Below are 72089 nucleotides of genomic sequence, written 5' to 3' on the forward strand. Positions count from 1 at the left end.
CCTCTTCTTCTTTTTCTTCTGTTACTCTTCCTCCACCGGCCTCGGTCTAGAACTCCTTGTCCGAAACCCTAACCCTCCGATCTCCTCTTTTCTGGTCATCATCTCTGGGAAGCCTCACCGGAAACCGACTCTACCTTCAATCATCTCCTACCTCTGACCATTGCCTCTACCACTGCTTGGATCTGATTTTCTTTTTCAGATCTGTCTATAAAAGATAAATCTCAGATCTCAGATCTCAGATCTGAGAATAGCGAGAGAGGAGATCTGATTTTCACACACACAGAGAAGGAAAAAAAGGAGAAACGGAGAGGGAAAGAGATAGAGAGAGATTTTCCCCCCACCTCTGATCTTATTCTCCGGTGGGTTTCTCGCCGGAAATCCGACCCAAACCCATTAAATCCACCACCTCTAAACCCAAATCCTCTTCTATCACCTACTTAAACCCCAAATACCATATCTTCCTTCAGATCTAGCTAGTCTTATGCTCAGATTCAATTTTAATTGATCCATGGCGGCTTCTTCTTCAAGAGGGAGGAGTAGGTCTCCATTCGGATTTTGAAAACTTTCGACTTCTTCTTCTTCTTCATCAAGGATTATTCCTCGTTCTTGTTCTTCCTCTGTTTCTTCTTCATTTTTACGGATCTGGATTTAATGCCAGATCTATCATGCCGAGCTGTGGTCAGAGTGATTTAGGTTCGTATCCGGTGGCGAGGGTTTCCGGTGGCCGGAGTTTGTCAGAAATGATGGTTGGAGAGGTGATTGATCGGCCGAGTGCTGGAGATAGCATTTCTGTTACTGTTCGGTTTAGGCCGCTGAGTGAGCAGGAATTCCAGAGAGGAGATGAGATCGCGTGGTATCTGGATGGGGAAAAACTTGTCAAGAGCGAGTATAATCCGGCTATGGGATATGCATTTGATAAAGTTTTTGGACCAGCCACAACTTCTAAGGTGGTATATGATGTGGCTGCTCGACCTGTTGTCAAGGCTGCAATGGAAGGTGTCAATGGGACAGTTTTTGCCTATGGTGTTACCAGTAGTGGGAAGACACATACCATGCATGTGGCTCTCAGCGTAATCTTCTTAAAGAAAACGTAAAGTGCTAAGGTAAAATTGATCTAATCTCTTTATAATTTCCTCTAGTAATCCCTTCTAAAATGTATTGTGCCTGGTGTAGACACCCCATTTTGACCGTGCCCTGCACCTCCATGTTTTGTGCTTAGCTTTTCCAAATCAGTGCGTTAGGGTCCCAAATTGCACCCTTGGCTAACTTAGGTTCCCACCGAGGTCTCTGCAAAATTTCGTCGAAATCCGAGCTAATTTGCCCAGCAAGCAAACCTCAGAAAGTGTCGTGGTACAAGTCAGAAGGGCGGAGGCGAAATATGTCATTTCCCGTATACAAGAGGGCATTCTTGGAAATTTCTATTGCTTCCTCTACAAGCAATCTTTGGTGGCCATTGGATCATATCAGTGAGCTGAGATCATATATACGAAAGATAATCTTCACCCTGCTTTTAACTTGGCCCCCCCACTAGTATGAAAATTATTGTAAATGCACTTGCAAGGGGCTGTCTAGGGAAGAAATGGAGAGTAGAAAATATCACTTATTTTTTTTTTCTTTAAAACCTATCCGAATTAGGGTTTTGGAAGGGAAAAAAAGAAGAGAAGAGGGATTTTCGTTGAAAATCTTCTGGGAGGGGAGAAGAAAAAATTGCAAAAAAAAGGAGGAGAAGGGAGCCGCAGCCACCTTCTTCCCCGGCATCACCTCCGGCCAAATCCGATCGGCCCGCACCACCATCCCTCCATCCCAAATCCACCTTCTTCTTCTTCTTCTTCTTTTTCTCCTTTAATTTTTTATCACCACCCACCACCATTAAATCCGGCCACTCCTTCCAACCAAACCTTTCTTCTCCGGTCGGATTCTCACCGGAATCCGACAACCTCCCTCCCTCTACCGCCATCTGCAACTCCAACCTCTACCACCACCAAAACCAAACCCATCACCACCCAAACCCTCTCAAACCCACCTCCAAAATCCGATCCAAACCCTCTCAAACCCACCACCTAATCTCCGACCAACCCCATGGATTCCGGTCAACTCTAATCCAAAACCCATTTCCCACCACCATCTCCTCCACTTTCTTCCTCTCCCCGTCATCTTCTCTGTTTTTGCCAAATTAAAACCCATCTCAGAAAACCCCATTACCTCTACCCCAAAAATCCGAAACCCTCTTCTTCTTCACAGCCACATCCCCATTCTCTAATTCGTCTCATAACCCCCATCTTTATTAAACCCACTCCACCTCTTTTCTCAGCCACCATCTTTACATCCATTAAAACCCCTCCCCATCTCCTCCACCGAGCCACCATTTTTCATAAAACTCATTTAATTGTTTATCCCCACCATCACAGCCACCATCAAAACCCATCTCCTACGATTCAACCCCATCTTCGTTACCGCTCTTTTCAAGCCATTCCTCAGATTTTTTTAAACCCAAACCCACCTGGATTTTCTCTCTTCAACCGTCAGTCCGATCCAATAATCCGACCGTTGCCGCGATGAATCTAACTCTCGAGATCAAGGCCGCACTCAATTCTGCTTCCGTCAACTCCAATCCATTGTTGTCTTTCTCATGATGAATCACGCCTATACCCACTGTGAGTTAGGCTATTTCTTCAATTCTGTGTCTCCTGTTCTTGGCTTTATGGAATTCTTATTTGCATGATATTGATCTTATAATGTTGCTGCGATTTTTGTTCGTTTTGTGTTGGATTCCCATGGTTAGATGCCTTTGTTTTCCCTTCACCATTTTGTCTTGATTGTTTTGACTGATGAATACATATTTGATTTTTCTTCAACAGTTCCACTTCTAACTGTATATCAATGGTGAATTAGTCATCTGGTTTCAAATTTCATCCTTCTAGTTTGACAATATTTCTAACATGCCTGAGCATGATAGAGCACTTAAATTTGGTGGTAGCATGTCCAGTTATTATCATTGCCACATTGAATTTTATTGTGATAATACGCCATATTATGTCAGGATAGCAAATGTATCTTGCGCTTCTCAAACTAGATTTCTTGGTGAAGTTTTAATTCAGGTTCTTAGTACTTTCTTCAGGGATTCCCATCTGACCTTGGGGCTTCATTCGATTTTAGGAGCGGTTATGATGTCTTGACCTAGAAAAGCAGGGCTGTAATTTCATGGTCTAGCATTGGGTCGTACATATGTTCTATCACTCTAAGCTTTGAATTCGTATTAGCATCAGCATGAGCTCTTTGGGCCCAAGCCAAAATTAGATCTGGTTAGACAACTTGGTGATGTATGGAAACTTAGCATTGGATGTTTATACCCTGTTTCATAGAAAAGTGAGAGACAGTGTCTCATTTTTAGCTTGAATTTCACATTGATACTTAGCTTTTGAAGCATATCGAGACCGTGTATTTGCAGAGGACTAATCCTTCATACTCTTTCATTTTGACTTCATAGCCCCCATTGTCAGTATTCAAAAGGCATATGTGTTTGGTTAGAAATGTGATAGTGCGGGAACTCTTTCTAGGGACCCCATTCAATATCTACATCAAGTTCAATTCGGTCAACTTGATTCTTTCTCGAGACTAACAAGAGTTTTCTCATACTCCTTTTCTTTTCTTTGTCTCTCCCCCCGAGTTCTTTGTCGTTATTAAAATTTTGTTCCGGAGCCCTGGAGCTTCCTCTTGTTGTCAGGACAGTCAGTGGAGTTCAGGGTAGTCATTAGCATTTGCTCTTACCATCGTTTTTTCGAGAACTTCCTCTCAGGCTCAGGCGATGACGGAATATTTCTTGAGCCAACCCCTTGCCCTTCTTATCATTTTCTCCATCTTAGGGTCTTTACAGGGTTTGAGGGGTTTTCTTTCTTTTTCGGGACTATTCTTTGCACGTTCCTCGGGATCCTTTTTGAGTTTCGGGATTCTCTCGCTTTGTCGGGCTTTGGCGATGACGGAATGTTTCTTGAGCCAACCCCTTGCCCTTCCTATCATTTTTCCTATCTTAGGGTCTTCACAGGGTTTGAGGGGTTTCCTTTCTTTCCGGGACTATTCTTTGCGCGTTCCTCGGGATCCTTTTCGAGTTTCAGGATTCTATCGATTTAGTAGTTCTTTTTATAGGGTTTTGTCTGTCCCTTTTGTTTAGAAGTCTACCCTTAGGGTTAGAAGTTTTTTATCTCTCGTTTATTTAGGGTTTTCACTCGCAGGTCAGAACTCGTCTCTTTGGATGCTGGCTAAGCCTCGTCAGCTTTTGGTCATCTCTTTGAGATTATTTTTCTCCTATCGGAATTTTAGTTCCCTCGTTTGTTTTCTTTCCCCTTAGGCTTTAGGGATCCCTTTTCCCTCTAAATTACTCTACCGCGATATGGTGGGTAATGAGGCTCTTCTATCGGATCCCCTTTAGCTGAAAGGGTGTTAACACTTCTTTTAATCGTAAAAAATATAAAAGCATTTCAAAAACATTTGAAAACCAGAAAAATCCAAAATCATCTAAAGTGTTGAGTGTTTCTTTTAGAAGCGTATTAGGAAAGTTTGTTTTGAACTACGTTGGCTTGATCCTCTTCCACGAGGTACGTAGTGCAGCTTGGGATCTTCATCCCAAGTCCAGCCAAACTTTGTAAATAAATATATTTTAACCTTTTTTCTTTAAAACCGTGTTTTCAAAAAGCTCTTCCTTTAGAGTTAGGAGTTTCTCTTAGATAAAGAGTTTCTTTTAGAGTTAGGGGATTTGTCTTTGATTTGTTGTGGTTATTGTGTGCTTGTTTTAGAGTTAGGGGTTTGTCCTAGAGTTATAGGAGCGCCTCCGTCTGGTCAGTTGGCGATTCACATCGCCGACTGATGACTAGGTCTAAGATGCGTTAGTGATCCCATTGTTTTCCTTAGGACGCACAGCCTAGTTACACATAGGTTGTAGGAACCACCTGCATTAGCTTAGGGCTAACCTGCATTTAGTTAGGGCATATAGGGTGTCCTAAAATCTACAATTCACTGGAATTTAAATAATCGTTCAAGAAGCTTTAATAACTAGTCCGGTCTGTTAGATTGAGTCTAAGATAGAGGTCTAGGTGTCTTAGGCATCCTAGCTTAGAATAGGTGCGAAGAACTACGTTGCCTTGATTCTCGTGGAGGCAGGGATACGTAGGCTTCTTTGGATGAACATCAGACCATCCGAGGACTTGGGCTAAATCGTTTAGAGTCTTAGGATTTGTTGTTTTGTTATGTTGTGTGTTTTGCTATGTTTTCTTACTTTCATACGCTGACCTTATACCTGTAGCTGTAGCATGCATGTGTTTGTCCACCAGAACTTAGACACCTGTTAGGCATGTCACTCATAACCTAGTTATCATTAGGTGACATTTATTTCGGATCTTTTGTGTGTGCTTATTTTCATCTCTGAGACATGCATGATTAGATAGACGTTTTCTCGGAGATGCGTGTTCCCATTTCACATGATTTTTTACCCAAACTTCTTCGAAGTTAATGAAAAATGGCATAAGAGACCAAGTGTTCGCACTCGGGCGAATTGGGGGTGCTCTTCGGACCTTCTCCATTTGTCATCAGGCACGGACCTTTTGTATCTCTGGTTATCCATTGCAAACAGAGCATTTGTTTTGGTTCCATGGCGCATCCATGGATGGCGACTCTGAGTTATTTCTAGATATATCTTGGTTTCGAGCCCGGGCTCCGGATCAGAATGTATCTCTTTCCTTTTATATCGCCACTCATGCTATGCTGTGAGGGTGGCAACAGTTTCGAGAGTTCCATGGTAGAGCTCTCCTTCACTTTGTGGAGATCTTAGAGGATTGCAGGAGGGATCTCGCGTCCCTCGCCGCCGTCCTTGGATCGGGGTCCACACCTGGTCAATGTTTAGATCTTGATGTGAAAACTGATAGATCCATAAGCTTTAATTTGATTCTTGTTGGATTTGTTGGTTGTTGGTTCAATAAATTGAGTCTTCATGTTGTTCTCCATGTAGTCTCGGTTTCTAAGCATTTATTTCTCAGAAGAAAATTCATGTACAGCTAGGTTTATGGGTACAATATCTCTCGAGCATGGGAATACATGATATCTATTCTTGTGCGAAGTTATAGTCATATGTTGATGTGAATGAACTGTGTAGGTCAAATATGTGAGACAATAGGATACTTTTTGTTTTGTGTTAACTTTAGGGACATATATAAATTCATTTTCAAAATTTTATTTTTCATTTGGGAAATCCTTCTTGTCCACATTTTAGTCCGCATTATGTTCTTCTGTTATGGTGACTTTTAGCCTACATTTCTTTTGTGGGATTGTGACTCACTGTCATTTGGAAATCATGATTTTATCAGTAATGTTGGATGGATATTGGCATTGAGTGTTGTTTTTTTATTATTATTGCTAGTAAATTCTTTTTCCTTTGAAAGATTGGAGGGGATCTTGTTTTGGAAACACTCTGTTGGAAATATCGTTCATGGTGTAGTAGAGGTGCTCCTTGTTAAAAGCTGAATTGTTTACCTTAATTTCATCTCTTGAAGGGAAGTGTCAAAGTGGGATTTCATTATTTGTTGTTGGGTTTATAGTCTTGAACTACTCCTAGCTCACTTAAGAACTAGTGGCTTTCAATCAATTGCATAGGCGATGAAGGCGCTAGCCCAAGCCCATCCTTAGGGGACTTGCTCAGTCCAAGTAGCATACCCCTCCTTTCTATATAGGAGACTTGCCCAGTCTTATCAGAACCCTTGTTTACATCATTTGTGTCTCGGAGACAAGCCTTGTCTCATATAGAGAGTTTCCCCTTTAGGAGGCTTACTCAGCCTCATGTTAGAGTGGCCTCCTCTTTTAGAGCGAGTCTTTGTCTTGGTAGTGTTATTAGAGAGTCTCTGACTCATTTGTACTCCCTCCCTAGTGTTATTAGTTAGGAGTATTTTCATTTGAGACTAACTCAGTCATATAGAGCCTTCTCTGCTTGAGATCTTAGATTGTTTTCTCTGTTCTTGGGGCACTATCTTTCTTGTTGTGGTTTGTCTCTTTGAGACGCTAGTTGCTTATTTGAGGTTTCCCTTTTAGATTTAGGGCTTTGCCCTAGTTTGTGGTGTTACTTGCGTGTTCCCTTTAAGATTGAAAACATTTAAAGGTTCAGAGCATTGGAAAAGCTTTAAAATCCAAAAACATTAGAAATTTGAAACTCAAAAACATTTGAAAACTTTAAAAATATCAAAAAAATTTGAAAAACATTAAAACCGTTAAATCATTTGAAGTGTTAGGTTTTAATTAGGAGAGTTCGTTTCGAACTACGTTGGCTTGATCCTCTTCCGAGGTACGTAGTGCAGCTCGGGATTTATCTCCCAAGTCCAGCCAAACTTTTGTAAATAGCACATTTTTAAATCTTTTGAATAAGCAACCTTTAAAACCTTGTTTTCAAAAGATCTTCCTCTAGAGTTAGGAGTTTCTCCTAGATAGAGAGTTTCAGAGTTAGGAGTTTCTTTTGATAGGTTATTTGTTTGTTTATTTATTGTGTGCTTGTTTTAGAGTTAGGGGTCTGTCCTAGAGTTATAGGAGCGCCTCCGTCGGGTCAGTCGGCGATCCACATCGCCGATTGATGACTAGAGCAGGATACGTTAGTCCACCCTTTGTTTTCCTTAGGAAATACAGCCTAGTTACACATAGGTTGTAAGAACCGCGTGCATTAGCTTAGGGCTAATCTGCATTTAGTTAGGGCATATAGGGTGTCCTAAAATCCACAATTTACTGGAATTTTAATAATCGTACAAGAAACTTTAATAACTGGTCCGATCTTTTAGATCGAGTCTAGGATAGAGGGCTAGATGTCTTAGGCATCATAGCTTAGAATAGGCGCGAAGAACTACGTGGCTCTGATTCTTGCGGAGGCGGGGATACGTAGGCTTCTTTGGATGAATACCAGACCATCCGAAGACTCGGGCTAATCATTTAGAGTCTTAGGATTTGTTTTGTAGTCATTGTATGTTTTGATGTGTTTTCTTACTTTCTTGTACTGATCCTATACCTTTAGCTATAGCTTGCATGTGTTTGCACATCAGAACTTAGACACCCATTAGGCATGTCACTCATAACCTAGTTATGCTTAGGTGACACATCTTTCATTTTATTTTATGTGTTTTTATTATTTGTATTCTCAGGAAATGCATGCTTAGGTAGACGACTCCTGAGGATTGTTCCCATTTCACATGATTTTTACCCAAACTTCTTTGGAGTTAATGAAAATGGCATAAATGACCAATTGCTTGCACTCAGACGAATTGGGGGTGCTCTCAGACTTTCTCCATTCGTAACCAGGCACGAACCCATATATATTTCTGGTTATCCATTGCACAAAGGATTTGATTTTAGGGTTCCATGGCATATCCATGGATGGCGACTCTGAGTTTATTTTAGGTATGTCTTGGTTTCGAACCTTGGTTCCGGATCAAGACATATCTCTTTCTTTTTATATCGCCACTCGTGCTATGCTATGAGGGTGGCATTCGTTTCGAGAGTTCCTTGGCAGAGCTCTCCTTCACATGTGGATGATCTAGAGGGTGTTAGGGACCCGTTCTCTCACGCCCGTCTCTCGGATCAGGGTCCACAGGCTGACGACTCTGCTGGGGAGTTCTTGAAACATTGCCTAACTCTATAAAAATGCCATTTTTACTAACTTTGGAGAAATTTGAGTTAAAATCATTTTAAATGAGAATTCTATCGTTAGAATCCAGGGGTACCAGATAGGTGCGTAATTAAAACAAGGGATTCACACACTACACATCATGCATTATCATATTTGTTATTTCTTTCATTGTTTTTTATTATTTGCTCCACGGGATAAATTCAATGCGTGCCCGACTGGGATGTCATTACCCTGATGGTACTGTTGAATCTATTTCCAAGCTATGCGCCAGCGCTGCAGCCGTAAACACTCGGTGCACTTGTGTTTACAGCAGCCGATGAGCAATGAAGCATACTATGTATAATACTCTGTGCACTTGTGTTATACATATTAAGTATGGTTCATACGCATAGTAACCGGTAGATTGAGTTCAGAGCACTACTTTGTTTTATATATTATGTATATACTTACTGACTTAGTGAAATCCAACTAGGAAGTACCCATGTTTATATATCGGATTATTGGATCGGACTGACGGTTGAAGAGAGAAAATCCAGGTGGGTTTGGGTTTAAAAAAATCTGAGGAATGGCTTGAAAAGAGCGGTAACGAAGATGGGGTTGAATCGTAGGAGATGGGTTTTGATGGTGGCTGTGATGGTGGGGATAAACAATTAAATGAGTTTTATGAAAAATGGTGGCTCGGTGGAGGAGATGGGGAGGGGTTTTAATGGATGTAAAGATGGTGGCTGAGAAAAGAGGTGGAGTGGGTTTAATAAAGATGGGGGTTATGAGACGAATTAGAGAATGGGGATGTGGCTGTGAAGAAGAAGAGGGTTTCGGATTTTTGGGGTAGAGGTAATGGGGTTTTCTGAGATGGGTTTTAATTTGGCAAAAACAGAGAAGATGACGGGGAGAGGAAGAAAGTGGAGGAGATGGTGGTGGGAAATGGGTTTTGGATTAGAGTTGACCGGAATCCATGGGGTTGGTCGGAGATTAGGTGGTGGGTTTGAGAGGGTTTGGATCGGATTTTGGAGGTGGGTTTGAGAGGGTTTGGGTGGTGATGGGTTTGGTTTTGGTGGTGGTAGAGGTTGGAGTTGCAGATGGCGGTAGAGGGAGGGAGGTTGTCGGATTCCGGTGAGAATCCGACCGGAGAAGAAAGGTTTGGTTGGAAGGAGTGGCCGGATTTAATGGTGGTGGGTGGTGATAAAAAATTAAAGGAGAAAAAGAAGAAGAAGAAGAAGAAGGTGGATTTGGGATGGAGGGATGGTGGTGCGGGCCGATCGGATTTGGCCGGAGGTGATGCCGGGGAAGAAGGTGGCTGCGGCTCCCTTCTCCTCCTTTTTTTTGCAATTTTTTCTTCTCCCCTCCCAGAAGATTTTCAACGAAAATCCCTCTTCTCTTCTTTTTTTCCCTTCCAAAACCCTAATTCGGATAGGTTTTAAAGAAAAAAAAAATAAGTGATATTTTCTACTCTCCATTTCTTCCCTAGACAGCCCCTTGCAAGTGCATTTACAATAATTTTCATACTAGTGGGGGGGCCAAGTTAAAAGCAGGGTGAAGATTATCTTTCGTATATATGATCTCAGCTCACTGATATGATCCAATGGCCACCAAAGATTGCTTGTAGAGGAAGCAATAGAAATTTCCAAGAATGCCCTCTTGTATACGGGAAATGACATATTTCGCCTCCGCCCTTCTGACTTGTACCACGACACTTTCTGAGGTTTGCTTGCTGGGCAAATTAGCTCGGATTTCGACGAAATTTTGCAGAGACCTCGGTGGGAACCTAAGTTAGCCAAGGGTGCAATTTGGGACCCTAACGCACTGATTTGGAAAAGCTAAGCACAAAACATGGAGGTGCAGGGCACGGTCAAAATGGGGTGTCTACACCAGGCACAATACATTTTAGAAGGGATTACTAGAGGAAATTATAAAGAGATTAGATCAATTTTACCTTAGCACTTTACGTTTTCTTTAAGAAGATTACGCTGAGAGCCACATGCATGGTATGTGTCTTCCCACTACTGGTAACACCATAGGCAAAAACTGTCCCATTGACACCTTCCATTGCAGCCTTGACAACAGGTCGAGCAGCCACATCATATACCACCTTAGAAGTTGTGGCTGGTCCAAAAACTTTATCAAATGCATATCCCATAGCCGGATTATACTCGCTCTTGACAAGTTTTTCCCCATCCAGATACCACGCGATCTCATCTCCTCTCTGGAATTCCTGCTCACTCAGCGGCCTAAACCGAACAGTAACAGAAATGCTATCTCCAGCACTCGGCCGATCAATCACCTCTCCAACCATCATTTCTGACAAACTCCGGCCACCGGAAACCCTCGCCACCGGATACGAACCTAAATCACTCTGACCACAGCTCGGCATGATAGATCTGGCATTAAATCCAGATCCGTAAAAATGAAGAAGAAACAGAGGAAGAACAAGAACGAGGAATAATCCTTGATGAAGAAGAAGAAGAAGTCGAAAGTTTTCGAAATCCGAATGGAGACCTACTCCTCCCTCTTGAAGAAGAAGCCGCCATGGATCAATTAAAATTGAATCTGAGCATAAGACTAGCTAGATCTGAAGGAAGATATGGTATTTGGGGTTTAAGTAGGTGATAGAAGAGGATTTGGGTTTAGAGGTGGTGGATTTAATGGGTTTGGGTCGGATTTCCGGCGAGAAACCCACCGGAGAATAAGATCAGAGGTGGGGGGAAAATCTCTCTCTATCTCTTTCCCTCTCCGTTTCTCCTTTTTTTCCTTCTCTGTGTGTGTGAAAATCAGATCTCCTCTCTCGCTATTCTCAGATCTGAGATCTGAGATCTGAGATTTATCTTTTATAGACAGATCTGAAAAAGAAAATCAGATCCAAGCAGTGGTAGAGGCAATGGTCAGAGGTAGGAGATGATTGAAGGTAGAGTCGGTTTCCGGTGAGGCTTCCCAGAGATGATGACCAGAAAAGAGGAGATCGGAGGGTTAGGGTTTCGGACAAGGAGTTCTAGACCGAGGCCGGTGGAGGAAGAGTAACAGAAGAAAAAGAAGAAGAGGAGTTGGGGATTGGGATGGAGGGATGGTGGTGCGGTGCGAACGGAGCTTCGGCACCGTTGCCGGAGGAGAAACACTCTCCTTCTCTCTGCAATCTCTCTCTCTCTCTCTCTCTCTCTCTCTCTCTCTCTCTCTCTCTCTCTCTCTCTGTTTTCAATGAGAAATCCACAGTGTCCCCTTTGATTTTTTTTATAACTTTGAAAAGCTGCTGATAATGGCACCCCACTAATTGATGGTTGCACAAAATTGATAAGCGCACAAACCAACTGCGACAAAAACGGGCTATTTCAACCCCCTTTTATATACAAATGGTATATTTACCTCATATTTCCCGCGGACAACCCCCTTTTCAGATGATTCACCCCCCTTTTGGTCAGCATTGCGCTCACTCTCTCGGCTTGTTCATTGAGCAAATGTGCTCGGATCTCGACAAAATTTTACAGAGACCTATGGGAGACCTCAAGGTACCCTAGGGTTCAATTTGGGATCCCAACTCACTGATTTGACAAGGTTTCACACAAACGCTACGAATTTGGGTCCGGTCAAAATGGGGTGTCTACAGTTTCAGACCCAAGGAACGCCGGAAAACTGGCCCCCTCATGGGAAGGGCCTTACAAAGTTATAAGGGTCCTTTGCCCATGAGCCTACCAATTAGAAAAGATGGATGGAGCACCGATCCCCAAGACATGGCATATGCAGAACTTAAGGAAATTCTATCAGTAAGTCTATTATTTGCTTTTGTTATTTCGTTTCGTTTTTTTTTCCAAATGCAGGAATAAGTAGAGACAATTCTTCTTAAAATGATGTAATAAGGAATTTAGCTTAATGAAATAAAGTTTCAAATTTGTTTCAGAGTGTTCCTATTATATTTTTCTCCGTGTTAAATATTTCTATGCATGTTTGAAAAAACATTAAACAATTTCAGTCCCCACCAATCGTGTAGGAAAACTGATCGAACAAGGTAAATGCTTGTCCAATTCTTGAAATAAGTATAGACAAAGCTCATAAATTCCTATGTTAAAGATATTAAAAATATAAATCATATGGTTAACCTCATAAGGTTAATGCCCACCGACCGAGTATATAAACAGGCCGAGTAGGGTGAGGCACTTGTCCGACCCATAAGACAGGAGGACTCGATGCCAATACATCAATTAACCTCATAAGGTTAACGCCCACTGACTGAGTATATAAACCGGTCGAGTAGGGTGAGGCACTTATCTGACCCATGACAGGAGGATCTGATACCCTGATCTTCGGATCAACCAAATGATATAGGAGTGCGACCGAGGTTGATCATCCCGGATACCACCAAAAATATCACTGGATAATGAGTTCCCTCCCAAAGGAAGGGCAGGTTAATCGACTTCGAACTGATCAATCGAAGAAAGACGACTGACGTGCAAGGCACAAAGGGAATACCCATAAATTGCGGCCTTCACAACTGCTCAATAGAGCATATCCCTAATCAATATGAGGGAGAAGGAACGGGATCGAACGTCCAGCCCTCTACCCACGAAGAGGAACATGACCAAATGTCCGGCCTACCTCTTCTTGTCGGATTGCTCTAGTCATTTTTAAATGAAGAAAGAGATAATCAGTTTAACAAAAGATTCAAGCCCTTGCAACAGCAAGGAGGCGGAATTTACTAATAAAATTAACATAGACCCCACCCTCCTTAAAGTAAAGGAAGGAATGTCTGTACATAATATCAAAAAAATCTAAAGGTACCCACCGGTACCGAGTCAGTAATGCCAATAAAGGCACCAAAGTATATACCCCACCACGAGGGCAATTATTACAGACCAAAACTAAAGTTTTCGCACTTCAAGTGCACTCAAAAGTAACTTATGAAATTAACAGAAGAGAAGACCTAAGGATCTAGGTCAGTCACGAGTGGAGGATCATTAACAATAGTGTCGGCCTTGAGATCAGTAAAACGATCCACGGGGAAATTCGGCATGATTTCCAAAACTTGCCTTTTGCATTCGGCAAATCCCTTGACCTTGAAGTCAAGGGCATGGAAGGCCAGTTCAAAACCGTATTCCTCGCTTCCTTTAAATTTGGCGATCGCCTGAGCCTCAACCACCCCCCGATCCTGCATCAACTCGTTCAAAGCCTCCTCCGATTCTTTGAGTTTCTTCTTGGTCCCCTCTAGATCTTTGCGCAAGGTGCTAATGATCTCCTCATCGGCTTTCTCCTTCTTCTCAAAATCGGACACTTGGGTCTCCAGGGCATGGTTCTTCCCCTCTAGGGTACCAACCAGCTCCTTGAGCTTCAAATTGTCTGCTAGAGTATTCATGATGCGGTTAGAGGCCATAGTGCAGAGATCGCTTATTTGACAAAAGATACAAAAATGTGAACCCCTGAGATATGAAGAAAAACAAAGGGAAAAAGAAAAGACCTGATGATTCTTACCTTTTTCTGCTGATGAAGAAGGGAGGGACTCAGAACACCGGCACTTAGCTTCCGTAATTCTTCTCTGTCACTCGGAAGCAAACCGCTCAAGCACATTTGCACTCCGACCCTCTAGTTGTGTAAGGCGGAATCCTTATTTCCGACCTTCCAAGATGGGTTGAATAGTTTGCCCTAAACCTTGGCCTCTTCCTCCGATATTTCCACCCGATGAAAAAGGAGTTGAGTCCGTCGACACCCATCAACGGAAAAAAGCAAAGAGGCTCCAGAGACACCTTCCTACGGAGAAGTAATCGAGGCTTCACGTTGTCTCTTTCCCAACCCAGAATGAGAAGCCTCCGATGCTTCCTTGAGTTCACTCGGAAGAATCTTCGCAAGAGCAATAGTAGGGGCAACGGTCAGTCCGAACTTAGTTTTACGAGCGAGCGAGCTCTAGCACCGCTGCTGATATAGTTTGTGTCGTTTGCGAGGGAACTCCATCCTTTTGGGGAGCTTTATCTTTCTCGAGAGTTTTATCTTTCTCGGACGCCCAATCATTTTCAGAAACCTCGATCAGTTTCTTCAAGGACTTCTGCTCTCTTAGGAACTCCTACTTGTTGAGAAGACATTCCTGAACAAAAGTGTATAAGAATTAATAGACTTTACAACAGGGGCATAACCGAACGAATAAGTGCGGAAATGAGAATTACCGCTCTTTGAGGATCCAACCCCTTTGACGGAAAGTTTGGGCGAATAATCTTGCAGCACAATACCATTTGCCCCAAGAAACGACACCCATTATGAAGGGATCCTTTCCTGTCGAATCATTATGATAGAAACCGTCGTTTCAAATATCAAGAGTGATTTGACAGTTCCTCATGATGAATAACGAGGAATGAGGAAGTTAAATATGATCGCATTTATGAGACTCGGTTTCATTTTGGAAAAAACCGACCGAATATTAAAGATTGGATCGGTCGATGTGAAGGTGCGTTCATATTACCATCGGTACCAAGACACTCCCTACCAAATAGAAGAATCTCCAAACTACTTCCTCGACCCAAAAATGGCTCAAGGAAGTGGGGGGAATATGTTGGGGGTAAAATTAGCATTAGTCATTGATGAACGACACGTGGCATTTCCAAATAATCAGGAACCGATCTATGAGAAAGATAATAGAATCTTATCCTCTCCTTATAAATAGCAGCGTTCATAGTTGGGAAACCGCCCCTCAAAGAGGTAATACGCCCTAAGGCGGTGGATTTCCAAACTAAGGAGTCCCATTAATAGTAACTTCCTTGTACATGGAAATAAAATATCTATTGGAAATAGATATAAACTAATCTTCTGGGGAAGTCGACCAATTAGGTAAGACTCCTAAAACAGTAAAATTATAACTATTGTGGACTCTATTATCTATAAAATGGATCCTTATATTCATAATGGAACTACGTTAGACTTGATCCTCAAGAAGGGATATGTAGGCAGCTTGGCAACAACCAAGTTCAGTCACAATCCTTCTTCATCCATCTTCATTGGTAACGCTTCTAAACCTAATCTCCTTCCCTTCAATTCACCTGTGATTCCGATTTCTAGCTTAATATTACAATATCACTCGGAGCTGTAGCTCCAGGCCTACTAACATCTTTCCTGTGAGTGTAAGTTATCCACAAGATTAACTCAATCACCGCTAGATCGTGTAGAGCGGATTTCAGCATCATCACACACTACACCTAAAAAGTCCTTTCCACTTGTGCAAAGGTAGACGAGCCAAAGGAAGAAGGGTCGTTCCCCTCTTCTTCTCAATCGCATGATATCCAATCTCACAGCGCGGAAATGTTTTGGTCTTCGACCCCCTTTGAGTTGAGTTTCCACTTTCTTGCTGTGTGTGTGTGTGTGTGTGTGTGTGTGTGAGAGAGAGAGAGAGAGAGAGAGAGATTGGTACATGGTCGCGGGCGCGGGCACGGGCACGGGCACTGGTACGTACACACACATCACATTGTAGACCAAACACCGCCAACAAATTCAAGATGAGCTTTTACAATGAGAAATGTTATCAGCACTACTATATTTTGTTGAGGTACTCCTCACTTTATTAAAAGTATGGTATGGCCCGCACCATAGGATGATCGAAACCGTCCATTAGATGGGCCACGGCCTAAATAGATTGTGCCCCAAAAATCATTTACATAGGTTAATCCTAGCCCTCCAATATGAATGTTTGAGGGTTGAACCTAAACCTCTATAGATCGGAGGGTTATGATCAACTATGGAAATAATTTTTGGAGCACAACCTATTTAGGTTGTGACCCATCTAACGGACAGTTTGGATCATCTTATGGTGCGGGCCATACCGTACTTTTAATAAAGTGAGGAGTGCCCTCATCAAAATACAGTAGTGAGATTAACATTTCTCTTTACAATAATAAGAGGGTTGCTAGCAAAACGGGATCCCGTGTTAAAGAAAAAAAAAGCATGAAATCGCGCAGAAATAAAAATGGGAGTGCCTAACCTGACAAATGCAACAAAACGCGTGAAAAATAGACAAAACGTATAGTGCTTTTCAGTTGTCACCCCTTCCTGTTTTTGTTTGTTTTTTTTGTACGGGATCCCATTTTAAAAGTGTTTTCCATAATAATAGGATTTGCCACGGACCATTGAGAAGGCATTTTGTGGACGGGCTGTTGCATGAGAGAGCATCCATATAGGCTCAGACCTTGTCATATTCATTTAATTCATTTGAGGTGTCTCCCACCAAATGCCTTCTGCTATGGTCACGAAATGCCTTCCGGCTGTACCGCGAGCCCTAGATAATTGATCCAACAGCAGGCCACTTTTTAAAAGGCTGCTGTGGGATCAAATATCAAGGGTGGTACTTCCATCGTACCACCCTCACGGGACTTCAAGGGTGGCCAACATATATAATTTCTTCCAAATGCCTAATAATAAAACTCACCCGTATAGGACTGCAGAGACCAAATAAAACGTAATAACGTCTGGGAGAAAAGAGAGACCATATGTGAGAGAGAGAGAGAGAGAGAGAGAAAGAATTTATCCCAGCTGTATTTTTAAACCCTCTTAATAAAATTCTTCGGTTACAATGACAAGCTCTATATTTAAAGTGTTTCATTTAAATTGAGCAGCTTCCTTACGTTTTGAGCCCGCCCTATTAAATTCGCGGTTATCTTCTTCGTTATCTACGACAGGTAGTTTTCACGTTTCTTTCATTGGGTTCATCCACATCCGAACAAAATAAGCAAAATACTGCTATTAATATCTTGTAGCCGACGTGACTTGCCAAACCTTAATCTCAACGCAGCCGACATCGATGTTGTTTTGTGTATACTCAGCTACCAAATTGTGGGAAGGGACTCCTCACTTTGTTTTGAATAATCATATTTTGATCATGGCACTATTATTTATGTTTTATACTTTAATTCTTAGTTTTTCAAGGGCGTTACAACAGTGAAGATGGTATTAATATCCGTTCACAAAAGTTTAGAACAGTGAGCAGTGTCATTTACAATAAATTTACATAGGGATTAAGAGTTTTACATGGCTTTTGAGTCTTTTTTGACAATGTGTAGATTTACATTTCCAATTAACAAAACCCTTATAAAAATATCTATGGTAGTGCATATATCAATTCCCTATATGTAGGCTACGGATATCCGTGGGACCATAGCTTGATAATCGAACACACATTGTTTCACTTCTTTGATTGGCTGCTAGCTCTTCTTGGTTTTTTTTTTTTTTTTTTTTTTTGGGTTGGGGTGGGGGGAATTGTAATAGACTTCTGACAGCTGGTTAAAATATGTAAAACAAGGTGAGTTCGCCCCATTATCAAAACATTGTTGGCGTTTTATTGGTGTGGCCCACATTGGGACCCTTACAAAGGGAAAAAAGTTGGTTCTTCAAGATCTCTTATCCACAAGTGTTGTGTTTGCACAGGAGTAGTCTAAAAGATAAATCCCAAGTGTTTGTGAATTTATTGAAAAACCAAAGTGTTTGAAGTGTTGTGGGATTCAAAAACGTGTTTCTCATCTTTTATAAATATGTGTTTTGCTTGATGGGAGAACACGCATACTTTATCACTTAAGTTTCCATCAAAAGAGGGTCCCTAATCTGAGAGGAAAATCATGCCTGCGATTCCATCGATTGAGCCTAAGGTCTTCTGCAAATTAGATGAGCATTCTTTCATTGTTCATGGCGCAGCGGTGTTCGTGGTTTCAACAAGGTTCGAGGGATCTCACGATCTCAACTTCTAATCGCATGTCCAGAGGTAAGTTCCGCATTACTAATACAGTAATTTAAAGTTTAACAATTGGTATTAGAGTAGCCTTCTGGTAGTGGCGATTGATCAAGAAAGATCAATTCATTTTGAACGGATAATTTGAATTAATTTTATTCATCCGCCCTTCTATGGTTAAATCGAATTCGATTTGATGAAGTTTTGAAGAGCGGATGATGTAAAATCGATTTGACTCATATGAATTTTGTTTCTGGAATAAATTTACAATTTACAGTGAAAGAACTACCAAATTGTCATTAAAATCAGTAAGAAAATCAAGGTTTTTGTGTTTCTTGACCACAGATGGAAATTCGGCCGCAACCGGCACTCTGACACCGTCTCCGGTGATCTGTCCGTACAGATGGATAGCCGGTGACGGCACTAAGCCAACACCACTAACGGCGGGTCAAATGGAGTTATGAGGCTCCGCCCGTGTTTGTTGAAAGTTCGCCAGGGATATAACTTGAATTTTCAAGAAAGGTATTGTAGTTGATTGGAGAAGACGACCAAGTCGACTCGCCGGGTAGCCTCAGTCCCAACCGAGCCGTGTCAATTCAGTCGAGTTGACTCAGCTCGAGCCAAGCCGCACTAATAAAGGAAACAAAAAGAAAATTGTGGTGTGTCACGGTGACGCTGCGTGCGTCACCGTGACGCATAGAGCGTCCTGAGACGCACAGTGTGTTTTGTTTGGGAGTTATTTGAACCAAATTTCCTTCTTCGTTTTGGACTTTCTAATCACTGATTTTGGAAAAGTTGTAAATTGTACCCTGACGTTTTTCGGCGTTCCGAACAAAATGGAGATTGTTTTAGAAAAATCAGAGACATGTAAGTTATTGTTTTGGGTATTCAAACTTTCAATTGGTATTGGAAGTTGGGTTTAGGATTTGGATTTCACTACCAAACTTCTATCGATTGTGTTCACAATCTTAAGGTACTATTTTGCATCAGTTTTAGACTAATTGGATCAATGAAGACTAATTGGATCAATGAATTCTAATTGCAAGAGGCCTAAGTTGTGTGTATTCAATTTCACATGCAACTTGAACGCTCTTGTAAATTAGCTTGGATTCTCCATTAAGGGAATCGAAGGGAATCCGATTAATCCAAAACTCTTACAATGAAGTTTATTAACTTCCCCAAATGTTTCTAATTTCAATTTAAAGTATTCTTGGTTCGGTTTATATTTTGTACATGTTCTTTAAATTCAATTGTTTAAGATATATGCAATTCCTTTAGTTTGTATTGGATGTTTGCATGTTCTTTAAATTCAGTTGTTTATGTTATATGCAATTCCTTTAGTTTGTATTAGATGTTTGCAATCATTTGATTATACCCCATAAAGGAAAATTATTTTAATATGACATAAAGTTCAGTCATATATTCGGTATACCCATAGATACCATTATAAAGAGGTCTTCGATTAATTTGGGAGGGCCCACAACATCCCATGGCTATGAGGATACCTGTGACAATTGGTGCATTATCAATACCCATTGACACATAAAGTGCAACTTTTCAGTTGCTTTACACTAATGGTATCTAAGATTGCAATGGATTTATAATGCATAGCCGCTTGGCCATTAAGAAGGCGGTTGTGTATTGTGAATTGATTGGAATCATGAGATCAATGACATTAGATGAAGGCTCTTATCCTAGGCCCACATGTATGTAGAAGGAACCAAAGTCTAATTTAATTAATCGGTACGATTACTAAGAGTAAATCTAATGTGTTCTGTAACTTTGGCCAACATGACAGTTGCAGTGATGCAATGTATTTACAACCGAAAATGTCAGTATGCGTTGGCATTCTGCTATTATGGCTTAATTGGAATTTAGCATATAGTAAGCATGTGTTTATGTTTTATGTTTTGCAGCTAATCAATCGGCTTTTATGAATTCTGAATCTACAAGAATTCCTTTCCTTACTGGGGATAATTTTTCTGAGTTTAAGGATATGGTTATGCTCACTTTAGGCTAGATGGACCTTGATCTCGCTCTCAGAGTAGATGAACCACCCACTCCTATAGATGAGAGTACACAATAAGGGATCTCTGTAAAGAGTGGGAGAGATCGAACCGCTTAATCTTATTGCTCATTCAGAGCCATATTGCTCAAAGCATCAGGAAATATCTCCCTAAAACTATAAATGTCAAGGAATTTATGGAAGCTGTTAAAAAACAGTTTGTTGGTTCAAATAAGGCATTAATTGCCATCCCTCATGAGCAAACAAATATCTTTGAAGCACATCGCAGATAGATGAGTGAGAGAGCATATTATGGAAATGAGCAATTGCAGGCCCTGAAAATCAAGATCTCTGAGTCTATCTTGGTGTTCTTTATTCTTAACCTCCTCCCTATAGAATATAGTCAATTCAAGATTGGCTACATTATTCATAAGGGAAAATGGTCTATCTAACTCACAACACTAGAAAAGCCATTAGCAAACTACCATCAATTTAGGTTTGTTGATCATCAAAACAAGAGAGGGATGTACCCTTGGGCTTACAGCTAGCATCAAAATAACAAGGAAAAGGTGAATGGTTGAACCTATGGGAACCCTTGGGCTAACAGATACATTTCATATGATTAATGTATGCTAAATGATAATTAAATTTCTAGGTTCTCACAATTTTATTTCTTGTGTCCCAAATAATTTCCATAATACAGAGGAAACTTTTGATATACTATACTTCTAAAACTCCTTAATCAACCATGCAAAAATGCATACTTGAAATGTCTTGAGTCAACCATCATTTCTTAGAACAACAAATTTCTCCTACACATATGTATAAGGAAAGATTATGGCACAAGGTTATCTAAGGGGCAAGAATTCGGAGCCCAAAATGTGTGAATTATGGCCCGTGTAACTAAGAAATGATGTGCCAGTTAGAGTAACAAATCCGATCACAGAGGCATGATACAAAAGGAGTCATGAGAATCTTAAGAAATAGCATAACAGTTACTTACTTTTCATAATTTTTCTTTTTCTTTTTTGAATTCCTTTCTTTATTTGCATAGACGACAATTTTAGTATATTTCTTATAAAATAAAATCACAAAAATTAACAAAAATTACTCAGGGCTGAGTCATTAAATATTTGAAACTTTTTTGTAATTATATAATTAAATTGTAAGATGTGCGTTTGGGTACCATGAAATCTTTTCATGATAAATTGGTGTCTTCAAGTGGATACGAGGATGAAGCGGCTAAAAATGAGTAAACACAAAGGAAACTAGTGTCCTCAATTAATAAAACAGCTATAAACCAGGAAAAATAACCTCTCTTAATCTCCCAGTGCCCTGCGCCTCACTCACCACTTGGAGATACCAATCTATCATGGGAAAAAAATTCTGCCTGCTAGACATGGCCTAAGGGGCGGTTTGGATATGCAGATTTTGGAATCCACGTTTTTAGTTTGAAAACAGTGTAAAAGAGCATAAAGTTTTGATTCCATAGATGACAAAGCAATGCAAGTCTATCTCTTTGACTTCCACGCAACATCTGCTCCACCCAGTATGAAAATATAACCACTGGTAGATTTACTGTCTCCTAATTCTGAGCCCCATGATGCATCAGAATATCCTTCCAAAATAAAAGGATGGCCACTATAACATGGAGCATAATGTAGAGTACCCTTAAAGTATCTCATTAGCCTCATAAGGGCATTCCGGTGCTCATGGCCAGAATTACTAGAGTCCATTAACCAGCCAATAACCCTAGTGTATCTATATATAGGGGCTGGAGGCAACAAACTAGGTATTCCAAACTAGATACCTAGGGTGTAATGCTTCAAGACTGTTATGTTGACTTTTTATGGGAAAAAAAGTCTTTTTGTAATTCAAACTTACAATGGGGTGTTTTTAGTCACTATATGTATGCTTTTGGGCTTCCCTCCAAAAAGATTAAAGTCATGAGAAAACTTTAGTCATAGATGGGAAGTGTGAGAGGATGAGAGTGGCCATATATATACTTTCACTCTCTTAACCTTGTGAATAAGCAAGAGGTCATGGGGATCCTACGCGCACGGATCGCCCACTTGAGGCCGGTGGGCTTTTGATCTTACCACACACGCGCGCCGCCCGGCCCGGCCTGGCATGGCCGGCCGCGCGCGTTGACCTAAGGCTTTTCTTTTTCTTTATTTAATTTTTCCTTTTAACGGTCAAGAATTTATTTATGTTTGTTTTAACTCTTTTTTTACCGTTTAAGATTCCTTAATCGTGGTTTAGTGACCGTTTGGAAAACATCTCTCACGCACTAAAAGAGTGCGACGTTTCACCCTAACGTGTCGATTACCTTTCTATATAAATCGATTTTAGAGAAAATAGAAAAGATATCATTGACGGATTCTTCTTCTGCTCTTTCTCTTCTCTGGCTTTCTCTCTGGTTTTCTGCTCAAGGCTTTTGGCAAATATAAGTGAGTTCTTAGGCATCCGGGCTGCATGAGTGCACACCCCTGGAGCGAGAGTTGTTATATCCTGGAGGCATACGCCGAGACGCCCATCTGCACCGTTGATTCGTCATAGTGGGGACGAGATTTGCCTTAAGGACAGCGAAGATTCTTCGTGCCTCAACTCGATAAGTGATCTAACGATTTCTTTTTCTTTTATAGATTATTATTGCAGAAAATAGTATTAATGATCTCTGTCTTCAAGTTGTGAGATTAATTTGTTATTAGGTATTCTCGAATCCTAAATTACAGATTTGCACATCAATTTTTCTAACAATCTTAAGGCAAATCTTTATCTGTGATCTGTAATTTTTGGGATTTCGATTATTGGAAATTAATCATCATGGCTTCCCAAACCGAAAGACCGGAGAAATTTAACGGATCGGATTTCGGTAGATGGCAGGAAAAATTGTGATTCTTTCTGACTTTTCTAAACCTAGACTATATCTTAAATTATCCTGACTCATTATCTGATGAGGAAGAACCTGCTAGAACTCATCTCACTGAGAAAAGAAAAGGAGATAACTATCTCTGTAAAGGTCATATACTGAGTTGTCTCGGTAATCAATTGTTTGATGTATTTTTTAGAATTGAGTCTGCAAAAGTGCTGTGGGAAACTCTAGAGAAGAAATACCTAGTCGAAGCAGCGGGTTCTAAGAAACATCTAATTGGAAAATATTTTCGATATCAAATGGTAGATGGAAAATCCATTATGGATCAAGTGAATGAGATCCAATTGATTGTTTCTAACATTCTTGCTAGAGGGATCAAAATAGAAGAACAGATCCAAATTGGTGCAATTATTGAAAAACTACCACCTTCATGGGAGAAATTCCAAGACACATTATTGCATGACAGAAATGATTTTTCTCTTCAAGACTTGTTTGTTTATTTTAGAACTAAAGATGAAAATCGTTTCAGAAAATAGAAATCTAAGGCCTATGAGTTTAACTCTAAGGCAAATCTCACTGAATCTTCATCTGGAAAGAAAACTTCTTCTAAACCTGCATCTGGATCAGGAAAAGGTCATTTTAAGAAAAATAATAAGGATTTCAAGAAAAAGAAGGGTAACTGCTTTGTGTGTGGGAAAGCAGGTCACTATGCTAAAAACTGTCGGAAAAATGATAAGAAGAAAAACCCTCAAGGAAACAATGTGCCTCAGGCTAATGTGGCTGAAGATCAATATCTGTCGGCCGTAGTATCTGAAGTGAACCTGGTTAATAACGTGAAAGACTGGTGGGTGGACATTGGTGCTACCACACACATTTGTAGTGACAGAAGTGTATTTTCTTCCTACGAGCTTGTAGGGGATGGAGAGCAGCTTTTCATGGGAAACTCGTCATCATCTGTTGTAACGGGTAAAGGAACAGTCCTGTTGAAGCTTATATTTGGAAAAGTTCTGAAGCTCTGTGATGTTCTTCATGTACCAAATATAAGAAAGAATCTGGTGTCTGGGTCACTTCTGATCAAGAAAGGTTTTAAACTGGTTTTTTAGGCTGATAAATTTGTAATCACTAAAAGTGGTGAATTTGTGGGAAAGGGTTACTCTAGTGAGGGCTTATTCAAACTGAATGTAACTGAGAACATTATGAATAAAGCTTCATCTTCTTCTGCTTATATTACTGATTCTTCTTGTTTACGGCATGGTAGACTAGGTCATATTAACTATGCATCTTTAAAGAAAATGATGACCATAGGTTTAATTCCTAAAAAGTGATCAAGTAGTAGAGAAATGTGAAGTATGTGTGCAATCAAAGTACTCTAAGAAGCCTTTTCACAAAGTAGAAGAAAGAAAAATAGAACTATTAAATTTAATTCACAGTGATGTATGTGACTTAAACAATGTTTTAACTAGAGGAGGTAAAAGGTATTCTATTACATTTATAGATGATCTCTCTAGATATTGTACTATTTATCTTATTAGAAATAAAGATGAATCTTTTGATAAATTCATTACATATAAAACTGAAATAGAAAATCAGTTAGAAAAGAAGATCAAAATTTTAAGATCTGATAGAGGTGGTGAATACACTTCTAATGCTTTTAGTGAATTTTGTGAAAACCAAGGCATTATACATCAAGTTACTGCACCGTACTCTCCACAGCAAAATGGAGTTGCTGAACGTAAAAACAGAACTCTAATGAACATGGTAAATTCTATGTTAGGAAGTTCAGGATTACCTCAAAATTTATGGGGAGAGGCTCTTCTCTCTGCTTATTATATTCTGAACAAAATATCTTTTAAAGATTCTGACAAAACTCCTTACGAGTTATGGAAGAATAGAAAACCACATTTTAAATACCTTAAAGTGTGGGGGTGCTTAGCTAAAGTTAGGATTCCAGATCCTAAGAGTACTAAGTTAGGTCCTAAGACTGTTGATTGTGCATTCATTGGATATGCACAAAACAGTAGTGCATATAGGTTCTTGATTTATAGGTCAGATCATGTTGATATGCAACCTAACACCATAATAGAATCCAGAGATGCTGAATTCTTTGAAACCTTATTCCCTTATAAGACTAGTCTAAGTGAGAACACAATTAAAAGACCCTTTGAACCTATAGATAAAGACCATCTAGTGTCTGACGAATCAGTAGAGCCTAGAAGAAGTAAAAGAGTAAGAATAGAGAAAAACTTTGGTCTAAAGTTCATTGCCTATCTTCTAGAAGGAGATCCAAAGACATATAAAGAGGCAATGTACCTTCCAGATTCTTTATTCTGGAAAGAAGCTGTCAAGAGTGAAATAGACTCCATTTTGAGTAATGGGACATGGATCTTGACAGATCTGCCTCCTGATTGCAAACCTATTGGTTGCAAGTGGATCTTTAGGAAGAAATTAAAAACTGATGGAACTATAGATAAATATAAAGCTAGATTAGTAGCTAAAGGGTTCAAGTAAAAAGAAGGAATGGACTTCTTTGACACCTATTCACCTGTAACCAGAATAACTACAATAAGAATTTTAATTGCCATAGCTGCAATCTATAACCTGAAAATCCATCAAATGGATGTCAAAACTGCATTTTTGAATGGTGAATTAGATGAGGAGATCTACATGGATCAACCTGAAGGCTTTGTAATCCAAGGCCAAGAGCAAAAGGTGTGTAAACTTATAAAATCTCTATATGGTTTGAAACAAGCCCCAAAACAATGGCATGAGAAGTTTGATAGTGTGATGCTATCAAATGGATTCATAATAAATGAATCAGATAAGTGTGTATACAGTAAATTTAGTGGGAATAGTGATGTTATTGTTTGTCTGTATGTAGATGATATGTTAATCATCGGAACAGACATTAGTGTAATTAAAGGCACTAAAAAAATTTTATCAAATAATTTTGATATGAAAGATCTGGGAAAGGCAGATGTAATCCTGAGTATCAAAATTAAAAGAAACCCAGAAGAAATAATTCTATCTCAGTCTCATTATGTAGAAAAAATTCTTAGAAGGTTTAGGGTGTGTTTGGCGTACCGTTTGAAATAGCGTTTAAAACGCCGTTTTGCAAAACGGTGTTTTGGTTCAAAACAGCATTTTGCCAAATGGCGTTTTCATGTTTGATTCGCCAGATCAAAATGACATTTTAAACGGCAAACGGAGGTATTGTGTGTTTGGTTGCAAATGCCCCAAAATGGAGTTTTAATGGTAAAATGACCAAAAAGGGCATTGTTTGGTTGGCCTCAATGTAACTCAACTACTCTCTCATTAGGCCCAATATTAAAAGGTCATTAGGATCTCATTCAAACACTATTAAAATTAAACATCATTGCCAAAACAAACAAAAAATGGCTATACGTTTGAGGTTCTTCTCCTTCTTCTTCTTAACGGCCGGATTTGACGGATGAGTGGAGGCGCTGAGGCAGTGAGGTAAACGAGTGGGTTTGCGACTTTGCAAAGTAGATGAAGAAAGTAAGAAACTAGGGTTTCTTTTAATTCTTTTGTCTTTAAAAAATCAAAATTAAGAGATCATATAATGATATCAGCAGCCCCATTGTTTTGAATTAAATATTAACAATTTAACAAGTTTGTGTCCTAAAGAATGATATTAATACCCCAACTTTTTTGGTATTTGACGTAACGCATAAAGTCGCACGCATATATGTAAAAATGGGTTTTGGTGAAGGCAAACACGTAAAAACCCATAGCCCAAAAACTCCGTTCAAAACGGCGTTTTGCAAACGGACTTCCCCTCCATTTGCAAAATGTCGTTTTGAGGATTCAAAACGGTGTTTCAAACGATGTTTCAAATGGTGGCTGCGCACCCAAACACTCCCAAACGGCCGGTTGGCCGCAAAACAGTGTTTCAAACGCCAAACACGCACTAAATCAATTTAGTTGTAAACATGTGGCTACCCCATATGATTCTAGTATAAGATTATGTAAGAATAAAGGAAGTGGAGTAAATCCACTTGAATACTCTAGAGTTATAGGGAGTCTAATGTATTTGATGAATTGCACTAGGCCAGACATAGCCTATGCAGTGGGTAGACTCAGTAGCTATACCAGTAATCCTGGTAGTGATCACTGGGAAGCTCAAATTAGAGTATTGAAATATCTTAAAGGAACCATAGACTATGGTTTGCATTTCACAAAATATCATGTTGTACTAGAAGGGTATAGCGATGCAAATTGGGTATCTGGATTTGAGACCAAATCAAGGAGTGGATATGTTTTCACTCTAGGAAGTGCAGCAGTTTCTTGGAAATCAACCAAGCAAACGTGTATAGCCAGATCGACTATGGAGTCTAAGTTTATTGCTTTAGAGAAAGCAAGTGAGGAAGCTGAATGGCTTAGAAACCTTCGGACTGATATTCCATTTTGGAATAAGCCAGTACCGGGTATTACAATCCACTGTGATTGTCAAGCTGCTATTGGAAGAGCAGGTAATAATGTATATAATGGTAAATCCCGACACATTCGTCGGAGGCATAACTCCATAAGACAGTTGTTAAAGAATGGAGTGATAACCATTGATTATGTAAGATCAAGTGATAATATATCATATTGTCTTACAAAATGACTAAATAAAAATTTAGTCATGAGCACATCGAGGGGGATGGGGCTAAAGCCCACTGTTTAGATCACCTATAACAGGAACCCAACCTATCTGACTGGAGATCCCAAGAAGTAGGTTCAATGGGAAAAACAAGTTATTTGAGTGATCTGTTTTGCACCAAGTTGTATGTGAATTAAGTTCACTAAGCCTATCCCTATGATGTGGGTGCAACCTGTAACAAAAAGAGGATGAGTTGTAGGACTCTTAATGTTATCTATAGCTGACTAGCTGACTAGCTGATTGTCAGTGGGGTGCATAGTTACAAGGCACTCCTGATAGATACACCTATATGAGTTTAGAAGTGTGGCCGCTTCCTATGAGAATGGGCTAATTTCTCTAGAGCGCTCATGAAAATAGGACATAGCACATGGCCGAAAAGTGCAACACCGAATGAACTTGCTTATGCCTTCTGTGTTGTGTGTGTGGTATGTTGACTCGGTTTATTATTAAAAGTGCTTGGTTCAAGACGTATGTTCACCTAGTACTTGATACACTCGATATACCTACACTAAGTAAATGTTCAAGTCCAAAAGACACCTCTACTGATGCATAACACATCTTGCCTTGATCAAATTTATTTACATTTATTATTTATTTATTTCTTGTAATTTTGAATTAGTGGGGGATTGTTGACTTTTTATGGGAAAAAAAGTATTTTTGTAATTCAAACTTACAATGGGGTGTTTTTAGTCACTATATGTATGCCTTTGGGCTTCCCTCCAAAAAGACTAAAGTCATGAGAAAACTTTAGTCCTAGATGGGAAGTGTGAGAGGATGAGAGTGGCCATATATATACTTTCACTCTCTTAACCTTGTGAATAAGCAAGAGGTCATGGGGATCCTACGCGCACGGATCGCCCACTTGGGTCCGGTGGGCTTTTGATCTTACCACACACGCGCGCCGCCCGGCCCGGCCTAGCTCGGCCGGCCGCGCGTGTGGACCTAAGGCTTTTCTTTTTCTTTATTTATTTTTTCCTTTTAACGGTCAAGAATTTATTTATGTTTGTTTTAACTCTTTTTTTACCGTTTGAGATTCCTTAATCGTGGTTTAGTGACCGTTTGGAAAACGTCTCTCACGCACTAAAAGAGTGCGACGTTTCACCCTAACGTGTCGATTACCTTTTTATATAAATCGGTTTTAGAGAAAACAGAAAAGATATCCTTGACGGATTCTTCTTCTGCTCTTTCTCTTCTCTGGCTTTCTCTCTGGTTTTCTGCTCAAGGCTTTTGGCAAATATAAGCGAGTTCTTAGGCATCCGGGCTGCGTGAGTGCACACCCCTGGAGCGAGAGTTGTTGTATCCTTGAGGCATACGCCGAGACGCCCATCTGCACCGTTGATTCGTCATAGTGGGGGCGAGATTTGCCTTAAGGACAGCAAAGATTCTTCGTGCCCCAACTCGATAAGTGATCTAACGATTTCTTTTTCTTTTACAGATTATTATTGCAGAAAATAGTATTAATGATCTCTGTCTTCAAGTTGTGAGATTAATTTGTTATAAGGTATTCTCGAATCCTAAATTACAGATTTGCACATCAATTTTTCTAACATGTTAGAGTCAAGCAAGGTTGCTTGAAGCATTACACCCTAGGTATCTAGTTTGGAATACCTAGTTTGTTGCCTCCAGCCCCTATATATAGATACACTAGGATTATTGACTGGTTAATGGACTCTAGCTTGTATCCAAACGGCCCCTAAGTGTTTAGAATTTTCCTGACTAACCCAGATTAATGAGTGCTCAAATATGCACTATAAAACGAAATTACGTCAATCTTTATAGTAAAACAGAATATCATTTTTTGAAGCTTATTGCCCGAGTAGGTTTAGTTAGTTTATTTCTTCCTTATTGAATTTAAAACTGAATATTGCAATTTGTTGTTTTTCTTCGACTAGTCGTAGAAGATTGAAAAGGCCCATAAAAGTCTTCCCCAAGAAATAAGTAAATGGAGTCAAATGGTTTATTTTTCCTGATTATTTGGGAAAACTACACTTGATTTTGATTGTTTTGGAGGCGAGCAATGACGTTAAAGGATGAATGAGTTTCTTACTATAACAACCGCTTGGCGTTTAATTTATTTATTTATTAAATATTACTTTAAAAAGGAAAAAACTATTTTCTAAATTTACAATAAAATCACGTGGGGGATCTTAGTCAACAGAGCCGTCTCCATATGCTACCATCAACTTGCCACGTGTCTGCTTTTCATTTGTTGGCAGATGACCTGGTAAGGAATAGTGAGAGCTAGTTTCTAATTGAACAAGAAAAGATTCCATCCGTCTAAAATGCGCTTGACTGCACACTTACACCCCTGGCGCACGTTAGACCGTGCTGATATCTTGTCCACTGACAAGAATAAATTCAGGCAGATGATAAATTCGCACCACTCGTAATGTGTTTGCATTACAGGGGAGCGAATTATCCTACAGTGGGTGCGAATTTATCATGCCCCTTAATTCATTACTAAACGACAATGGAAACGCTAGCTTCCAAATCTAATCGTGGGTTTTTCGAAAACAAGATGTACGGTCACGATTCGTTGTATGAGCCCATAGGGATGAGATCTTCTTGACAGCTCACTCTGTCCACACGTCCGAACAATACCGAGACAACAAGTAACGAATGTAGTCTAAATTTGCAGTAAAATGACAAGAAATAAAATGATTTTTAAATAAAAGTAGAACGGGATTCGGTAGGCAAATTCGCCAAAGCAATTTCGATGCTCCATTTTGCAGGAGCTAACACCCACACAGGCTCGCTTTTTAACAATGAGCTTGCGTGGGTGTCTTCTGCAAAATTGAGCCGGGAAATGGCTCTCACAAAATTGCCTAGCAAATCCCAAGTAAAAACTAAAGCTTTTTCATTTTTCTTTACTAATTTTGCTTTCATTAATGAATAAATAAGAGAAGAAAATTCATCCGTAAATAAAGAAGTGATATATTCGCTCTCTTTTCTTCAGCTGACCACCCCATCTAGTAGGAGTGCAACTCGGGACAGGCGGGTCAGGTTTTGAAGAACCCTAACCGAGAAATATCTCAGGTCGGGTTAGGTTGGGTTAGGTTTTTTTTCTGGAAAACCCACGATTCCCAAACCCGGCCCTACCCATGATAATTCTCGGGTCGGGTCAGATCGGATCGGGTTTTTTCTCGTTGACGCATTGTAGAAAAAAAACAAATCTTCACACAAAAAATCTTTAAATTTATGTAATTAAGTGTATAAATTTAAGGAAACTAAATTTTCACAGCACAAACATGATCCTCAATGAAAACAATTATATCATTATATTGAAAAATAATTGCTATGTTATTCAAGATATAATTAAAGATATCATAGTACACATACATAAGTTGGTCGGGTTTCGGGTTTCGGGTTTCGGTTTTTTTTCTCTTTAAACCCGACCCTACGCAAGATTGAGGCGGGTTTTTAAACTAAAATCAGACCCTACCCAAGACCCATGATTTCTAAACCCGACCCATGCTATTATCGGGTCAGGTCCATGCGAGTCCGGTAAAACCCGACCCAAGTTGCACCCCTAGGCATCTAGTGTTTTTATGGCTACTCTTATTTACAAGACAAGGGTGTGGCCCGGGGAAGAAAAGGGGGCGAATATATCATTTCACATTATGCCAGAATGTTTTTCTCTCTACTTAAGTTAGTTAACGAAAATCAAGAAATTCAGTTGGGGAGGGGATAAGGCATAGGGGAGACAGAGAGATGAAGGAGCAGCTATTGAGCGCTGCCATGCAATCCTTCATTGAAGGGAGGACGTGTCTCCCACCTTAACCGGGAGATGGGACCCACAGAACTCCAGGTGGCGCCCGTACAGAGGCGACTTAATCAAGTCGCACATGGACGAGCCAAGCCTTATTACAATTTGCTTCACTAAGCATACCCAAAGCCGCGCCACGCCGCCACCAGACCCGCACGGTAAATATGCTGTGTCCAAAATATCATTTCCATGTGATGATCCTAGCCCTCTCTTCTATAAAGGAACTTGCAAATAGATCGGACGGTTGTGATCAAAACATCATTTCCACATGCAAAAAATCATAAGAAATAAGGCCCGTTTGGATACCGCATGCATTTGTATTTTGATTTGGATTTGAGTTTTGGATACAAAATACATCAATCATCTTCATGATCATGTTTTAAGAGAGAGAGAGAGAAAGAGAGAGAGAAAGAGAGAGAGGGAGAGAGGGAGGGATGGCTCGCTGTTACCGGAGCAACGTCACTGCTGAAGTTGCCACAAATATTGATTTCCAAATAATGTCTCGCAAAACAGATATGAAAATCGGAATTTTTTGCATTGTTGTAGCTGATTTGGAAATCTAAGGATCTGATCCAGTTCAAAATATCAACTAAATCCAAATCTAAATCTTGTAGGTATTCAAACGTGGCCTAACTCATCCTAAGTGTACTGTAATTCTTGAAAAATACTGGACTAGAAGGGCTTACACCATATAAAAAATCATAAGAAATAACTGATTTGTCTGACAGTAGAACATGTTCCGGCAATCGGCACGAACTGGCATTGTCGTATATATTGAGCACTCGTTACAATTTCCGAATCCCAACTATTATCAAAACATGTTCCCTCCAATATCAGTGGCTAAAACATATACGACAAGATGAGATCCCAACTATTATCAAAACATGTTCCCTCCAATATCAGTGGCCTTATTTTATTTTCGTCTCATTTTGGTCAAAAAAAAGTAAAAGAAGACGTCTAAAGCCAAATAGGATTTGGCACATGTTGATGATCCTCTCCGGATTACATGTGATGGGGTGTAAAAACTCCAGCCACTCACAGGCTGCCACCTGTCCCAGAGCAGGTGAACTCCAGCCACTCACAGGCTGCCACCTGTCCCAGAGCAGGTGAACTCCAGCCACTCACAGGCTGCCACCTGTCCCAGAGTAGGTAAACTCCAGCCACTCACAGCCTGCCACCTGTCCTGGAGTAGGTGAACTCCAGCCTCTTACAGGCCGCCATCTGTCCTGGACACCTGTCCAGGACACCTCACCAGGTTTTCCCTATAAAAAGGGATTCAAAGCTCAAACCAATGGGTAATGCGAAAATCCCTTCTCTCCCTAAACTCTTAGACATCTCCCCTTCACTCCTGCTCATACTGACTTGAGTGTCGAAGGGCCTGTCCGGAGTAAAACCCGGTCTGGTCTTCTGACCTCGCTTGCCTTGTGCAGGACTCAGCCCTCATAGCAGGACTCTCCCTCGACCACCTCACTCCTCGTCCACTCCGGTCCTTCAGGACTCAGCTCCTCTAGTCATCCAGCTCAGCTCTTACATCACTGCTGTACCTGTTACCGATTTTAGGTCTAACAGATTGGCGCCATCCGTGGGACCCCAGAACTAAAAGCTGTCTTTACATCCCACTCACAAAAATGGCAGGACGCAAGAGTACGCGGATGCCTACTGCGCGGGCGCGGACTACCCAAACCGCGCTACCCCGCAGGACCCGGAGCGAGCGAATTGCATCACTAGTAGTAGCAGCTTCTGCTACTGCAGATCAGAGCCCGGCTCGCTCAGAACATCTGAATCCCTTGCCCACCCCGGAGCAGGTTCAAGCTCTATTTCAGCAGATGACAGCCCTCGTTGGGCAGTACCAGCAACTACTCCAAGTACCCCCTCTACCTCCCCCAGAGGCTCCGCGATCTGTCCAAGGAAGGTCAGACGTCCATAGGGGAGAGTCATCACACCATGGTGAGGGCCGAACTCATCATTCCACTAGACAAGTCCCTCACCCCGCGACGAGGCATGCCCAAACAGAGCCTCATCGCCGTGAAAGGTCACGTTCCCCCTCCGTACAGAGGCGCCGAGCTCATGAAGATCGCGCGCCACCAGCGAAGCGCCGACCTCGTCGTATAAGTCGGGAGAGCCAATCCGGCTCTGCGGCGAGCCAGTCTGTGGAAAGGATCAGGTCCTTGGACCACAGGACGGATCTGCTGCTACAGAGAATGGAGGAGATGGACCATCGGATAGAGGAACTGGCGAAGGACCAGAGCCGGCCCGTCTCCAGGGCGTTCTCAAGTAAGACTCCATTCACTGATGATGTTCTGGGTGCCCCAGCACCCAGAGGGTTTAAAATGCCCGCCGTCCCTCAGTATGACGGCACTACAGACCCCGTGGACCACTTGGAGACGTTCAGAACAATTATGCTTCTCCACGGAGCTTCCGATGACTTTCTTTGCAGAGCGTTTCCAACGACGCTAACTGGCGCAGCAAGAGACTGGTATTCCAGGATCAAACCGAACTCCATCAACAATTTTGATGATTTTGGAGAGGATCTTGTCCGCCACTTCATGAGCAGCCGCAGGCCAAGGAAAACAACAGCTTCCCTGATGGCCTTGCGACAGGACGACAACGAGCCTCTGAAGGTGTTCGTCCGTCGATTCAACAGGGAGGCACTTCAAGTGCCAAATCTAGATCCCTCAGCAGCAATGAATGCGCTCCTCGCAGGCGCCAGGTCTAATGAATTCCGTCGAGCGGTGGCTCGACAAAATCCGCACTCACTAGCGGATCTTATGGCCGGAGCAGAAGAGTACATAACGGTGGAAGAAACACTGGCAGCTCTTAATTCAAATCGGAGGATAACCTCTGAAGAGAAGAATCTCCCTAAGCAGCGCAGGGAGGATAAACCTCCCAGGAGAGAGAAGTCTCCGCCTCCTCAGAGAAGAGAAGAAAACTTCACGCCTCTCAACACCTCCAGAAAGCACATACTGGCGGCGATCAGCGAAGAAGAGTTCGTGAAGTGGCCTGCTAGAATGATCTCCAAGGGAAACAGGAGAGATCCCTCAAAGTACTGCCGGTTCCACAAGGACCACGGCCACGACACAGATGATTGTTGGCAACTCAAGCAGGAAATTGAACAACTCATCAGCCGGGGCTATTTGAAAAAGTATATCCGAACTGACGGCCGCAACCAAGAGCGCAGAGGAAAGAGCCCTCAGGGCCGCAGCCCTCGAAGATCACAGCAGCCCCCTGCTCGGGACAAAACTCCTCAGCTGGGCAATACGCAGCCTGAGGCACCCCAACCTCAGCCAAGGGGGGTCATCGGTACAATTATGGGTGGGCCTGCAGCTGGGGGCACCTCTTCTACCGCCCGCAAAGCATATGCACTGCGAGTTAACGCCGTGCACACAACCAGCAAAAAGACGAGAACGGAGAATGAGATCTCCTTCTCAGATGCAGATCTGGATAATCTTATCCTGCCCCACGACGACGCACTGGTTTTAACCATGCTCGTCGCCAACTGGGAGGTGAAGAAAATCCTCGTAGACAATGGGAGTTCGGCGGACATTCTATACTACCACGCCTTTGAGCAAATGATGATAGGCGACGACCGTCTGAAGCCGGCAAACTCAGATTTATTTGGCTTCTCCGGAGAGGTCGTGAAAGTGGTGGGGCAGATCGAGCTCCCTGTTCTTGTCGGAGATCCACCTTGTCAAGCTTTCGCCATGGTCAACTTTCTAGTAGTAAGGGCCACTTCGGTCTATAATGCTATCTTGGGACGGCCTGGCCAGAACCTCATCCGTGCAGTAGCCTCGGCGTACCACCAAAAAATGAAGTTCATAACCCCCAATGGTGTGGGGGAAGTTCGAGGGGATCAGCGTCAATCTAGAGAGTGCTACGCAACGGCACTTAAAGGCAAAAATGCAGTTGAGTCACTGCCAATTGAACTGCTCGATGTAAGGGACGAGCTCAGAGGGACTCAACCTGCTGAAGACCTCCTCTCCATCCCACTGTGCCCAGAGGACAGTGAGAAAGTCGCTTTGATCGGTTCCTCCCTCAGCACCGACATTCAGCACCAGCTCACCACTTTTCTCCAGGACAATGCAGATGTCTTTGCATGGGTTCCCGCCGATATGCCCGGCATTGATCCAGAGATCAGCACACACAGGCTCGGTGTTGATTCAACCTGCAGACCGGTGAAGAAGAAGAGACGACATTTCGCCTTCGAAAGGCGGCAGGCAATAAAAGAAGAAGTGGAGAGGCTTCTGAAGGCTGACTTCATTCGCGAGATTCGATACCCGGACTGGTTGGCAAACGTAGTCCTAGTCAAGAAGACTAATGGGAAATGGAGGACCTGCGTCGACTTCACCGATCTAAATAAGGCTTGTCCTAAGGACAGCTATCCACTCCCGAAGATCGACCAACTCATTGACGCCACAGCGGGTCATGAACTGTTGAGCTTCATGGACGCCTTCTCCGGATACAATCAGATCAGGATGTATGAGTCGGATATACCAAAGACCTCCTTCGTCACAGATCAAGGGACTTACTGCTACCGAGTTATGCCCTTCGGCCTCAAAAACGCCGGAGCCACTTACCAAAGGCTTGTGAACAAACTTTTTCAGAACCAGATCGGCCGTAACATGGAAGTCTATGTAGACGATATGCTGGTCAAAAGTCGGAGTGCGCAGGATCATGCGTCTGATCTCAGAGAAACATTCCAGGTCCTGAAGAAGCACAACATGAAACTTAACCCCACCAAGTGCACATTTGGTGTCAGTTCGGGGAAGTTCTTAAGATTCATGGTGAGCCAGCGAGGGATAGAAGCAAATCCAGAAAAGATCAGAGCCGTCATGGAGCTTACTGGCCCAAAAACCATCAGGGAAGTCCAGCGGCTCACTGGAATTATAGCGGCGTTGGGTCGCTTTATCTCCAAATCAACGGAAAGGTGCCTCCCCTTTTTCAGCGCGGTCAAGGGACTCAAGACCGCGCCCTGGACGGAAGAATGCCAGGTCGCATTCGAAGAACTGAAAAGATATTTGGCCTCTCCGCCATTATTAACAAAGCCGGAGCCGGGTGAGGAGCTATTTTTGTATCTCTCCATCAGCTCCACGGCTTTGGCAGCTGTACTCGTCCGTGAAGAGCACCGCCAGAAAAAACCAATTTATTATGTTAGCAAGGTTCTTCACGACGCAGAAACAAGGTACCAGCGGGTCGAGAAATTGGCTTACGTGCTGGTAATGGCCGCCAGGAAGTTAAGGCCGTACTTCCAAGCTCACACTGTAAAGGTCTTGACTGATCAGCCACTTCGACAAGTTCTCCATCGACCAGATATCTCCGGGCGACTTGTGAAATGGGCTGTGGAGCTAAGCGAGTTCAATATTCAGTACGCACCCAGGCCAGCTATCAAGGCCCAAGTACTGGCAGATTTTGTAGCAGAGTGCACTATCCCCCAGCAGGTCGTCGACCCTGGAGCATTGCAGCTCCCAGTTATAGAGAAAGTTGTCCCTGAAGAGCGTATGACAGAGGAAATTCGGACAGAAATCAGGCCACCTTCAGCCGGACAGGACTCCATAACCAGCACACCAACTTGGGAAGTATATCTCGACGGATCTTCAAATAAAAACGGCTGTGGAGCTGGCCTCATCCTCACTGGGCCTGATGAGTTCACTGCGGATTACGCCCTAAGATTCGAGTTCCGTGCATCAAATAATGAGGCGGAATATGAGGCCCTCCTTGCCGGAATGAGCCTAGCAATTCAGACCGGCGCCCAAAAATTGAAAGCATACTGCGACTCGCAGCTGGTAGCAAACCAGATCCAAGGTGTCTACGAAGCCCGAGACGAGCGTATGATTAAGTACCTCGCCAAGGTTCGCCAACTTTCCAGCCGGTTTGCAAGTTTCGAGGTCATCAGAGTGCCAAGAACAGAGAATGCCAAAGCTGACGTGCTGTCAAAACTGGCTGCCTCTGGATATACCACTCTCGGAAGCATACACATGGAGTTTCTACAGAAGTCCAGCATCGACAGTAAAGCCATGGAAGTCATGCAGGTGGAAGATGAGCCGTGCTGGATGGATGAGATCGTGGGTTATCTGCGCGATGCTAGACTCCCGGAGGATAAGAAAGAAGCTCGTAAGGTGATACAGAGAGCTGCCCGATTTTCCCTCAGTGGCGACAATCTATACAAAAGGTCATATACTCTCCTATATCTGAAGTGTCTGAGGCCGAGCGACGCCGCGTATGCACTACAAGAGACTCATGAAGGAATTTGCGGAGAACATCTGGGAGGCAAAGCCCTGGCGATAAAGGTGCTGCTCAGAGGACTGTATTGGCCTACTATCAGGCAGAATGCCCTGGATCTGGTTAAAAGGTGTGAGAAGTGTCAGAAGTTCTCTCCTACCATCCACCAGCCTGCCGTAGCAATGGCTCCAATTATTAGTCCGCTTCCCTTCGCAGTATGGGGGATGGACATCCTCGGCCCTTTCCCACCGGCCTCTGGAAAGCGCATGTTCGTGGTAGTGGCGATCGACTATTTCACTAAGTGGGTGGAGGCAGAACCTCTGGCCCAGATCACTGAGCAGAATGTGCGGAACTTCTTCTGGAAGGCAGTAGTCTGTAGATTTGGGATTCCCCGTATCTTAATCACAGACAACGGCAAACAGTTCGACTGCCGGAACTTTCGAAAGTTCTGCTCGGACCTAAAAATTGAACAGAGATTCACTTCGGTTGCACACCCCCAGACCAATGGGCAAACGGAAGTAACTAATAGAATCCTGCTCCAGGGGATAAAGAAGAGGCTGGACGAAAAAGCTGGCCGTTGGGCAGATGAGCTCTATCACGTTCTATGGGCTTACCGCACTACTCCTCGCACGACGACTGGTGAATCGCCATTCAACCTTTCCTTTGGTACTGAGGCTGTGATACCAGTCGATATAGGCGCTCCGTCTCCCCGAATCACCAGCTTCAACGAGCAGCTTAACGGCGACGGGCTCCGTGCCGATCTCGACTTACTAGAAGAAATCCGGGAAGAATCTCAAATCCGGGTCGCCGCTTATAAGCAGAGAGTATCAAATTATCACAACTCCAAGATTCGCCCCAGAGAATTCAGGACAGGAGATTTAGTCCTGAGAAAGGCAGCCGTCTCCCAACCCACGAAAGTCGGGAAACTCTCCCCGACTTGGGAAGGGCCATATCGAGTGAAAGAAGTTATCCGGCCAGGAAGCTATAAACTGGAGACACTGGAAGAGCACTTATTACCTCACGCCTGGAACTCCAAAAATCTCAGGAGATATTATCAATAGACAAAATGTACAGCGTAAAAAGGTGACTTTGTAAATTTGTCAATTTGTTGTTATAAATAAATAATCTTTTTTTTGCAGACTTTGTTTCACTCTTACTCTCTGGAAACCCAGTTCACAAAAGTTGGGTACTCACTGGAAACCCAGTTCTTAAACTTGGGTACTCACTGGAAACCCAGTTCACAAAACTTGGGTACTCACTGGAAACCCAGTTCTTAAACTTGGGTACTCACTGGAAACCCAGTTCTTAAACTTGGGTACTCACTGAAAACCCAGTTCACAAAACTCGGGTACTCACTGGAAACCCAGTTCACAAAACTCGGGTACTCACTGGAAACCCAGTTCACAAAACTCGGGTACTCACTGGAAACCCAGTTCTTAAACTTGGGTACTCACTGGAAACCCAGTTCACAAAACTTGGGTACTTACTGGAAACCCAGTTCACAAAACTTGGGTACTTGGTCACAATTCGACTATCAACAGCCTCAGTCCCAGGTTATCAAAATTAAAAAGACAAAGTCAAGCAAATCACTCAGTTGAGAAGTATCAGAGACAGACAAATGTGATTTCATTGATCAGAATATGTGGGGCCTCGAGGGCCATTACAAAATTCACTTTAAAAAGGCTGGTAAGAGCTGTAGGGTCTCAAGGACCATTACAAAAAGAGGTCAAAACAAACAAAAATAAATAAAATAATACTAAGCATCTGGAAGAGAGGTGATGTCAGCAGGAGCATCAGCAGGAGTATCTGGCTCCTCATCAGTAATCTTCGGCCTGGCAGGGAGAGTCATGTTCTGCATCAATAAGTTTGGATTGCAGGCCTGGAGCTCCTGGAGGCAGTCGTAGTATCCAAGACTATAAGCCTCGCTCGACAGGCTGAAAAGTTCAGCCTCCTTCACTGCCTTCTCCTGCCTCTCAGTGGCTCTTCCTCTTTGAGCCTCCATGGCTTCAGCAGCCTTGGCCAGTTTCCTCTTCTCTGCGGCCAGATCCTCTTTCAACAACCTCCTCTCCTCCTCTATTCGCCCGATGCTCGTTTGAAGCTCCTGCACCTCAGCGGCCAACTTTCCGTTCACCTCTTCAGATGCAGTAATGGCTTGGGAGAACTTCTTACTCTTCTCCTTGAGGTCATTATAGTAGAGCAAGATCTGAAGAAAGAAACAGGCATCAGTATGGTGAAAGTAAGAAATGGGCAGAAAGTTAGCAAATGGATCACCACTTCCTTACCTGGTAAGCTGAGGATAACACAGCCTCCTCTCCTGTAGCTGGCGGCTCGTAAAGGATCTGTTGCTTGTCCTTCCGCAGCAAACACTTGCTCATGAGCTCTGCTGCTACTCGGCTCTCGCCTAGGGCAGTGTCATCCTTCAGAACGGCCCAATTGGGTCGAAAGACGTGCTCACTAAGCCCCGTAGGAGGACGAGCCCCAGAACCGGTTCCGGTAGAAGCACCACCGGATTTAGAAGAGCCACCGCCCTGAGCAAAGGGGCCTATTAGCTTCACCGTAGTCTTGGGCCTCTGGGATGGGGGTGGAGTGCCTTGTGACGGGGCCGGACTCCCCAGTACAGTCGCCTTTCTCTTCTGGCGCTCCTGTTGTGCCTGTGCAGCACCCTCCTGTGCCCGTGGCTGGGCTCCCTGTCTTATCTTCTCGACAGTCGATTGTTTCTTCATTTCTGCCAGACAAGCAAGCAGTCAGAAGCAAGCATATAAAAGTAAACATATCTTAAAAGACAAGTCTAGCTACATACGTTCTGGAGTCGCGGCACTCACGCCCAGTCCAACTAGCACCTCCTCTCTTGAGAACTCTGCACAGCGGATAAGGCCTGATTGCTCAATCTCCTTCCGCATCAAGGCGAAAGTATCTTTGTCCTCACTCTCGAGGAGCGGCTTTCGACTTAATTTGGAAGTGTCCGGAGTGTCCCACACTAGAGGGACAGGCCAGGGCTCACTGGCCTCCTTATCCTCGACGTAGAAGAACCTATTCTTCCATGAATGTATTGACGAGGGGATACCGGTGATGATTTTGAGTTTAGGGCGCTGGCTGATGTAGATCCAGCCCCCTTCCTTATGCCTCTTCAGATGTGCACAAGCACGGAATAGCGATAAGCTCACGCTCCTCTCTAACCGGCCGTGGACAAGATACAAGAACCCAGTCAGTAGTCTCCATGAGTTCGGAGCTACTTGAGCTGGGGCCAGTCCGTAGTATCGAAGCACCGCTGCGAAGAATGGGTGCAGAGGAAATCGGAGTCCCGCCCTCATCGACTCCTCATAAATACAGAGATCTCGACTCTCGTTACAGGCTCTGTCTTCCTCTATAGCTGCCTTCAGTTCAAATCTTGGAGGCACACAGTACTTATTCCTAATGTCGCCTAGCATGGACCTGGTGAGGTAGTTCTCTTCGACTAGAGCTCGCAGGTTGTATTTTGGGTTGGCATCCATCCGCGCTCTAGCGACTACCTCCACCGCCTGACCAGGAGGGAATGTTGTAGACGCCTCAGCAACGTCGCTTTCAACACTCCCTTCTGCTCGGGAGAGACTAACAGTGGGGAGTGGAGTGGCGTTTAAGTCTAAAAACACCTCCTCCTTGTCCCCTTCGTCGTCACTATCTACAAGATCTACTTTAGCGGACGTCCTAGCCATTACAGGCTCCTGCGGCGGCCTAAATTCTGAACTACTGCTAGTGGAGGACTCCGTACCGGACTCGGAACTCGAATTACTATCAGACATGTAGTAAAGAGAAGGGCTGAGAGGAATACCGGAGAGTGGAGCTCGTCAAGTCCTTGCGCAACTCGAACTGCGGACTGCGAACTGGGAACTGCGAACTGGGAACTGCGAACTGCGAACTGAGAACTGAGAAGTCGAAGCTCCCAGAGCAAGAAAAAGAAGAAAAGATGAAAAGTAAAAAGTAAAGAATGAGAGGGGGTAAAACCTCCTTTTATAGCTTTTCAGAGGCGGTGGGGCATTAAATACGATGCACGCATCTCGAGGACACTCAAATGGCGCCACGTGTCCCATATTTATGACGGACACATTCTCCCACTCAAAAATACGATCAAGCACGCGCGTGTTCCTACGTGCATGAAAATTCACATCTCCGCTCCACCTCATGCTTCGTACTCCGTGCTCCACGCTCCGCACTCCGTACTGGATTTTTAAATCCGAACTGGATATAACGCGTTTCAACAAAACGACAAAAACCAGTCCGGTCCGAACCGGACTGGCCGCAAGACGACAAAAATCAGTCCGGGAAAATCCGAACTGGATATAACGCGTTTCAACAAAACAACAAAAACCAGTCCGGTTCGGACCGGACTGGCCGCAAGACGACAAAAATCAGTCCGGAAAAATCCGAACTGGATATAACGCGTTTCAACAAAACGACAAAAACCAGTCCGGTCCGAACCGGACTGGCCGCAAGACGACAAAAATCAGTCCGGGAAAATCCGAACTGGATATAACGCGTTTCAACAAAACGACAAAAACCAGTCCGGTCCGAACCGGACTGGCCGCAAGACGACAAAAATCAGTCCGGGAAAATCCGAACTGGATATAACGCGTTTCAACAAAACGACAAAAACCAGTCCGGTCTGAACCGGACTGGCCGCAAGACGACAAAAATCAGTCCACATCCGAACTCAATTCCCAGCCGGACTCCGGACTCAACTTCCAGCCGGACTCCGGACTCAACACCCAGCCGGACTCCGGACTCAACTTCCAGCCGGACTCCGGACTCAACTCCCAGCCGGACTCCGGACTCAACTCCCAGCCGGACTCCGGACTCAACTTCCAGCCGGACTCCACTTCCAGCCGGACTCCGGACTCAACTTCTAGCCGGACTCCACTTCCAGCCGGACTCCGGACTCAACTTCCAGCCGGACTCCGGACTGGACCTCCGGACTCCACTTCCAGCCGGACTCCGGACTCCACTTCCAGCCGGACTCCGGACTCAACTTCCAGCCGGACTCCACTTCCAGCCGGACTCCGGACTCCACTTCCAGTCGGACTCCGGACTCCACTTCCAGCTGGACTCCGGACTGGACCTCCAGACTGAACCCTCCGATTCACTTCCACACAACACCTGTCCATCCAGATAAGCGATCAACCACACTTTCCCAAGTCACTCAATGACTTGGAAAACTGGGGGGCAACTGATGGGGTGTAAAAACTCCAGCCACTCACAGGCTGCCACCTGTCCCAGAGCAGGTGAACTCCAGCCACTCACAGGCTGCCACCTGTCCCAGAGCAGGTGAACTCCAGCCACTCACAGGCTGCCACCTGTCCCAGAGTAGGTAAACTCCAGCCACTCACAGCCTGCCACCTGTCCTGGAGTAGGTGAACTCCAGCCTCTTACAGGCCGCCATCTGTCCTGGACACCTGTCCAGGACACCTCACTAGGTTTTCCCTATAAAAGGGATTCAAAGCTCAAACCAATGGGTAATGCGAAAATCCCTTCTCTCCCTAAACTCTTAGACATCTCCCCTTCACTCCTGCTCATACTGACTTGAGTGTCGAAGGGCCTGTCCGGAGTAAAACCCGGTCTGGTCTTCTGACCTCGCTTGCCTTGTGCAGGACTCAGCCCTCATAGCAGGACTCTCCCTCGACCACCTCACTCCTCGTCCACTCCGGTCCTTCAGGACTCAGCTCCTCTAGCCATCCAGCTCAGCTCTTACATCACTGCTGTACCTGTTACCGATTTTAGGTCTAACAACATGAAACATAAATTTTCCTAATTTCCACAAAAAAAATCCATCTTTTTCATTTGTAAACATTTTAAAAAGAAAAAATATTGGAAAATTGTAGAAAATTCTTGCAATCCACAGACATGGTATTAGCAGGAAATACCCTAACTAATTTAAAAATATCTAGAAATTTGTATTAAAAATGACACGATTGTTTCACCTAGTGTTGAAGTATTGAACGAAGTTATAGAACAGATAGCATTTCAGTTTAGGATGTAAGCAGTGGGCCCCGAAAAGAAAAGAATATGCCAACAATTTAGGAGTATACATGCATCACAAATAATCAATACTTGCAATCGCTATTGTGACGTTTTACCTCACGATATCTTACTCATTTACTGTGTAAGTTTAGAATTGGAGATTCACCCCTTTAGAATATAGTCAAGGCTTGAATCCAAGTGATATTTTATAGCTTCTTTTTTTTTTATTGGTAAGCTGGGGTTAGGCAAGGACCCCGACCAGAGTATATTAAAAAAGAAAAGGCCCAGAGGGCTACAATCTAAGGTAGGGCATTCCCTCCCTATCACAGTTAAGAATATCCATGAAGGAACAAGGAGAGAGCATTGGGGGAATAGGGAAACCTTTACAGGGGCAGTTTCTTTTAGAGAGCAAATCGGCAGCTGCATTGCCTTCCCTCCAAATGTAGTAGATCTTCCAAGATTCAAAAAAAGCAAGGGACTTCTAGATGTCTTTGATGAGGTTGAGCTTGCGCCAAGGAGGAGGTGATCTTCCAGTTATCATGTCGAAAGCCAGATTTGAATCCGATTCAAACCATATTGATTTCAAGCCCATATTTCTGGCCAAGATGATGCCTTGCTAAACAACAAAGAGTTCAAGTTCGAAAATTTCTTCCCGCTCCACGTTTTTTGAGAACATAACAATGAGCATACCATTTTCATCCGGAATTAGACCTCAGATACCTCCACCCTCCGAGTCCAATGACGCATCTGTGTTGATTTTGAAGATGTCAGGATCCAGCTTATTCCAAGAGCACCATTTTAGTTCAGATTTGGTAGGACAGAGGACATATCCAAAATTCGATGCAATCAGGTTATCTCGAGGATTATCTACATCTTGGAGGGCCATGCCAATGTTTTTCCTACGAACAGTAGATAGGATGTCTAAGAGGATTGCTTTCTTATGGGGACACTTGTTTTCAAATATTCGCATATTTCTTTCCCTCGAAATTCTGTATATTGAAGCAGAGAAAGTGATTTGAGCTGTTTTTGTACCTTGACATCTTCCTTTGAACTTGTTCCGAAGCCAGATTTCTTCTTCCATTAGAGATTTTGCAGGATTTCGCCTATTGCCAAGGCGCCAAGGGATCGATTTCCAAATCCATTTAGTGAAGCTGCAATTGAAGTACAAATGGTTGGCAGCTTCAAATTCTTGCTTGCAGAGAATGCATTTACGATCATCCATCAGACCAAGGAAAGGGCGGTTGTCTCTTGTACTTAGACCATTTTTCATTGCTTTCCAAGCGGTGATGGCATGTCTGGGAATGTGACCTTTGAACCAGATGCTGGGGGCCCAGGCAATGATCTGATCTTTATCCCGAATGGAATTCCAGGCACTTTTTAAGGAAAAGCTTCCGTTGGTGTTTGGTTTCCAGATAGGATTGTTGACTCCGGATTCAGAGAAGATGGATTAATCGAGGATCTCTTTTTCCCTTGCAAGGGCAGCATAGGATATGATTGGATTCCATTCATTACGAAAATGCAGCTCGACCATGGATTTTGCTGATGCCACAGAGGGGTCAGTGGAGAGCTTTGAGAGGATTGAAGAGATTATACCTCGAGGGTGCCACGGCTGGTCCCAAAAATCAACTTGGAATTCATTTCCAAAAGAGTAACAAATATATGGTTTGGAAAGATCTCCAGATTTTAAAATACTCCTCAGACCCAGGATGGTTTGGATGGAATTTTCATGGTCCAAAAATTCTTATCCATGATGTGGTTTTGATGGAGCCATTGAGCCTGTTAAAGTATAAAAGATAAATAACGCCTTTCTCTAACAGCTTAAGCTCTTGGAGAAGTTGGTCAGTTAACATGGTATCAGAGCCAAAGGTCTCGAGTTCAAACCTCCCAAATAGCGAAAATCCACATGCAATGGTCGGCCCAAAGTGGGACCACATGTGCCACATGTTGCCAAGTGGACCACACGTGCGGGGGAGTGTTAAAGTATAAAAGATAAATAACGCCTTTCTCCAATAGCTTAAGCTCTTGGAGATGTTGGCAAGTTAACAGAGCCCATATATTCTTGTCACAGAGAAGGATCGACCAGAGCTGTTTTATTCTAACAGATTTATTGATGTCTCTAAGGTTTCTCACACTAGCCCCTCCTTCAGTTTTGGGTTTGCAGATGTCTTGCCAAGAAATGGAGTGGAATTTTTTCTGCCCTTCAGAGCTGCCCCAAACAAATGATCTCAGAATATTATCAAGGGTATCAAGCACCCCCTTTGGAATGTCAAATGATGCTGCTGCCCCAAACAAATGATCTCAGAATATTATCAAGGGTATCAAGCACCCCCTTTGGAATGTCAAATGATGCTGACAAGAAAATTCGGAAACTGTTGAGGACGGATTTAACCAATTCTATCCTTCCGGACTGACTTAGAGATTTACTGCTCCAACTAAGGATGCGCTTGCGAATTTTTAAGATGAGAGGAGCACAATCTGCAGCAGCAGAAAGTCTAGAAGCAAAAAGGGGGAGCCCAATGTTGGATTTTTATTAAAAAATCTAAGTTTCAAATATTCCATAATTGGGCTAAGGCTTTAAGGTGGCTTTTCATATTCCTTGGTACTCCAAAAGTCATGCACAAAAGGACAAAAGAGTGGGCCTTTCTTGGTGACTCTTTGTATTCCATTTATGGTGGCTCTCTGGTTTTCTCATTTTAGTTGAATGCCTTTAGTTCTCTCATTAAGTGTGATTCCATAAAAAATGAATAGACTCTTGGCTAGCTTCTAAGAAGAGAGAAAAGAGAGAAGAAAAGGTTCTACACCATTGTTGTGGTGTGTGAAAGGAAAGCCAACCAAGGGTGTGTCCCATATTTTGGTGTGAGATTAAGATCTTCACAAGAAGGCTCAAAGTGTTTTGTAGAGCCCGATTTGCTTAACTAGAGATACTCGAAGCTTTGCCTTCAAAGTGCTTGGTAGGTGCACACCAACACTTAGTTGATGTTCTTGGAGACGATTTGGTCGTCAGATCCTTGCACCGGAATAGGGTCGAATAACGTCTTAAGCGAAGCGTTCGAGGACGTACAGCAGCTCTACAGATATTGAGGATTCTCTATTCTCAGTTTGATATTTTCATCTTTCTCTAAGATCATACTATTGCAGTTTTCATTTTATAATTTCCCTATTTGCACCAACACCCAAGGTACCTAATCGGGAGAATATCCTCACTGACGTTAAGTATGTCAGTGATTTCTTGCTTTTCTCTGGGCTTTGTACCTCTAAAGAAAATCTCAGATCTCATATTTTTTGCTTCAAGACCAGTGATTTCTGTGAATTTTGTAAAGCAGGATGCAATCCCATTGGCATTCTGGTGATCATAATTTGTAAAGATCATCAGATCATCTGCAAATAAGAGGTGGGTTATGGAGACATGGCCTTTACAATATGGAGTTGAGAGGGCTCTGTTTTTGGAGGCGTTTTCCAAAATGATCAAGAGAATTTTCTTGGAAATGCAGAAAAGGAGAGGGGATAGAGGATCTCCCTGGCGAAGGCCATTTGACGAGGAGAAGTAGCCCTCGGGGGAACCATTGATGATAATTAAAACGGAAGGATTGAGGATGCATTTGGAAACCCAGACCAGCCAAGTGGAGTCAAAACCTTGCTTTGACATGAATTCTAGTAATGCTTTAATGTTTATATTGCCAAAGGCTTTGGCAAGGTCAATTTTTAGGCACATGGACTTAGAAGATGAGGGGAGGCTAAAGTTGTGAAGAAGATCATGGGTAAGGAGGATGTTATCGTGAATTTGCCTACCAGAGATGAATACGGATTGGGTGGGGCTAATGAGGTTTCCTATGACCATCTTCAAACGGTTAACAAGGATCTTGGTGTTGGTTTTGTATAGAAAATTGCACAGAAAAATTGGGCGGTAGTGGGCGGGTGTGGTGGCATCAGAGCCCGTTGGGATTAGGGTAATGAAGTTAGAGTTAATAGATTTGATAAGCTTACCTTTCTTGAAGAAGTTCTGGATGGCTGCAATGAAATCTCCACCAATAAGGTACCAAAATGCTTTGAAGAAGGAGGCATTAAAGCCATCAGGCCAGAGGCTTTATCTCCATTCGATCTCCAGACAGTGTTAGTGATTTCTTCACTTGTGATTGGTTTTGAGAGACTCGCTGCCTCCTCATAATTCAATTTTCTGATAGGATTCGGGCTTTTCGATGATTGAAGTTTGTCGTTGTTCAGGATCTTGTTGAAATGTTTGACAATGATATCTACAACTTCAAGAGGCTCTGAAGTTCGGGTTCCATCTTCCTCTGTCATTGTCATAATATGGTTGTTATTCTGCCTGATTTTTATGTGCGAATAGGAGAATTTCGAATTTGAGTCCCCCAGCTGAAGCCAATGGGATTGGAACTTTTGCCTGAGGAAGGATTCTTCCATGATGGAAGTTTTGATGATGTCTTGTCTTAGGTTAGATTCTTTAGACAAAAGGAGGGGATTAGAAGGGTCCTTTTCAATTTTCGCTTGAATGTCAAGCAGGTAATTTCGTATGATAGGGAGGTCGATATCTACTCTCCCGAAGACTTCTTTGTTCCATATTTTTATCTGCTTCTTGACTTCAATGAGCTTTTAAGAGTATCCGAACATGGGATTTCCTTTGATTTTGGTCACCTAAGCCTTTTCGACGATCAGGAATAAAGACATATCTTCGAGCCACATATCCATGAATTTGAAAGGTCTAGGACCAAGGCTAAGATGGTCTAGGATCATGATCTTTGACTAGAGTAAAACCCCCGACCACCACGCTCCCTATCAATCCTATGATCTAGATTGCACCTACTCAAGGTATGATCGTTGACATGTATGTAGCTCTATCAGGTATTCTAGAATGCACCATTTCAAAATCGATTTCATCCTATCATCATACTAAAAAATTCAAATCACTTACGAGGGATGTTCAAAATGCACCAAAAAGTCCCACTATGCACTCTAGAGCCCCACAAATCACTACTCCTATGGTTTCAAGTTTCGGTTTCAGAATGCGTTTCAGTCCTCACCGAAACCGAAATTTCGGCCGAAATTTTGGGAAAATATTAAATAATAAAGAAAATTGAGATTTTTGGGTGAAAATCCTTAAATTTCAAACAAAATTTCGGGAAAAACGAAAATTTCAACTAGGTATTCCAGATTTCGGTTTCGGTTGAGTGGGTTTCGGTCTCAACCGAAACCTGAAATTTCGGATTTTGGTCGAAATTTAAAACCATGACAACTCCTACTCCGCACGTGCAAAGTGTTGCACCACCCAATGACCCACTATGTGAAACTTACTTCTAATAAAGCAAGAGCAAGGAGTGAGAAAATCTTTATAAGCACCTCTCCTGCCAACACAACTTCCAATGTGTAGGTAAACTTTTAGTGTTGACAAATCTTTTTTTTTATTTTTAAAATATTATCTATTGGGGTAAAAATCTGACCACCAGTAGAAGCTCAACACGTGGCACCAAGAGGTTTGACAATTCCATATAGAGTTGGCAATTTCACCCGTAAAAATGAGCATCCACCCCGCCCCATCTCGCGCGGGGTAGGGATTCCCTGATTTGGGTGGGGCCAGGGATTTAAAAAATTACCCAGAGCAGGGACGTGGCAGGGATGGGGATGGGGATGGCTCTGGGCCCGCCCCGATTCAATACCTTCCATTATGCCATTATCAGTACATAATCTGCATTATAAAGAAATTATATTTTTAAAATTTCAAATCTGCTCTTTGGCCTTTGCCTTTTAGTGTGCGGGACGGGGTGGGGACGAGGCGGGGATGGGGATTAAATAATCCCAGCGGGGCGGGGGCTGGGATTGCCCGCCATCGTTAAAGCGGGGGCCGGGAATTTTCTTTGAGGCGGAGACGGGGACGGGGAATGCAATATCCAGCCCTGCCTCGCCCCGTTGCCAGCCCTAATTCGTAACGATCAAAATACAACTGAGGGCAAGAATGTCATTCCGCACCTCATTCAAGAGCCTGGATTTTATCGAATCTTCTTAAAATGGTAACCTTGCTGGCAGAAAGGATAAGCATGGAAACCGATTGGATAAGCATGGAAACCGACTAATTACGAAAGTCGGCCAATAGAAAATTACCAACCAAGGCGAGCTTCCTAAACTATCTTGGACTCTAGATCTATAAAAAGGGCTCAAACTCCAGGGTACACCATCAATCTCTCAGAACCCCCCAAGTTCTGCTTCTCTTACTTTTCTTGGATTCTACTGTTGAGTTGTGGTTTGACTTGAGTGTCGGAGGGTTCCCCGGAGTGTAAACTCCGGGTCTCCTTATAGTTCTTCTCTGTGCTTGCAAGTCGTCTACCAATCCGATGGTGAATATTTTCAAACATTCATATATCATTCTGATCTATTTCTAGAATTTGAACATAAATTTAATGTAATTGTAAGGTTAGATCGTTTTTTTTTTTTTCCGTTTTAGGGCATGTTTGCTACTAGGAATTTGTTTTTGATAGATCAGGCTTCTCCAAGTAGAGGTGAGGGTGGAAATCCCTAAAAACCAGGAAACAAAATCCAGGAAACTAGTGTTTCTGGTATGAGTTAGTGCTAAAAATCCGAAAAAGATCGGTCAGATTTTTAGTAGAGTATTTAGTTTCTGGATTTTTAGCTACTTCAATCACGGGAAACACCGGTTTATGGGATTTTGTTTCCTGATTTTTAGGGATTTCCACACTCATCTAAACTTGGAGAAGCCCCATTTATCATGAAAACTTATTCCTAGCAGCCAAACGTGTGAACTTTTTTTTTGTTATCACATATAATAGAGAGAAAGTGAAGGGCATGTTTTTCAATAATGTCACTAACCCTACTTTCTAAGTTGGAACCCCCTTTCAGGAAGCTAGGCCTCATTAGAGCGAGGGGCTTCTCCGCACGTTCGAACGCGGTCCTCACGCTATTGGCTTAAAAGCCGTTAACTTAACTAACCACGGTTAAAATCTTACTAGTTACCGACGTTCTTTTACAAGCAGCTTAGTGGAGATGAAAACCATCTCTTAAAGTTGGAACCCCCTTCCAGGAAGCTAGGCCTCATTAGAGCGAGGGGCTTCTCCGCACGCTCGAACACGGTCCTCACGCTATTGGCTTAAAAGCCGTTAACTTAACTAACCACGGTTAAAATCTTACTAGTTACCGAAGTTCTTTTACAAGCAGCTTAGTGGAGATGAAAACCATCTCTTAGCCCCTCTTTTTTCGTCTTTTTTATTCTCGCTCATCAGAAGCTTTTTTATCTCTCTGGTTCTGAAAAGAGCTTAGGGAGAAAAGCTTTAATGGAGGAAATCAAACCCTAGAAAAGGTCACTTATAAATCCTCTGTAGCTTTTACTCTTTTTTTTTTACCTTTCTTTTATCATTTGTCCTTTATGTCCTACAAGATCTCTGAAGCCTGTTATCTATTTCTCTGTCTCTCATCAATTCGAGTTTTATCTCTCTGTTTTATTATTTTTTGTTATTTTTATTGCTGTTGTTTCAGGGAGATAAAGTTTTGGAAATCTTAATTTAATTCTTCAGAGTTTCTTTTAAGAAATGTTTAATTCATTTTTTTTTCTTTTTTGATGCTTTTCTATGTCCTTTGCTTTTTTCCTCTGTTACTAGATTTCATTTTTTATCTTCTTTATCTTCTGCTTTTATCCTTTGCGGAGCTTAGACTCCATAGCTTTAGATTTTCTGTAGCGATTTTAGTTTTCTGGCGATCTTTTCTTCGGATCTAATTTTAAAGATTTTGTTTGTCGGAATTTGTAGTCTCTCGTTGTTTTTAGAACCTTTAAGTTTTGCTTTTCTGTTTTAGTTGCGCCTCAATATACTCTTATACTTTCTTTATTAGCTGCTTTCTTGTGATGTTTCATGTTTCAATTCATTTCCAATTATTCCGATCTGAACCTTGCAGGATATCAGTCGGTATGCATCGGATTTTTGCTCTCTAGATGTTTCTACGTTTTTGACTCATCTTTGTTTTATTTTTTAAAAATTCTCTCATTTTGTTCTGAGGTTTCATAAAACGCTTATTTTCCGGGGATTTTGGCTGGATCGGTCCTTAAACTCTCTGTCTTTTGCAGTTTTCTGGTGTGATCCGGGTAGAATTAGAATTTACCTGAAGGAAGCTCTTCAATCTCTCTATTTGCGTGTTCTTCTAATGCCTTTTGAGCTTCTTTTATGTATCCAGGTGCTCTTGAATAGATACATGTGTTACGAAAATGTTCGCATTTAATATATATTTATAATTTTGAATCGTTTCCTTTTCTCCAATATATTTTGTTATTAATTTCTAGGGTGTCAATTTTACATATTGGCTCTTCTTTCTATTTTTGGAAGATGCTATCTTCTGTCATAATTTCTGGATGTGATATGAATTTCTTTTCTTTTTTATTATTATTATTATTTTTGAATAGTGATGATATGAATTTATTCTTTGTTGGATACATGCTTACATGTTGAAATGGTATTAACTTTTTTTTTTTTTCAATTTTTATTACATGTAAGGATTTTGAATCTCTCCATTATACCCATGAGACTTTTTTTCCACCATTTTTTTTTTTTTTTTCGTTTTGTTTTTCTTTTTTGGAGTTTTGGCTCACCATATTTTTATAACATTTGCCTAGATCCAGCAAATGCTATTTGCCATGAATTTCTTCGCTGGAAGTTGGTTTTAATTGTTCAAATGACACAAACGATACATAAATGGAAAATATCTCCTTTTGTTAATTGAATAGATAGATTTTATTTGTGACGATTTCATCTCTGTTTGCAGGAGGTAGTGAAAATTGAACTGGAGACATCTCCGATCGAAAGAGCAGAAAGTGACAACGTTGGTATGATGATGGGGATGTATGAAGATATGGTGAATTTTGATTTTCTATCTCTTCCTCCTGGAGAATGTGAGCAGTTGCCAGAAAACGAAGTTGAAATCTCGCAAGACGATGGCGAAAGTAGTGAGGAAGAGATAGAAGTCGAAGAATTGGAGAGGAGAATGTGGAAAGATCGATTGCTGCTAAAGCGCCTTAAGGACCAGACCAAAGGTAAAGAGGCCATTGTTGATGCTGCGAAGCAGAGGCAATCTCAAGAACAGGCGCGTCGAAAGAAAATGTCACGGGCGCAGGACGGAATACTGAAATACATGTTGAAAATGATGGAGGTGTGCAAGGCTCAAGGGTTTGTGTACGGAATTATCCCTGAGAAGGGCAAGCCAGTGGGTGGGGCATCGGACAATCTACGAGCTTGGTGGAAGGAAAAGGTGAAGTTCGATCGAAATGGACCAGCTGCGATAACAAAGTACCAGGCAGATAATGCCATACCCGGCATGACTGGTGACAGCAACTCATTGGCTGCTTCTCCTCACACACTACAAGAGCTTCAGGACACAACATTGGGTTCCCTTCTATCAGCTCTGATGCAGCATTGTGACCCGCCTCAGAGGAGGTTTCCATTGGAGAAGGGGGTTCCTCCTCCATGGTGGCCAACAGGCAATGAGGAGTGGTGGCCTGAATTTGGTCTGCCAAAAGATCAAGGGCCTCCCCCCTACAAGAAGCCTCATGATCTGAAGAAGGCATGGAAGGTGAGTGTTTTAATGGCGGTGATCAAGCATATGTCACCTGACATTGCAAAGATCCGTAAGCTGGTGATGCAGTCGAAATGCTTGCAAGATAAGATGACAGCCAAGGAAAGCGCAACTTGGTTGGCCGTCATAAATCAAGAGGAGTCACTGTGTCGAAAGCTCAACCCAAATGCTTGCCCTCCTCAGACCTCCGTTGTGAGAAGTGGGTCTTACTCTTTCGGTAGTGGCAATGAATATGATGTTGAAGATGACACAACTGTTGATATTCATGGCGGGGTGATGAATTTGGGAATTGGGATGGCAAAAGAGAAGCATTTTGTTCCACCTAACACTAATATCAAGGCTGAATGTGTTGAAACAGATTTCATCCGGAAGAGGAAGCCATTGATCGAGCCAGAGATGATGGTTGATCAGAGGGTCTATACCTGTGAGTATGTTCAATGCCCTTACAATGATTACCGGCTCGGATTTCTCGATATGATTTCGAGGAACAATCATCAATCTAGGTGCCCCTATGGACCCAATTACTCTCAAGGTATCGGAATTCCAACCTTCATTACCCACCAGGACAACCAGCCAACTTTCACTATGCCTTTTGGCCAGACCAAACCACAAGCGAATCCTCCACTGCCCATGAATCAACCTTCTATAAATATATCTGGCTTGGGAATTCCAGCAGACGCGCAGAAACCCATTAGTGATCTCTTGTCGGTCTATGACAATACTCTTCAGCAGGGCAAGGGCTCGACACTTATAAATATCGTGGATGATCCTACCCCTATGCAGCCAAGAATTCAAATTGATGAACACATTTTCAGCCAAGGGCCCCTGATGGGTGGTATTATCTTTGAAGAAGGTAACAACTCCATGAACAATAATAATATTCTTCTGAGAGATGAAATCTTTGATCACTCTAAGATGTTTGATCAAACGTTCGTCAACAATAATCCCAATGACATCAACAGCGACTTTGGGTCTCCTTTTAACATGTCAATGGTAGACTTCACTGACTTACAGAAAGGGCCAGATTTGCAGCCCAAGCAGGAGGCTTCCTTCTGGTATTTCTGACAAAGTTCGAGGAGATGATCATTGGCGACACTTTATTATTCAGTTGAGATGGTGGTCATCTCTCAGTGTTAGTGTTGTGAAAGAGCTGCATCTTATCTCCAGTTGGTGTACATTGTTACATGGTTCTTTACATCAATCATACTGCCATCATGTGAACTCCTGCCTGTTATCAGTTACATTGGATCTCCGAGATAAACTTTATTCGAAAACTTCCTTCTGAATATCATCTGACTAGGGGAATCAAAGATAGTTCCAGTCTTAGTTTTAGGTTTAATAGGCGTTTGCATTCATTGCAGGTGCTGGATCTGATTGAGAAATTGGGAGGATTTGAGTTATTCCTGCTTTGAAATGCTTATAAAAATGTGTTCGAAACTTTGTATTGCTTCTAGTTGAATATATAGTTGTTTTATGTCGCTTCTAGTTGAATGTATAGTTGTTTTGTGTCTAATGGGTTCTTTCCTTTTATACTTCAAATATTAGTTCTTTGATGCTCGAGGGTGAGAGATGCATTTGATCTCCCTGACTACTTTTTCTGTAAGACAGGTTGTTTTCTATTTGAATTTGATGCTGTTTCTGTTGCTTTGTTCATTGATTTAATTAACTTCAGTCACTTTGTATATGGACCTTCATCTTCCAAAAAATATGCAATTTCAAGAGAAGAAAGTAGTCTGACCATACTTGAAAGAGGGGATCTGAAGTATCTATAGCTCTCTTTTAGCTGATGGGGTTGATTTTGAAAGACCAGACGCCAGATTTGTTTTTGAAAGGCACATATATTTATTGATCCCATGAAAGATACAATGGGACAAGGAGTCGATTTTTTTTTTTAAAGGCGACATATATTTATTGATACCATGAAAGATACAATTGGGACAAGGAGTCCCTAGTAACATTACATAGCATCTACAAAGGCAAATCAGGGCATACCCTGACTTTACCAAAATAGCACTGGGACTATCACTCCTGCACATTCAATGCTCATTTACTCTTCAGATGAAACACCGTATATTTTTCAGAAGCACCCATATCTCTTCCAGTATTGCGACCCCCTCCCGGGCTTCCCACCAATCCGTTCTTTCTTCAAAAAACAAAATTAAAGTCCCAAGTGTATCATCCATATAAATTATTACCTAAGATTCATTCTACTTCTTTTTCTATGTTTCGGCTCCTATAAAACCATCCATCAATTTTCCAAAACAAATTAACAAAATTAACCTTAGCTTGAAACTATCACGCACATTTGCTCAGCTCCACCATTAGGATCCCAATGTCTAATTCTAGCTCCATATCATCAGGAAAAAAGTCCGAGGCAAATTGCGGATAGGGAATTTCTTCCACCGGGTTCTTCCAGATATCTATAAGCTCTGCTATCTTGCGAATGCATAGGGTTCATTTTGCCTCCCATTCAAACCGTCTCAAGTTATTGGTATACTCCACCATTAGGACCAGACGCCAGATTTGAACAATTTAAAGACAAATGTTGAAGTGTGGATGACTATGGTGACCCATTGACCCAAAGGCTTCAAGGGCATCGCGAGCTGAGTCTTGAAACTCGGTCGAGTTGACTAGGCCTTCGGTGTTTTAGAACCGATTACCTCAAATAAAAAAGTAGTCACAACTAGGCCCATGGGTTGTAAAGAAGCGCTGAGTCTTGAAACTCGGTCGAGTTGACTAGGCCTTCGGTGTTTTAGAACCGATTACCTCAAATAAAAAAGTAGTCACAACTCAGCCCATGAGTTGTGAAAAAGCTCGGGAGTCTCAAAACTCGGTCGGTCGACTAGGCCTCCAGTGTTTTAGAGCCGATCACCTCAAATAAAAAACCTAGGCACAACTCAGCCCATGAGTCAAACATTTGGTAGTTCAAGCTAAAATGAGTTTTTCAGTCACCGAGTCATCCGAGTTCAATTTGACCAGGTCGCTTTAGTCAATGGTCGAGGGAAAATATATTTTCTCCTCTGGTCTCAACTCAAGTCTCCAGTCTTCATAGCGACTCTTATTTAGCGCACATGGCATATTAACTTGGTCTTGTGGGGCCCGAAGTGTATAGACAGTGACTTGAAAACACTTTCATTTGGACAATCCTAGCCGTCAATGTCGCTCTCACTAAATTAATGGTATAGATCACGCACAAATGCCCCGTATATTCTAGATTGGAGATGCTTTAAGGATGCATTTGGATTTAATGGAATTAGGAATTTGGGGCATCCTATCCTTTTCTGATTTTTATTCCCACTGCCCTTTTAAATTGAATGGGAAAAAAATTAAGATAAAAATTTAAACAAAAAACTGTAATCAAAGTTTCATTTCCTTCTGGCCAGAATCAGAGTAGCATCGGTTGGGATGAGCAGCAAATTTTGGCATTTTCCCTTTTAATTAAGCTTCATAGTTATTTCTTATGAACCAGTGTAATTTTTGACCCTATGATTCTGTTCATTTTCTTTTAAAACAATCTCTGGAATCAGGCAAAATCAGAAAATTGGAATACGATGCTGATTCCAAAACTTGATTTGGACACCCTAAATGCCCTAGGGAGATTTAAAAAAATAAAAATTATTGATATCCAAAAGGATCACGTTTCAAACAATTCAAATGACTTTTTGTCCTAATGATGCAAAATTTTCAGCAAGGCACTACCATGTTTTGATAATTGCATACACGCACCTTGTATTTTATTAATTAACCTAGAAGCTCTCAGTTGGCTTCTGAGACTCTCAGAAGCCAATAAAAAAAGAAATGACATGGTAAGTTTTTGCAATTATCAAAACATCATATTGCAAATATCAGTAACATTTAAGCATTTCATCATGGGTGGATTTAACCAGTGGCAACTAAGTGCGTTGCCTGTAAACAGCCCATTTACTTTCTCGTGAAGGGTAGAGATTAAAACTCCTATTTTTCAGTTAGACGGATATCAGTCATTAATAGAAAAGTGAACCCCGAGCTGATTTTTGGCGGGGCAACGGGGATATGAAACAGCCTCATTCAATATTACCTTGGAAGTGAGGCATCAAAGTCAGCCTCATTTAATAATCAGTTTTGAACTCACAATTGGTTCTCATAATCCAAAACAAACATGACAGTATCGGAATTTCAATCAATTTGTTTTGGATCTTGGCAACGGACTGTGAGTGCAAAAATGATTGTTGAAATCAAAGATAAGGGTTGTTCGTTTAAGATTATGACAACTGATTATGAGTCCCAAACCGGACTCAAAATTACATTTAAATTTGAGTCAAATAATCATTTTGGCACTCAAAATTCGGGGGTAAGGCGCTGTCCGTTTTTTATTTTGACAACCCATTGTCAGCCCAAAACCTATATTGGGCAAAATTAGGTTTAATTTTGAGCCCAATAATAGGTTTTGGGCCAACACTCGGTTGTCATAATCTAAAATAATCTAAAACGAACAGGGCCTAAAGGTTTTAGGTATGCAACTTGGGTCGGGTCGAGCTTTCGGTAAAAACATGAATTGGTATTAACCCTAATCAGACCCAATTTTAATGTAAAAGCTAAACCCGAATTCCAAAAAATCTACGCCAGTTGTACCCTTTTGAGTCCAATAATTAGCTTTGGACACAATCGATTCTATAATTCCAAAACAATACGTCTTGAAGAGAGGGGATTTTGGTAGGAAGAACACTCACGGAAGTCTTGCAAATGACCACTGCTTTGAACCATCTCCATCTCTGTGGGCCATTCGCGTGTCGATTGCAATTAGTCAAAGGGAGCCATTAAATGCGCTCTCTACTTTTCAGCCGCCTCCCATACTATTTGGTGGGGCCTCTCACACATGACACAACCACCACTACCAAATTCATTGTTAAAGATAAGAATAAGAGTCCGCTCGTTTCCCATACGTTAATGATTGAGAAATGTCAATCTCCTCAACACACAAAGAATCAACAACCAGATTACCAAAAATGTGTCCTTGTCAACTAATTCTATATCTTGTAAATTTGTTACCTAATGTAAACATCTACAAAAATATAAATATACCAAGCCAAACCTATTTTTGGTTCATGGAAACACACCAACATCTTTCTTTACATGGTGTTAGAGGACAACACCATCCCCACTTTGGGGTACAACTTGGGTCGGGCTTAACCGAACTCGGCGGGTTTCTCCCGGTTTTTTATTCGCTTTGGGTTGGTGCTTTTTTTTAGGTTATTTTCATAAAGGAAATTATTTCAGCGCTCCATTGTTTTGATAAACATGGCTCCACTTGTTTGTTGTGTAGTATTTAAAGGTCTTTAAGAGCTTTTTCAGTAATGCTAGGAAAACTGAGAGTAGGACCTAAAAGGGGACCAAACAAATTGTTTCACGCCACAACATCACCAGTGATGTAAGCAATTCCTTAAGTTTAGGGAAATCACCAAAAAGTAAATTTTTCTTTAACACGTGACATATTCTCATTGCAGGTCCCATTTTAGGTGTACTCTAGGTCTCCATATCATTTTCCTTTTGAAAACCGTAATATTCCTCTGACAGCCCTTTAAATACTACACGATAAAAATTGAAGCGCCTTTTATCAAAACATTGGAGTGCAGAAATCATTTCCTTTCCATAATCTAGGTTTCCTTATTTTCCTTTTCTATTCTGCTGATTTTATTTCCTTATTTGCTACCATAGATTTCTATAAATCCATGTAGATGTCGTATGGCTATTCTCAAGCAATAATATATGTTTTAGTGCTCTTGCACATTGGAGGCCTGAGTTTCCTCGAATTAACTCCCTGATTTCTTCATCTTTCTCAATTCTTTTTCTTATTCTCTTTTCTTTTTTGCTTGATAGAACTGTGTTCTATTAGTTGGTATCAGAGAACTTTCCTGGTGGATGCCTCTGACGCGTTTTCAAAAGAACGAGCTCGGTATCAAAGATTTGAAGGCTTATTCCTTGGCTGCTGGGAATAAGAATGGTTCGTCATTGGAAGAACAAGCCTTGGAAGCGAAGTTGGATGCAAAGATCAATTCGAGATTCCAAGCTTTAGAAGAGAAAATAAAGAAGATGTTTAGAGAATTGGTCTCGAAGAATCCCAATCCTCCACCAACGATGGCACCCGAGAGAGACCCGATCTTGTGTCTGAATCTACCATTATGTACAAAGGTCGATCAGATCAAGGCGCTACGAACTTCCATGATCGTCGCGTCAATGAACGAGATAATTGGGGAGGCGAAAATTATAATGATCGAGATCAAAATTTTCCTCCCATTAAAGTGGAGTTTCCACGATGGGATGATAGTGACCCGATTGATTGGGTGTCAAGAGCAGAACGTTATTTTCGATTCTATCAGACGGCGAAGGGGTAGAAATCGCTTCCACCAGTCTCGAGGGCGATGTTACCCAATGGTACGATTGGTTTGAAGCCACTTGCTATGGAATTCCTTCTTGGAAACAGGTCGTCGAGGGTTTGCTTGTTCGCTTCGGACCTTCTGGGTACGAAGATGTTCATGGAGAGCTAGCGGAAATACCCCAAACAACAACTGTATTGGAGTATCAAGGGCGCTTCGAACGACTCTCTAATCGAGCCAGGGACTAGTTAGAGCCACAGTTGGTCAGAATGTTTGTAGTAGGACTCCGTCCAGACATTAAACAAGAAGTCAAGATGTATCACCCTTGCACGATGACATTGGCTATCTCGTACGCACGATTGCAAGAGGAAAAACTCAATGAAGATAGTCGACATTCATATAAAGGCTCCACTAGTCGGCCTCCAGATGGGCCACGAGAAGGTCCTGTCAAATCTACAGGACGTAACCTCCTGGTGAAACGATTGACAGAAGAAGAACTCAAGGATCGGGCGTCGAAAGGGATATGTTGGCATTGTGATGAGAAGTGGCACAAGGGTCATCGTTGTAGACAAAGGCGATTGCTGATGATTGAGCCTGTGGATGATTCCGACATTGAGGACAATGGTGAATCAGATCACGAGGATGCCGATCAAGAAGGTAATGGTGATACAATTGCTATTTCTGTACATGCCTTGGCGGGATATTCTACTCCCTAAACTATGCGGGTCAATGGATACATCAAACGCTAGCCTGTAACGATTTTAATTGACTCGGGTATTACAAATAATTTTCTTGACGTTCGGGTTGCCAAAAGACTTTCTTGCCCTGTGGAGCACTCTAATAAATTTGAGGTTTAAGTAGCAGATGGTCGAACCGTAGCTAGTACGGGAAAATGCTCTAATATGAAGATTTTCGTACAAGATCAGGAGTTAGTCACCGATTTATTCCTATTGCCACTAGATGGCTGTGATCTAGTTTTGGGAGCTCAATGGTTGCGTACTTTGGGAGATATTACTTGGAGTTTTTCCAAACTCATCATGCAGTTTTTGTTGAACGGAAAAAGGGTCACTATTAAGGGCAAAAGTGGAGGCAGTGTAACTACAATCAGCAATCATCGTATGGAAAAGCTGGTACAAAGGAGCATGAGGCCTTCCTAGTGCAACTGTGAAGACTTGAGAGGTTTGAAATTGTTAGAGAAGCTGATGAAATGGAGGCCTTTCTCTTAGAATTTGCTGATTTATTTGAAGAACCAAAGTGGCTGCCTCCTAAGCGCTCGCATGATCACCGTATACCCATTCTTTTGGGCAGTAGTGCTGCGAATGTGAGACCGTACCGCTATCCATATATACAGAAGGGTGAGATCAAGAAAGTTGTTCGTCAGATGTTAGCACTTAGTATTATTCGGCCTAGTGTTAGCCCTTACTCATCTCCTGTATTACTAGTGCGAAAGAAAGATGGCTCGTGGAGGATGTGCGTTGATTACTGAGCATTGAATCGCACCACCATCAAAGATAAGTATCTGATTCCAGTGGTAGATGAATTACTTGATGAGCTCGGAGGTGCCCAATATTTTTCTAAGTTGGATCTGCGCTCCGGGCACCACCAGATTCGTGTTCACGAGAGGACATTTCGAAGAGAGCCTTTCAAACTCATGATGGTCGCTATGAATTTTTAGTGATGCCGTTCGGACTCACCAATGCTTCTTCCACTTTTCAGAGCCTTATGAATGACATCTTCGGACCATATCTCCGTAAGTTTATTTTAGTTTTCTTTGACGATATTCTCATATTCAGTTCTTCTTGGAAAGATCATCTGCAACATTTACGGATTACTCTCACCCTCCTGCGGGAGCATTGTCTCTTTGTTAAAAGATCTAAATGTAGCTTTGGGAAAACTGAGATTCACCTTGGTCATATTGTCTCAAAGGATGGGGTAGCAGCATACCCTTAAAAAATCAAAGCTATAGTCAAGTGGCCTTAACCGACCACAATCAAGGCATTGCAAGGATTTCTTAGGCTGACATAATACTACAGAAAATTTGTGCGAGATTATGGCAAAATAAGTGCGCCCTTAACCGCTCTACTACGGAAGGAAAACTTCAAATGGGGAGCGGATACTGATGTTTCTTTTGGGAGGTTAAAAGTGGCAATGTCGACTATTCCTCTTCTCGCTTTGCCAAAATTTAACAAGATTTTTGTGATAGAGCGAGATGCCTCTGGTATCAGTATTGGTGGAGTACTAATGCAAGAGGGTCATCCATTAGCATTTACAACCAAGACCTTGCCCCCAAGCACTAGGAGATGTCAGTATACGACAAGGAAATGATGGCTATCGTCCATGTAGTCACAAAGTGGAGGCCGTATTTGATTAGTCGACATTTCAAAATACTGACAGGCCACAAGAGTTTAAAGTACATAGTGGAGCAACAAATTTCGTCCATGGAGCAGCACAAATGGGTTTCTAAGTTGATGGGTTATGACTATGAAATCATCTATAAAAAGGCGGCTGAAAATGTGGTGGCTGGCGCACTATCACGTATACCAGAGAATGCATCACTTGTAGCCATATCTATGCCACTCTTTAATGACCTTGATGACATTCACAAGGAGTGGACTTGTGATCCTGACATTCAGAACATCATCCATAAATTACAGCAAGATCCCACTGCCGTTTCGGGATACACATGAGACTCATCAGATTTCAGATATAAAGGGTGAATCGTGTTGTTTGCTCACTCTTCCAAGAAGCTCAACGTACTTGAGGAACCTCATGCATCACCATCTGCTGGACACTCCGGGTTCCTTCTCACATATAAGCGGATATCTCGAGCCTTCTATTAGAAGTGAATGAAACGTTGAAATACAAGGTGACAACCCAAGAGTGGGGGTGAATTGGTCAATTAACAATTTGAGGCTTAATTTAAATGGATTATTAAATCAAGTTTATTAATTAAGCATATATGGTCTAACCCTTGTTCAAATGATTAATATATTACAAGTTAGGGTTTGTATGTTACTTTAAGCATGCATTCACGAACCCTTATTCGATTAACACATAGACACAATTTAGGTTAGAGATTACCAATCACCATAATGTGCAAATGAGAAGGAGAAGAGAAAGCATCCACAAGGCACAAGATTTATAGTGGTTCGGTCACGACTTGGCCTACTCCACTCTTCCTTTCCTCCTTGGGATCTCCACTAAACCAATAAGATTCTTCAACGGGAGAATCTCAAAGCCGTACACCAGCTTCTTCAACTTCAAAGTGATCACACCCTTTCGCACGAAGCCTTTATGAGGACGCCTTCCTCTTACAAATGATTTACCTTTATTTCCGGGCCAAATCGAAGACTCTCAAATATAGAATGAAGAAATAAAATAAAAGCACTCTAATGCCTCTTGATAGGCTGATTACAACTTTAATAGCTCACAAACACTCCAAGGAATATAAAATGTAAAGCCTATGGAGTTCCTCTTGATAGAATCTAAAAATTACAAGTTCAAAGAGGTTTAACCTTTCATATAAAAGTTTAGGTTCAAGAAGATAGGATTTGATCTTGCAAAAGGTTGTTTAGAAAGGTTTAGATAGTGTATATATAGCCCACTAGGAAATATGACCGTTTGGGGGTAACATTGTAAATGAAAGGGTTGAAAAAGTCAACCTGTGAAAGCCCCAACGGATCTATTTCCAAGCCTCGGTGGTCGACTGAGGCACGGCGGTCGCCGGCCCATATCGGGCTCTCAATTTGAATTTCAAATTTCATACCGATGCAGTCGACCGGCCCTATGGCGGTCGCCCGACGAGGGCAATCTGTTAGAATAAAAATTTGGCTCAAAAACACAATCGCGGTCGACAGGACTTATGGAGGTCGACCGCCTACACCATACTGGATTGTTTCTGTCTAAAATAGAAACGTATCCGCGGTCGCCCGTCTTACCCCTGTCGACCGACCCTATAAATTTTGAGATGCCCTGGAATTCCAGTTAGCATCCCGCAGTCGCCCGGTGTAGCCCAGTCGACCGGCCCTGAGTAAAATTTCATTTTTAACTTATAAAACCAGGGGCTTTTGGGCTATGGCCTTTCGGCTTAAGTCCAAGGTTTTCAAACACATTTCTAGGTGTGTGTTGATGGTTTTCAAAAATGTAAAATGTTAAGTATGAAAACCATTTTGAAAACATTTTGAGAGTGCATTTAAACATAAAATCAAGAGGACTCCAAATACATTCTAATACTGTATACCATTGAGTCTTCTTGGAATGTCTTGGCTCCTTTGTACTGCCTCGGGCTTCTTCATCTTGAGAGTGAACATCTTAAACTTTGTCTTGGCTCTTGTCACTTTCTTCAATCTTCAAATCATATTGAGATGTGCATGAGGAGTCGTCACGGCATGTTCATCTCCAAGCTTCTTCTTGACACTTGTTGGGAACTTGTAGGATTTTCATGATGAGCTTCATGACTTGAACATCTTCAAATGAGGATGTCTCAATTGCAGGTGCAAGCTCTTGATCAATGTGAGTGTGGATCCACAAGCCATGTCTTGTGTTGAGTTGTATAATGGCGATATAACATATCAAATTCCTGTGTAGAGCACAACATCTCAAAGCAACACATTAGTCTGACAATGCTAATCAATTTATGTTTGCTAGCATCAAAACAAGAAGGTAAGGTGAATGATTGAACCCATGGGAACCCTTGGGCTTACATTCTCTCCCTTTTTGATGATGGCAAACAAATTGATTAGGGAGGAAGGAGATATCAACCAATAGATGAATAAGCATGATATGATATACACAATAGAGCATAGCTCCCCCTCACTATATGCACAAATATAATTAATGACTGTAAAACATATGGTGCATATACAATTGGACTACCTAATCTATTTCCAAAAGTCTCCCCCTTTTGGTAAGAGCAAAAAGGAAGAATTCTACAAGTGAAAGTTTAAGTGGGGTGCAAGATGAATAATAGCTTGTCTAAGCTATGTGCCTTGTACATGATAATACATTTAAGCTCTTAGAATGCTTATAAAAAAGAAATAATAAAAAAAATTAAGTATAATGCATGATAAGTAGTTTTTTTTTTTTTTTAATTTTTTGATCGAATGATTCGCAAGTTAAGCATAAGAATAGGGGTAATAAACTATATGAGCATATCACATTGGTCCATATAAGTGTAAATATATACCTATTTAGCTCGCCCCCTATGAATTTGTCATTGGTCCTAGGTGAAACCTATGTTGGAGGGCATGACAAGGTATAATGATGCAAGGTGAATGATTTAAACTCTTGGGCATTATTTACAACCTTTTTTAAGGCAGATAAGTATCTACCTGAGCAAAGATATGCTCAGATCTATGACTTAACCATTTAAGTTCACAAGTTGCATTATGTTGGGGATTTCTTGTCATAGGGCAGACAAGACTTTTCCTGAGCATGAACATGCTTAGAGCTATAAAATAACTTTTGAGTTTGTGTCGTTTGACCCTAGATGATGATACATTTGCAAGTGAAATCTCCCCCAGACTATGTGCGATTAATCTAAATGTAATTGTCTCTAGCACATAGGCCCATGATTTTAATCACCTTACTCATTTCAATTTTTGCTCTATTCAAATGAGAAGAACACTTTGAATTAGAATGAATGATTATTAGACATAGGATTTAAAAAAATGAAGCACATACAGTCTAATAAACACACATGGATTATAGAAGGACTAACAGACAATATAAATACACATCCATGGCAACCAATAGAATTCACGTATATATAAAGATGAGACAAGAAGAGATCCCACATACATGAATAGATGATGGAAGAGACACACCCTCTTCACATCATGTCAAAACATAATCAGAGATACATGAATAGATACTTTCATACAATCTCTGAGTCATGAAAAATAAAATAACAGCATAAAAAGCCCCTTATTGGGCAGATATCCTATACATCCATAATCATGCCACACAGGGCATATTCATCCACATATTATAAAGCCCATACTGGGCTTGTACATACAAAAATAAAAGCCCACATAGGGCATAAACATCATCCATGACAAAAATGAAAATACAATGTCCAAAGGCCCAAACTGGGTGAGAAGAAAGCTAAACAAAACATGATAATCATCAGGAAATGTGATCATCTGCGTCTGCTGCGAAGAAGGTGCTGTCTATGTATCAGCCCAGAGAAGGAGGAGGCTGATGCTCACGAGATGGAGATCGGAAGGTGTAATATCTGGTGGACTGACTCCTCTGATAAGCTTGCATCATCTCCCTATGCTGCCTTGCCATAAGCTCCACAAGTTTCTCATGATCAGAGGCTCTCTGACTCTCTGCAGTCGTAAGAGAAGTAGAGAGGGTATCAAACCCAGTCGTGAGGGTGTCAAGTCTAGAGGTGACAGTGCCTAGCCCAGTCCTCAATGAGGCAATGTCCCTGGCAAGATCCTCATACGAGCTAGTGGTGAGAGCTTGACGCTGCTGAGCTTGTCTCTGCTCTTGTGCTCTAATATCGCCCTGCATTTGAGCCACCTCTTCTGCTTCTCTCATGGCCTCATCAACCTCATCTTCTGCAACCCCACTAGGACCAGCTCCACCAGGGGTAGGAATTTTCATAAGTGTAATGGTGGTATGGTTGAGCACGGGATCAGGGTTCTTGTAAGGCTCTTTAGATAGATCAATTTTTCTATTCCTTAAGAGTCTGGTGATCATCATCCCAAACGGTAGACCTCCCTGTTCTCTCTTGACTGCCTCATCCATGTATCCATAAATAATGAATCCTAGGTTTAACTTGATTTTCTTCATGATACAATGGATCAAGAGGGCTTCAAAAGGCTTCACTGCATTAACTTGATTTTCTTCATGATACAATGGATCAAGAGGGCTTCAAAAGGCTTCACTGCATCAAAATTTTCAGCTCTAGGAGTGATGTTGTAGGCTACTATTTTGTGAATCAATCTCGCAGTAGGATTCAATGAGTTGGAATTGATATTCAATTTATCCTCAGGAGGGGGTACGGTTCCTAAGGTATCATACACATCTCATGACGAAGTGATTTTCGATTTCATTATTACCCCAAAAGAAAATCCTCCTACCATCATGTGAACTCCAATCCATCTACAAAAGTCAGCTAAGTTTAGCCAAAATTCTCCCTCAAGGTATGTATTCATCACAACACCCTTATGAGTAATGTCAAGGTTTGCATAGAAATATCTAATCAGGCAAATTATAGCACCGTATTCAAGAAACAAAACCCAACCTTAAAATGCGAAGAGTGGGGTGAGATCAAACTTTTCAAAGTCCTTGAAGATCACCTTTCTTCCTGAGATGATTACCCTGATTGTGTATCCATTGTAGCGATCCATGGTTTTCTTGTTGAAGAAATGTTCGTTGGGGAACACCTCTTCTTCCGGTTCGGTTAGCGCATTTTTGCCCTTTTGTACGATGGTTTTCCTTGATGCCGACATTTTAGAGTTAAGGTTTTAAGAGAAAATGAGAGAAACGATGAAGAAAGGGAGAAGATGAGAAATGGAGGAATGGATCAAAACTCACTTGAATGCCTTAATCTTGATGATTCTAAGCCAAAACTAGTTTGGGACCAAAGAGAGAAGAAAACTATAGGAGAAAAAGAAATGGCAGAAGTGGACAAAATAGATTTGCGGACGCCCTTTAAACACAGTTTTCGACCGTCGCGGTCGAACAGACTATCGCGGTCGCCAGCCGCGACCCGCCTGACTCTTTTTATTTTTATCCAGGTTACCTTCTGCGGTCGCCCTCTTAGGTTCGGTCGACCGCCACATCCTTGTTTTCAATTTCTTGATATTTTCAAGGGATTTTGTGGACAAATCGAATTTCTCCTAATTTTCTCGAGTTTATGGGATTGTAATGAACATGTAAACTTGATCTCTAGGCTATGTGAGGACATCTAAAAATTCATTTATATTTTTCTAACATTTAAGCTCAAATAGATGATTGGACATATGTTTTCAATGAAGTTCTTTGTGGATGTGTATTTGATGAATTTTGCTAGATATCAAAATATATATGTTTGATCAATCTCTAGCAATATTTGAAATATTGGTTCATCTAGTTGTGGATACTAAGTGCATATGTGTGTGTTCTTGCACTTGGATGGATTTTTCAAAAGGATTCTCAATAAAGCACAACATATAGTCTACAGAGGTAATTTCTTATTTTTTTTATAGACTATAAGAGATATATGATGTGATCATGAAGCTATTGCAAAGATACATTCTATTAAAAACATGGCTAATGATATGTATCTATTTAATTATGAAATGATATATCATTAAAGCACAAGTGATCTAGATACATTGAATGTAACATTGAAAAAGTATCTAGATAGAATTCATAGGATATAACAATTAAAGCACAACCGATTTACTCAAAGTGTTCAATGAATAATTTGAATGGGTGATTTTGGAACCCAAATTACTTTGGTTCCAACCAAGTTTTTGTGTGGAAGTGTATCTTTTCTTATCCACACAAACTTGTTTGATTTCACAAATCTAAGCTTGCACCTAGATTTGTGATGCCTTAATCTACCACAATATGAACATGAATATGAGTGGGTAGATGAGGTACAACTAGAACCACAAGAATACACATGAGAACATGTATGTTTATTTTTATCTTCTTGTAATCTTTGGTTCTTTATAGAGAGTTCTTCATTTACTAATTTTATCTCATTTAATTGATATTCAAGATAATTTATCTTATGAGATGAATTAGTTTTTTATTTTTCTTTATTTTCACAAATAAGTTTATATTTTTCATTTAAATCTTTGTATGTGGTTTCAAGGCTTCCTTTTTCTTTTTCAAGGATAGTGCACATTTTAATTAAGTCATCATTCTTATTTATCAAGATTTTGCTTAAGTGACTTAATTTTTTATTTCTTGTCAAACATTCATTAATTTCTGATTTCAAATTTTCAATTTATTTTTTCAAGTCGGAAATTGAATGTCTAAAAGAACTTTCCTTTGCAAAAGATTTTTGTAGAGTTTCTTTTTGTTCAAAAATAATATTTTTGTCATTTGAAGAGAGACTACTATTTTTCTCATAAAAATTTTCAAGATTAGGCCAAATATCTTTTGCATTTGTACATGATGATATTTTCTCAAAAACATTTGGACACAGTCCACAACATATTATGATAATAGCTTTTGAATTTAATAAACATAATTTTGCATCAGTTTTAGTGCATTTCCTTAGAATAGAAAATTCCCTTTCAATGACATCTAAGATGTCAAAGTCTATGGATTTGAGATACGTAAGCATTTTTATTCTCCAACCTCTAAAATTCGTTCCATAAAAAATGGAGGAATTAGAGCGGATTGGCCTAGCTCGAAATCCAATTGGATTGCCATGGATCTTTCTCTTGTAGATTTTTAGATTAAAAAATCTCTTTAAGAGCCTATAGCTCTGACACCAAATGAAATACAAGGTGACAACCCAAGACGAGGGTGAATTGGTCAATTAACAATTTGAGGCTTAATTTAAATGGATTATTAAATCAAGTTTATTAATTAAGCATATATGGTCTAACCCTTGTTCAAATGATTAAGATATTACAGGCTAGGGTTTGTATGTTACTTTAAGCATGCATTCACTAACCCTTATTCGATTAACACATAGACACAATTTAGGTTAGAGATTACCAATCACCACAATGTGCAAATGAGAATGAGAAGAGAAAGCATCCACAAGGTACAAGATTTATAGTGGTTCGGTCACGACTTGACCTACTCCACTCTTCCAAGTTTTCCTCCTTGGGATCTCCACTAAACCAATAAGATTCTTCAACGGGAGAATCTCAAAGCCGTACATCAACTTCTCCAACTTCAAAGGGATCACACCCTTTCGCACGGAGCCTTTACGAGGACGCCTTCTTCTTACAAATGATTTACCTTTCTTTCCGGGCCAAATCGAGGACCCTCAAATATAGAATGAAGAAATAAAATGAAAGAACTCTCAATGCCTCTTGATAGGCTGATTACAACTTTAATAGCTCACAAACACTCCAAGGAATATAAAATGTAAAGCCTATGGAGTTCCTCTTGATAGAATGTAAAAATTACAAGTTCAAAGAGGTTTAACCTTTCATATAAAAGTTTAGGTTCAAGAAGATAGGATTTGATCTTGAAAAAGGTTGTTTAGAAAGATTTAGATAGTGTATATATAGCCCACTAGGAAATATGACCATTTGGGGGTAAAACTGTAAATTATAGGGTTGAAAAAGTCAACCTGCGAAAGCCCCAATGGATCTATTTCCAAGTTGCGGCGGTCGACCGAGACACGGCGGTCGCCCGCCCTTATCGGGCTCTCAATTTGAATTTCAAATTTCATACCGGCGCGGTCGACCGGCCCTATGGTGGTCGCCCGGCGAGGGCAATCTGTTTGAATAAAAATTCGGCTCAAAAACACTATCGCGGTCGACCAGACCTATGGAGGTCGACCGCCTACACCATACTGGATTGTTTCTGTCTAAAACAGAAACGTATCCGCGGTCGCCCGGCTTACCCCGGTCGACTGGCCCTATACATTTTGAGATGCCCTGAAATTCCAGTTAGCATCCCGCGGTCGACCGGCCCTGAGTAAAATTCTATTTTTAACTTTAAAAACCAGTGGCTTTTGGGCTATGGTCTTTGGGCTTAAGTCCAAGGTTTTCAAACACTTTTCTAGGTGTGTGTTGATGGTTTTCAAAGATGTAAAATGTTAAGTATGAAAACCATTTTGAAAACCTTTTGAGAGTGCATTTAAACATAAAATCAAGAGGACTCCAAATATATTATAATAGTGTATACCATTGAGTCTTCTTGGAATGTCTCGGCTCCTTTGCATTGCCTCGGACTTCTTCATCTTGAGAGTGAACATCTCGAACTTTGTCTTGGCTCTTTTGACTTCCTCCAATCTTCAAATCATGTTGAGAGGTGCATGAGGAGTCATCAAGGCATGTTCATCTCCAAGCTTCTTCTTGACAGTTGTTGGGAACTTGTAGGATCTTCATGATGAGCTTCATAACTTGAACATCTTCAAATGAGGATGTCTCAATTGTAGGTGCAAGCTCTTGATCAATGTGAGTGTGGATCCACAAGCCATGTGTTGTGTTGAGTTGTGCAACATATCAAATTCCTGTGTAGAGCACAACATCTCAAAGAAACACATTAGTCTGATAATGCTAATCAATTTTTGTTTGCTAGCATCAAAACAAGAAGGTAAGGTGAATGATTGAACCATAGGAACCCTTGGGCTTACAAACGTGAAGTCAAAAAAATTGTGGAGGAATGCGAAGTATGTCAATGAAACAAAGGTGAGAAGGTGGCAAGCCCCGGTCTTCTTCATCCCTTTCCGATTTTGACATAGGTTTGGACTGATATTTCCAAGGATTTTATTGATGGCTTGTCTCTTTCACATGTGGCTTGTCTCTTTCACATGGGAAAAGTGCCATATTCGTGATCGCTGATCGCCTTACAAAATATTCTCACTTTTGCTCGTTATCTCACCCATACATTGCAGCTACTATTGCGCAAGTATTCATAGATAATATTTTTATGTTGAACGGGATGCCCCAATCTATTGTTAGTAACCGCGACCTAGTGTTCATTAGTAAGTTTTGGAAAGATTTGTTTTTGCTTCCAGGAGAGTATGCTGAACATGAGTACGACCTACCATCGTCAAACTGATGGCCAAACTGAGGTAGTCAACCGCTGTTTAAAAAATTACTTGCGTTGCTTCACAAGTGATCGACCCAAGGAGTGGGTCCGTTGGCTACCCTGGGCTGAGCGGTGGTATAACACGACTTATCAATCTGCCACAAAGAGGACACCTTTTGAAATTGTGTATGGGCGTGCCCCACTTCTCATCATTTCTTACACCCATGGGTCTTATAATGTGCATCAAGTTGACTGTGGCTTACGCGATCGAGACCGTGTGCTGCAGATTCTTTAGGATAATTTACAAGGTGTTTAAGCCCACATGAAGCAACAAGCAGATAAACATCGAACTCAGTGAGAATTCCATGTTGGTGACTGAGTATTTCTACGTCTATAGTCTTATCGACAGATGTCTGTTAATGTTCGTGCTTCCAGGAAACTTCCTCCACGTTTTATGGGCCTTACAAGGTGCTTAAGCGTATTGGACCTGTTACTTATCAGCGAGATCTTCCAGAGGGTTAAAAAATACACCCTGTTTTCCATGTGTCATGACTGAAAAAGAAGCTAGGAGAGCATATGATTGCTCAAAGTCAGCTGCCAGACACATTCCCAACAGGCGAAGTTAAAACCCAACCACATGCCATTTTG

General features: G+C 41.6%; 3 protein-coding genes and 1 pseudogene across 3 annotated transcripts; 2 read left to right on the forward strand and 2 right to left on the reverse strand.

The window, feature by feature from the left end:
- The first annotated feature begins 27248 nt into the window (after nt 1-27248).
- On the forward strand, nt 27249-27830 carry LOC143859640 (secreted RxLR effector protein 161 pseudogene; annotated as a pseudogene).
- A 10984-nt stretch (nt 27831-38814) lies between these two features.
- Nucleotides 38815-41540, reverse strand: LOC143859642 (uncharacterized). Its single transcript, XM_077370295.1, has 5 exons — nt 41358-41540; nt 40649-40973; nt 40131-40573; nt 39780-40051; nt 38815-38872 (listed from the first exon to the last, which is right to left on the reverse strand). Exons 1-5 carry the CDS (start codon nt 41538-41540, stop codon nt 38815-38817), a joined length of 1281 nt encoding a protein of 426 aa, XP_077226410.1.
- Nucleotides 41541-44551: 3011 nt separating this feature from the next.
- On the reverse strand, nt 44552-45109 carry LOC143859643 (uncharacterized). The gene has a single exon (XM_077370296.1). The coding sequence runs from the start codon at nt 45107-45109 to the stop codon at nt 44552-44554; it is 558 nt and encodes a 185-aa protein (XP_077226411.1).
- A 5894-nt stretch (nt 45110-51003) lies between these two features.
- On the forward strand, nt 51004-55069 carry LOC143859622 (protein ETHYLENE-INSENSITIVE 3-like 1a). Its single transcript, XM_077370279.1, has 2 exons — nt 51004-51160; nt 52612-55069. Exon 2 carries the CDS (start codon nt 52675-52677, stop codon nt 54481-54483), a length of 1809 nt encoding a protein of 602 aa, XP_077226394.1. The 5' UTR covers nt 51004-51160; nt 52612-52674; the 3' UTR covers nt 54484-55069.
- The last annotated feature ends 17020 nt before the right edge of the window (nt 55070-72089 follow it).

Source organism: Tasmannia lanceolata, unplaced genomic scaffold (assembly GCF_043159265.1).
Source record: "Tasmannia lanceolata isolate RefF3 unplaced genomic scaffold, GAP_Taslan_0.1 ptg000035l, whole genome shotgun sequence".
Lineage (NCBI taxonomy): Eukaryota > Viridiplantae > Streptophyta > Magnoliopsida > Canellales > Winteraceae > Tasmannia > Tasmannia lanceolata.

Coding starts and splice junctions, on each gene's coding strand:
- LOC143859642 (XM_077370295.1), bottom strand. CDS start 41,540: ATGGCTAGGACGTCCGCTAAAGTAGATCTTGTAGATAGTGACGACGAA. Junction 40,052..40,130: donor TGTTATCCTCAGCTTACCAG/GTAAGGAAGTGG, acceptor TTCTTTCTTCAG/ATCTTGCTCTACTATAATGA. Junction 38,873..39,779: donor GAGGCTGAACTTTTCAGCCT/GTCGAGCGAGGC, acceptor TTGGAGTTCCAG/GCGTGAGGTAATAAGTGCTC.
- LOC143859622 (XM_077370279.1), top strand. CDS start 52,675: ATGATGATGGGGATGTATGAAGATATGGTGAATTTTGATTTTCTATCT.
- LOC143859643 (XM_077370296.1), bottom strand. CDS start 45,109: ATGAAAAATGGTCTAAGTACAAGAGACAACCGCCCTTTCCTTGGTCTG.